This window comes from Hypanus sabinus, chromosome 5 (genome assembly GCF_030144855.1).
Source record: "Hypanus sabinus isolate sHypSab1 chromosome 5, sHypSab1.hap1, whole genome shotgun sequence".
NCBI classification, from domain to species: domain Eukaryota; kingdom Metazoa; phylum Chordata; class Chondrichthyes; order Myliobatiformes; family Dasyatidae; genus Hypanus; species Hypanus sabinus.
Genome location: NC_082710.1, coordinates 31,501,385 through 31,573,473, shown reverse-complemented (window position 1 = coordinate 31,573,473; position 72,089 = coordinate 31,501,385). Strand labels below are relative to the sequence as shown.

General features: G+C 39.5%; 1 long non-coding RNA gene across 1 annotated transcript; it reads left to right on the top strand.

The window, feature by feature from the left end:
- The first annotated feature begins 18,649 nt into the window (after positions 1 to 18,649).
- On the top strand, positions 18,650 to 61,297 carry LOC132393664 (uncharacterized). The gene is made up of 3 exons (XR_009512026.1): positions 18,650 to 18,748; positions 53,517 to 53,557; positions 60,173 to 61,297. It is a non-coding gene; the product is annotated as an uncharacterized LOC132393664 (long non-coding RNA).
- Positions 61,298 to 72,089: the final 10,792 nt, after the last annotated feature.

Sequence of the window (72,089 nt, the reverse complement as noted above, 5' to 3'; positions counted from 1 at the left end):
CAACTCAGTAGCTCAGATTAAACTTAGGTCTTTGTACCTTTTTTTCATATGAGATGAATATTTAGGAATTTTTGCTAAGGATGTATTTGGGATGGTGGGGCATCAGGTGATCGGGACCATAGAATCATAGCATAAAGCGCCTCTCTTATCAAATTCCTTCTCCAGCCCTTTACCTTTTCTACCTATCACCTCCCACCTTCTTACTTTTCTTCTCTCCTCCACCCAAATGGCTTCACCTATCACTTTCCAGCTTGTATTCCTTCTCCCCCTCCTATGCATTTTCACAAATAAAACAAAATGAGGTGTTTTATGTTTAGTAAAACCCGTAGCATATTTTACTAAACTCCGAAACCTAAACACAAAAGTACGCTACATAACCATGTCAACAGGCCAGACCAACAGCTTAAAGTGAAACACCAACTCAACAGCGGTGGTTGTGAATTATGTACGTTTTTCCCAATTCTGTTACCCTACACAAGCCTCCCCAGGATTCACTAAAGCTGGTATTGTGGGCCTGTCTGGAGCTTGGAAGAGCTGCTTGGCTCGGGTCCTGTGTTCACCAGGTGGAGAAAACACTGATGCCTCTGGCTCATTCAGGGGTGATTGACATGCTCATGGCCATGGCAGAAGAATACACCAAATCTTGGTGGGCCAGTTTAAGGCGATCTACCAAAATCTGTTCAGATTTACCCCTCTTATCTATGATAAAAGTCTCTTCTCCCCATTCCGAAGCACAGTGCAGGCCATCGTAGGGGGCCTAGGGGAAAGCTGGTGTGCGTTACGGTGGGTGAAAACAAACAATGCGGATTGTAGGACAACAGGGCTCCAAAAGTGCTGTGTGTCATAATAGGAGGTAGGAATAGGTAAAAAGGAATTGAATTTACTGAGGAAGGTGGAACATTATTGAGAGGCCAACCAGGCAATTGTGGGTGTCAGGAATGAAACAGCTCCCCGTGTGCCAGGTCAGCCATGGGTGACTGCAGATCCTTTTTTGGAACAGATATGAGCCCCAGCAGGATCCATGGGAGATGATCATACCAACACTCATCTGCCAGGGAAGCCCTCAGAGCAGCCCTGAAGTAGCGGTAAAACAGCTCACGTAGGCCATTGGACAGGCTGATAATAGGCCATGGTGTGATGTAGCCTAATGCCAAGGTTCTGAGCCATCACAGCCCAGAGGTCTGATATGAACCGGGGACCATGGTCAGAGGAATATCAGATGGGTGCCAAACCAAACAACCCAGGTACTGTTGAATGCCCAAGCCATGTCTGCAGCCGTTGTTGATGCTAAAGGGGCAACCTCCGGCCACCTGGTGGTACAGTCTACCATGGTAAGAAGGTGCATGAAACAGCAGGAAGTGGGAAGAGGACCAGCAAGGTCCATATTGACATGGTCAAACTGTTGCTCAGGGACCTCAAAAAGAGCGAATGCTCCTGAACCTGACAGTTATTTTTTACCTGTTGGCACTCCACACAGGCTGCAGTCCAATCATAAACTGTCCTTTCTGAGGCTGTGCTACACAAACTGTAGTGCAACCAGTTTCTGTGAGGCCTTCCAGCCTGGATGCAAGAGGCCAAGTATGGAGTTAAAAAGAGTCCATCTTCAGTTTATGGGCACAATGGGGCCAGGGTGACCGGTTGAGACATTGCACAGAAGAGAAACTCCAACTTCCCTGAACTTAATGTCAACCAGTTGCAGGCCCACGACTGCTTTACTGTATGCCTGGTTCTCTGAGCCAGCATAGTCAACCCCTGCGTGTATGGCCTCAATGGCTAGCCATGAGAGGCAATCAGGAACAGCATTACTTTTCCCCTTGATATGTTGTATATCCGTTGTGAACTCAAATTATGTAGGCCAGGTGGTGTTGCTGCTGTGTAGACCAAGACCATGCCTGATATTTTGGCCATCACACGCATGATGGGTTTGTAGTCAATGAATGCGGTGAAACAGAAGATGGTGGACGCCAGAGGCTGAGAAGCTCACGGTCAAACGTGCTGCACTTCCTTTCGGTGGGGGAACAAAGCTGCTGACCGAAGAAGACGAGCATCCACCACACGCTTCCAACCAACTGTTTGTGTAGAACATCTACAGCATAGTCTGAAGTGTCAGTTGTAATGGCTATGGGTGCATTGGGAGAGGGTGCACCTGGAGGGTTGCTGTGGGAGGAGCTTGTTTGGTATCATCAAATGCCCTGATTACCTCCACCGATCAGTCACACACTTGATAAGTGCACTATACAGGGGAAGCACAAGTTCAGCAACTCGCAGAATGATGTGCTGATAGAGTTTTACCATACCTAAAAAACTCTGTCGTTTTTTAATAGGGCAGGCAGTGGGAAATCCATAATAATAGCTACTTTTGATGGGAGGAGTTCTGCATCTTCTGCAAATGCCAGAAAAGTCAAAGGATGACAGCTCAAACATTGGCAAGTGGGTACTGCATTTTTCAGTCCAAACAGCATGTGCAGAAATTCAAAAAGGCCAAACAGGGTTATCACAGCTGTTTTGGGAATGTCCTCCAAGCTAAATGTGCTGAAAAGTTTTGGATGTGTGTGATTGGGTAACGATCGGGGGTGGTGGCCTTGGTAAGGGGTCGATAATCAACACAAGGGTGGCAACCACCGTCAGACAGAGGGACCATGTGCAGGGGCAAAGTTCAGGGGCTATTCATCCAGCATACAATGCTAAGTCTTTCCACACTGGCAAATTCACCCTTTGTGGTTGCAAGTTTCTCTGGGTCCAGTCTACGCATGCAGGCATTGACTGGTGGGCTACTTATAGGAGCGTAGTGTTTGAACCCATGTTTTGTGACTGTGGTGGAGAAAATGGGCTCACTGAGGTCTGTAATTTCATCCAGCAGTCAAGTAAACTCACATGCTGTGGTGCATGAGCTAGAAAGAGTCATTGTGGAGAACTTACTGAAGAAGCAGGGAACGACCCAAACTCTTTGACATCTATAAGCTGGCAGTTCTTATGATTTACTAATAGTCCTTGGTCACACAGGAAATCTGGACCAAGCAGAGGTCAAGCCATTTTAAGCAGAACAAAATCCCATGTGTAACATCCCCCACTGAAAAAGGGCGTCAACCATCATGTCCCAAAAGCCTGGATCTTGCTGCCATTCGTGGCCTCCAGCATGGTTTCATCATTCTTTTCCTCTTCATCAGTAGATGATGTTGGCAGCACACTCACGTGAGCATCCATGTCGCACGAGAAGCATTGCCCTGAAAGGGTGTCTGTAAGGAATAGTAGATGACCATGGCAGCTGGAACCCACAGTATTCACAGTCTTCTGACATCTTGATGTGTTTGCATTGTCGAAGCTACAAGGCAGTCAGCACTTCCTAGTGTTACTACCAAAACGAGCATAGTAAAAGCACCAAACTCAGTGTCACCTGTTTCACAGCCCCGGGCGTCCTTATGTTGGGGGCCTTGCTGACTGGGCTTTATCGAGGTAGAGAAAGGAGAAGGAATGATACACTACTGCCTGACTGAATGTAGACTGTCAGCATTTTATCGAGCTCCCTATAGCTCTTCACAGGTGCATTAGTGAGAACTATGCAAGCTCGATCAGGCATTTGCTGCATAATGATGTCTTTAAAAATGAAACAAGGATGGGGACTTCACAGCATGTGGTCCATTAGCTCTGAAGGTCTAGCATTGCCGAGACAGGGTAAGGAGATCAACTGGTTCATGCACTCAGACTCCGATCGCCCAAAAGGTGAGTTTTCAGCGATCGGTATTTATTGTGCTTAGGCAGGTGTTCAAGCATGCTCACCACTTGCAGCCGTGGAGCTGCTGAGTAACACCACCACATAGCAGAATTTGGTATCGCCAGTGGGAATTTCTCACCGAGTGAACTGGGCCTTAGCTTGCACAACCCAAGCACCCAAATCTCCAGCAGTTTCAAAATGACTGCATTGGCTGATATGTTTAATGACCCTGGAATTGTCCAAGAGCATCAGGATCTCCAATGTAGGTTTTCTCAAATAAAATGAGGTGAGGCGTTTTAAGTTTAATGAAATCTGTAAAACATTTTATTGAACTTCAAAACCCACACACAAAAGTATGCTAAAACCCTTTACGTAACCACATCAACCCGTCAGGCCATCCACTTAAAGTGAAACTCCAACTCAATGTCGATGAGTTGTGAATTAGGTACATTTCTCCCAATTATGTTACCCTACATCCCTACCATCTTACTTTGGTTTCTTCCCCCTTCTTTTCCAGTCCTGATGAAAGGTCTTGGACTAAAATGTCGACTGTTTATTTAATTCTATAGATGCTGCCTAATCTGCTGTGTTCCTCCAGCATTTTGTGGGAGCTGCTCTGGATTTCCAGTATCTGCAGAATCTCTTGTGTTTATGGAGTATAGCTAGTGCTGAAGTGATGGAAGAGTGAGGTTATTAGTATGATTGTGATGTTAACAGTAAATGTGCTGTGAGAGGGAGCTCATGGCATGGTTTAGAAACCCCTTTGATTATCTGCAGAAATGAGGAAGAAAGGGTCATTTTCTGGATCATAACATTTCTATACAGAACTTGATTTTCCTGAACCACCCCGCTCCCATTCCATTTAAGGAGAAAAAAATAGTAATTGTGGCATGACTTCAGGTTGCAGTTTCTCTTTCACAAATAAGGTCAAATCTGTCAGATGTGGGTGGCCCTACATGCCTTCTGATCTACCTTACAACGGTGGAGGGTTGGAAACATGTTATAATATTCCTGCCAACTTACAAGCCTTCCTGCTGTGTTCTCCACAGATGGTAGTGTTGAAGATCAACCTTTTATTGAGACAAGTAGTTCCTTTGCAGCACCCTCCAGAGGAGAGATATGGAAGTAGCATAAATCCATTATTTTTTACCTCAATGAATCAAAAGTGACAATAAGTTATAGCAGGTTTACAAAGCAAGTTAAAATTCTTAACAGATTAGTAAAATATTTTGAGAGTTATATATTGCGGGTGAAGTGGGAATTTACTTTTCAACCACTTTCCCTCAGCATGTAATGGTGGCTGACTTTGGAATTAATTACCATGGCTTGATGTAACTTAGTAACTTGCTAACCCACATCAATAAGACAGTAAGCATTACTCATGTAGATGTATGGCTGTGGGCACTTACAGGATCAAAACATACAGCAATTTCCCTCCATTATGATTAATTGTCAATAATCTAGTTGTTTTATAGTCATTATTTTACTGGTACCAATATTTTAATTTAAATTTTCAAATTGCTATGGTGCAACTTTGAAATCATATTATCTAAATTATTAGTCCAGTCCTATAGTCACATCATATTTTTGCCTCAGCTCCACTTTTAAGCTATTTGCAGAAGGATGAATCAGTTTAAACCAGTCACAATTTGAAAGGACTAGTAATAATTTAGATAGATAATGCATTTGTTGTTCTTTCATGTTTTTGTATTCCACAATGCAAAGGCTGTTTGGGTCCAGAACTATACTGCCTGAAAAGGAATAGAGATGTTCACCTTTAAACTTGGAGGTCTGTGATTGAAAGAGTCAAATGCTGGGTGGTACATCTGGACAGGTGGATTGCATAGATACGCTGGGCTGAATGAACCCTGAAAAAGTCCTAAAATTGGTCCTGATGAAGGATTTCGGCCTGAAACATTGACTGTTACTATTTTCCATGGCTGCTGCCTGACCTGCTGAGTTCCTCCAGCATTTTCTGTGTGTTGCTTTGGATTTCCAGCAACTGCAGACTTTATTGTTTTGGCGAAATAACCCTCTTTGTGTCATGAACCTTTAATGACTTTATTATCCAGTAGACCACATTATTCCATTTCTAATCTTTGATTTTGAACCCTTTCCTTACACTATTTATTTATTTTTGTAACTGAAAGGTAATTTTTATGTGTTTCTACTGAACTGCTGCCACAAAACATTCATTTTCACATCATATAAGTCCATGATGATAAAAAACAGTTCTGGTTCTGATTCTGAGAATTTGGTTATAACAGTAGAGATCTGAAATACTAGCATATTTTTTAACAGATACCATTCATTTTCACTAATTTGACATCATTCATTCAACTGTTATAGATTCTAGATATGGCGAAATACCATGGGCCCAATTCTGTTACCTGCAGTCAATTGTTCAAAAGGAGCTTCTATTGTTACAGCACTCAGAGTTTAGGTACAACTTGGACTTCCTACAGCCCTGGTAGAAATCTGGAGCCTGCAGAGCAACCAGTCTAATACATTAAATACCACCTACCTACCTACTGCTGCTGGCACCTGGGTCAGCAGTGAAGGTCCTCCATCTCTGGCAGTGTTCAGGGATTCCTTCATTGCGACAGGAGCTTGGTTTTCACTCCTGTCAGTCATGCAAGTCCAGGGTGGAGTCTCAGAAATACCATTACAATAAGATGTAGATGGATTCTTCATTGCTGTTTCTGTAATAACTGTGTTTCACCAGTCAGAGTTGTTGGCCCTGAGCTGAACTCCCGACCCTGGAGGACCAGTGGACCACTCCTAGTCTGGCTTCTGCTCTTCGACCTGTTTGGCATGGGTGACCTAACAAGGTCTAAGGCAGTGGTTCCCAACCTTTTTTTGGCCATGCCCCACCTAATCACCTCTAAAATCCTGATGCCCCCTGTGGTGATATATAATGCTTATTATTCAAAAAGTGAACTCCTATTCACCTTGAGGAAGCCTAAAAGACCATTAACTTGGTTTAAACAAGCTTCCAAAGAACATGGCATTCATGAAAGAGAAAAATAAAAGAACCAAAGGACTGTTAAAGTTCTGAGGAAGAAATTACTAAGAAATTGTTAAAGAAAAGAACATTAAGTGATATTAAAATAATAATAATAATTAATAAATAAAACAATGCCAATTTGTTTCTACAGCATACAAAGACAGATACACTGTTTAAAAGAGATGACACAATGTACACACCTTCACACCACCAAGAACCGAAAGCTACTGCAAAAAGCAGCATTGGCGCGACCTCGTACAAGTTTCTTACGCATTTGGACTTGGTCATTCGTTCCTTCCTACATCAGTCAATTCATTAATTTAATTATGAAAGCCATTTGATGGTTGTAATGATGGTGATACACTATATATACAGTACATATGCAATTACACATGTACATACACACACGTATTTTTATGTATGCATACTGTATATACACATATGTATTAACTCGCACACACACTCATACTCACACAGACTTACTAGAAAAAATTTACTGTTAATAACTCATTCTCGAATTGCCCCCCTTAAAAATCAAATTACCCCCCTGTGGGGCGTATGCCCCACGTTGGGAACCACTGGTCTAAAGTATAAAGTCCTGACTCCAGACAACATAGATCTCCAATCATTGGTGCAGGCAAGCCTCCAAACCCTAAAACAAGTTTGTGGTCCTCTTGAAAAATACCGAACATTAAAGTGTTTGGTCGGAAAGTCCTGACCAAAGAATGAAAAATGAAATGATAATATAATTTTAACTATTCCACTTTATTTTAATGTTTTAACTTTCTTATGTAAGCTTTAATCAATTCTGTTTTTTAATTCAAACTTTAATAGCTTTTTTAAAAGGTCTATGAATATCAAAGACATAAAAACTCTTATAAAGCCTAGTAAGCACTAGCCGTGACTCCTTGCAGGGTATTCTGGGAGCAGGACCACAGTGGTATGCTGATTAAGGTTAAGTCATTGCAAAAGGCTTGCTATGCTTTGGGATTAAGAGGCTTGGGACCACAGGATTTTTGCATCCATATACAGTCAGGAAGGGTGGGGGGGGGGGGGGGGAGCCATACAGGCATCAGACTAAATCACAATTCTAAAGAGTAATCAGCTTGAGCGGTTAGGCTCTATTGACTGAGCCATCTGTACCTCATGTCAGAATTTAGAACTGCAGATATTATCCAGATCCCGTATTTTAAGATACTGTAGCTGTAATATTACTTCAACAAATCTATGCTACAGTTTATTAATAACACATTTTTCTTCTGATTCAGCATCTGATCCTCCCACTGGGGGATGTAATGATTCCTTTGACTGCTTTTTTGAACCATCAGGCATTTGTCAGTTGTTTAATAATGTCTCTAGCTTGCTCTTTGCTTTTCACTAAAATTCCTTCAGGAAAATGAGGAATCCTCCATTTTCCATGACCTGCCACTTTTGCAGTTGGAACAGCTGTTTAGTTCATCATATTAAAACTGAACAATACTGACATATTTATATAAAGAATATCAAAATATGGAATGAGTATATCCTTGAAAAAACAATTAAATGCTTCCTACACTTATTCATCAATTACAATATAATAATAGTAAACTAATCTAATTGGTGGTAACCTTTTGCCATCTCATTTTGATGACATTGTACTCATCGCTCTGTTTGATCTTTAGTGATTGTTGCATCTCAATCAAACCAAATAAAAAGCCCAAATGACCTACCAAGGGCTAATTCACCAACCCTCTGGGATCAAAGGAAAGTTCTATGCTCTAAAGAGGTTCGTGTATTCAGAAGATAAAAGTACTAGTTCTGACACTGTAAAGTACAGTAAAGTATGCACATCTACTGCAATTAATATCAGGCAGGCAAGCCTGTAGATAAATTCAGATTTGGGCTTATAGAAAGAATAGTTAATGTTTGAAATTTATGTTTGAATGTTTCAAATGCATGAATGACACTGAGTAGCAAATTCTAAGACAACAATGGTCTTGTAGTCAGAACATTATTTTTCATTAATGACTGTAGTGTTCTCGCTCAGGTGTAACAGAATGCCGAACTAAACACCGAGATAAACCATTGTCAATGAAGGCAGGATCACAGTAAGATTAACCGTTTACTGTTCACGCTTCCACATTAACGTATGGTGAAAACTGTTGATAAAACAATACAAGATTTTTACAGCATTTGTTTCCTTCTTGATATTACATTTACATCATAAATACCAGCAAAAGTAAAACTACAACTATTACATTACATTAAAGTGCAGCATACAGTCAGAATCTACCTACGCCATTGACGGCTTTAAATACACTTCAACGCAAACTATCTGCAACTCTTTAACTAATGAAAACATAAACCTTATCGACCGTCATTACTTTTAACAGGATCGGCGTTAACATTTTAATTCAACATATCGATTATCTCATAACTTACGGCGTTGCTCTCACTATGTTCCTAGTGTGTAGAAAGACAACCTTTCTTGCGCTGGACTTGCACATGTGTGGCCCCCACCTTCCCATTTCTCCAAACTGGTATTTTCCCACAGGATACAGCGAAACCGGATGTGATGTCATCGCATGCTGCGATATATCACAGACAACGAATTTACTTTAAACAATCCTAAGTTTAACTAAAATGCTAACAAACGAATTACTAAGCAAAAATATTATAAACTTAATAACTGCCATAAAGGCATCGCACTCCCCGCTTGTCCTTCGTAAGGTCATAATGAACATAATATAAACTTCAGTCTCTAACTCAGTCCTTAGGTAGAAGTAGAATGACTTCTGTAACTGGCCTTTGGTATATTTTTACATCACCTTGGTCGGTAGTTTTCAACTCAACCTTCCTAACGTGTCCATCCCTACTAGGGAATGTAGCTGTGATTCTGGCCATTGGCCAGCAGTTGCGGGCGATTTGCTTGACCCTGAGCAGGACTAAATCTCCAACTTGAAGATTCCTGCAGGGTTCTGTCCACTTTTGTCTGTGTTGCAACAAAGGTAGATATTCCTGTCTCCAACAAGACCAGAACCGATTTGCCAGAGCCTAGACCTGTCTCCATTGCTTTGGGTACAGATCCTTATCAGAGAAGTCCCCTGGTGGAGGGGGAGCTCCTGCCTTCTGCGTAAGGAGCATTGATGGTGAGAGTATGAAGGGGTTTTCTGGGTTGGAAGACACAGGTAGAAATGGTCATGCATTTATAATGGCTGCGACCTCTGTCATTAGTGTACACAGTACCTCGTGGGTCAATCGGGTGCTTTGCTGCAGTAACATCAAATCAAGAATTCTTCTGGCGATACCAATCATTCGCTCCCATGAGCCTCCCATGTGAGAGGTGTGTGGTGTGTTGAATTCCCAGTTGCATCCCTGCTGACTGAGGTACCTTTGCACCGTATTGTCCATCCCCAGCTCCTTTGATGCTCCAACAAAGTTTGTGCCGCAATCAGACCTTAACTGTTTTGCAGGGCCTCTTAGCGCAATGAAGCACCTGAGAGAGTTAATGCTGCTGGATGTATCCAAAGATTCGATGACCTCAATGTGTACCGCTCTTGAACTCATGCAGCTAAACATGATGGCCCACCGCTTGCTCTCTGTTTGTCCTCCTCTGGTGCGTCTCGTAGTGATAGTCCACAGACCAAATACGTCCAGCCCCACATAAGTAAAAGGAGGACAGGTTTCGAGGCGTTCTGGGGGGAGGTCCGCCATACGTTGAACTTCCAACTTGCCTCGCAGTTTCCTGCAGTTTACATATTTATGATGTACTGAATTGATCAGTGCTTTAGCTCCCAAGATCCACAGTCCCACTGCCCTTATTGCTCCTTCTGTCAGGTGATGGCCCTGATGCTTTACCTGTTCATGGTGATGGCGAGTGAGCAGTAAGGACACATGGCTGTCTTTGGGCAGGATTACTGGGCTCTTTTCTGCAGCTGGAAGTTGGGAGTGTATTAACCGGCCTCCAATGCAAATGATATCGTTCTTCAGGATCGGGCTGAATTTCCTCAAAGGGCTGTCCTTTGGTATTGGTTTATTAACTTGGAGAGCTGAAAACTCCCCTGCAAAAACTGCTCTTTGAGTTGCTTTAAAGATGACATCCTTTGCCTGGGCCAATTCGTCCGCAGTGCAAGGTAAGTTGTGCCATCTCCTACATTTACTGTCTCGGGATGAATGTTTGTGTGATCTGGCCATGTGAATGAGGAACACAAGTCTTCTCACTAAAGAATGCAAAGTGGAGAACCGCTGAAAGCGTTCATTAGTACGTATCGATTCTTCAAGGTAGGTGGCTCCTGTTTGTATTTGCGGTCGAATTTCGGAGTCTCTTTCGGGTTCGATCAGCTCAAATGTCTCGCTCATTTGAGTCTTTTCCGTTGGTGGCTGATACAGACATGGGGGTCCGGTGAACCAGGATGTCTGAGCCAGACGGGATGCAGGTAAGGATCTCGATGCATGGTCTGCAGGGTTATCCTCGGTGCGTACATAATGCCATTGTTCAGGCTTTGAAGACAGGTGGATACGTTGAACTCTATTATGAACATATACGTAGAAGCGTTTTGATTCGTTAAAAATATAACCAAGCACTACTTTGCTATCTGTGTAGAACTTGACATTGTCGAACTCCAGGTCTAGCTCGTCCTGGATTAGATCCGCCATTTCCACAGCCAGGACAGCTGCGCACAGTTCAAGCCTTGGAATTGTCGGCTCGGACTGAGGAGTGAGCTTCGCCTTACCCGTTACAAATCTTACTTCAACTTGGCCATCCTTCCCGACTACTTTCAAGTAAGCCACAGCACCGATGGCCTTGGTTGACGCATCTGAAAAAACACACAATTCTGTGTGCGCCGCCTCGGTGGGTGAGGTCGCAGTGTACCTACATCAGATATGAAGCTGTTTTAGATCTTGAAGTGAATCTCTCCAATCCTCCCACTTGGTTAGCTTGTCTTCTGGTAGGGGAGTATCCCAGTCAGAGAGCTCAGAGGTAAGTTCTCTGAGAAGGACTCTTCCCTGGATCGTAACTGGTGCCAGTAGACCTGAGGAATCGAAAAGACTGTTGACAGTGGAGAGAACTCCACAGCGGGTAAATGGCTTGATCACGGTCGGCACGGAAAATGTGAATGAGTCAGTCGTAATCTCCAAGAGGAGACCCAAACTCCATTGTGTGGGTATGGTTTCTCCATCTAAATCTAGGTCTTTGATTGCTGGAGCACAGTCATTGTATGGAAAGGCCTCCATTACTGCCTGACTGTTTGATGCGAACTTGTGCAAGCAGAGGTTTGACTCTGCGAGTGAGGCTTGTGTATGTCGGAGCAGATCGATTGCTTCTTCTACTTTCTGTAGTGATATCAAGCCGTCGTCAACATAGAAGTGCCTTTCTACAAACTTAACGGTGTCATCGCCGTGCTCCTGTGCGTCCTCTCTGATGGCTCTTCGCAGCCCATAGATGGCCACGGCAGGTGATGGACTATTGCCGAAAACGTGGTCTTTCATCCGGTACTCGATGACTTCCTTGGTAATGTCATTGTCCTTGTACCATAAGAAACGGAGGAAATCGCGATAGTCTTTCTGTACTAAGAAGAATGGAACATCTGCTGGATGTCCGCTAAGATTGTGACCTTCTCCTTCTGGAAGCGCAGCAGGACCCCGAGAAGGGTATTGTTGAGGTCGGGGCCTGTAAGGAGCAGGTCATTAAGGGAGACACCAGCGCACTAAGCACTGGAGTCGAAGACCCCCCTGATCTGATTGGGCTTTTGTGGGTGCTAAACCCCAAATGTTGGAAGGTACCAGCACTCCCCGCCTTCCCTCAGTGGCGGCGCTACTTCCGCATGTCCCTTAGCAAAGATCTTCTCCATAAATGCTTCGTATTGTTGCTGCATCTCAGGTTTCCTTTTCAGGGTTTTTTGCAAAGATGTGAGCCGCTTGACTGCCTGCTCTTTGTTGTTTGGCAAGCACTGGCGTGGTTCTCTGAAAGGTAATGGGGCAACCCCATTAATTGCTTCATCTCTGAAGACCTTGGCGTCCATTATTCTTAAGAAATTGATGTCTTGAGCTGATGGAGCAAGTTTATTATCATGCTCGGTTTGAACAAAGACTGACTGACCCAGCGTCTTGTTGGTTACTTTACATTTGTTAAAGCCTTGTCGTGCTTCCTTGATACACATGAAACTTGTGCAGGGTTGAAAAATTGAATGGCGGCCACTCTCTAGCACATTGGTCTTGAGTGTGCTAACCATCGGTTTGTGTACGTTGCCAAGGCACACCTCTCCTATCACCACCCAGCCCATATCCAGGCGTTGCGCAAAGGGGGCGTTGTGTGGTCCATTGACCTGCTGCCTAACCTTGTGCACCTGGAGAACACCTCTTCCTAATAGCAGGAGTATTTCTGCTTTTTAATCCAGTTCTGGGATGTGGCGGAGATGTGGCTGGTGTAGCACCGCACTTGGCGTCGGGATCTCAGTGCGGTTCTTCAAAATCTCATTGCACTCTAAGAGTGGGGGGAGACAGATGACGACTTTACCATCCAGGGACTCGAGCTGGAAGCCTTCTGCCTTCCTTCCATGAGTTTCCATGTTGCCTGAGCAAGTTCTAAGGTAGTTTGGGAACTGCTCACTCTCAATGTTGAACAAGTTAAAGAACTCTGGACTAACTAGTGAGCGATTGCTCTGATCATCCAGAATTACATAGGCTTTGATGGCCTTGTCTTTGGCTCCCTTAGGGTACACCTTAGTGAGGCAGATCTTTGAACAAGAACGGCTTGACTGAGCTTGACCGCAAACTTCTGTACAGCTCGAGCTGACAACAGTTGTCCTGGAGTGAGTCTCTCCCTCCCCGCCGTCTTGTTATGTGGGTGAAGGAGCGTTGTTGGTCTGCGGTAACGGGCCGGGATGCATGGCCCCATTGTGATTAGTGCTATCACATTCCGGACACTTCACGGCGATCGTACACTCTCTAGCAAGGTGAGAGGTAGAGGAACAGCATTTAAAACATATTATTTTCTCCTTGAGAAGGGCCATCCTCTCTTCAAGGGGTTTTTCCCTAAACATTCTGCATTTTCTGAGGGGGTGGGGTTTGTTATGCAATGGACAATTCTTGGTTAGTTGTAAAGACTTCAGTCTTAAGCACTGAGATGGGTTTATTAATGTTGAAATTATTCGAAGAGGATTTATCTGGCTTGGTGTAAACTGTACTGCTTCCTGGACCCATGAGACTAGGGTTGTTTCGCTTCTTCGCCTCCCTGCACACAAACCTAGTGAAATACTCAAAGAGAGGAAATCGACCATTGCGGTCTTCTTTGTACTCTGAGGCAACAGACACCCACCTGTCCTGCAGCCCAAATGGAAGTTTGTCCACGACTTGTCTAATCCCGGATGGAGTATCTAGGTATAATAGACCAGTTGAGTAGCCATCTTCTTTGACGCCTTGAATCTCCATGAGTAAATCTCCGAGCTCCCTTAACTTAATGTGGTCCTTGGCTGACACCTTAGGAAAATTTTCCAGACGTCGGTATAGCGCCGCTTCAATAATTTCGGGGGCCGCAAAGCCCTCCCAAAGTCTCTCCCATGCTTTGCTTAAGGCTAGCTCGGGGTTGTTGATGTACATGGAATGTATGCATCTCACCAGTTCGCATGATTCTTTCCCCAGCCATTTCGCCATAAGATCCAACTCTTGGGTTGCATTAAGCTGGATTCCGTCGATAGCGTTGGTGAATGTGGAGTACCATGCACGGTAATTTTCAGGTTTATCGTCGAACTGGTATAGTCCTGAAGTGACGCGATCTCGTCATGCTAAATACTGTGCCAGGGGTTCAGTTGCAAGTGGCATGCGGGCTGGGGAAATATGTTGGCGGGTATATGACCGAGGGCGTACCTCTGATATGGACTTTGCTGTTCTGAATTCAGCCTTTGCCTCTCTTCTCCCCAAATCTGGTAAGTTTGGTGTCGAGAAGTATTTGTCATCAGCCCTTTCATTCTTGACTTCATCACGGAGTTGCAAGGGTAAATTGTCTTCCTCGGATGGATGTGGTGCAATCGGGCCTCTCTGAGACTCCTCATGAAGTGGGGCATTATCGTATAAGTATGGAGAGGACGAACGAATCTTCCAGTCTATTTGAGATTGGACATAGTCGCTTGTGCATTCCAATCTGATTTTTTCTGAAGTAGATTTTACGTCAACCAGATCATGCATTTCTTCAGCATCTTCTATGAACTCTGCTTCCACCCTGGCAGCTTCTTCTTCTCGTTCCAGCGTCAGCACTTCTAACTCTGCTGCTATCCTTGCCCTTTCCAACTGGTTTTTGGTTTCTCTGGCAGCCGCTTCCTTCTGGTTTTCGGCTTCTCTGGCAGCTGCTTCCTTCCAGTTTTCGACTTCTCTGGCAGCTTCTTCCATTTTCAATTTTGCTTCTCTGGCAGCCGCTTCCATTTTCAATTTTGCTTCTCGTTTGGCTTAGCGCACTCGCAACTTGGCGGATACTGCTTTAGCTCTTGTGTGGGCGGCCTTACTTGATGATGCCCTACTGCCCCTGTCGCTGGATGGCAACGACTTGATGTTGGATCGAGTTGTCATTGTAGCAATTGAAACACCTGATAATGCCGCCTTTTCACTGTAGTGTTCTCGCTCGGGTGTAATGGAACGCCGAACTAAACACCGAGATGAACCGTTGTCAATGAAGACAGGATCACAGTAAGATTAATCGTTTACTGTTCACTCTTCTACATTAACATATGATGAAAACTGTTGATAAAACAATACAATACAAGATTTGTACAGCATTTGTTTCCTTCTTGATATTACATTTACATCGTAAATACTTGCAAAAGTAAAACTACAACTACTACATTACATTAAAGTGCAGCATACAGTCAGAATCTACCTACGCCATTGACTGCTTTAAATATACTTCAACGCAAACTATCCACAACTCTTTAACTAACGAAAACATAAACCTTATCGACCATCATTACTTTTAACAGGATTTTAATTCAACATATCGATTATCTCATAACTTACGGCGTTGCTTCCACTATGTTCCTAGTGTGTAGAAAGACAACCTTTCTTGCGCTGGACTCGCACATGTGTGGCCCCCACCTTCCCGTTTCTCCAAACCGGTATTTTCCTACAGGACGCGGCGAAACCGGATGTGATGTCATCGCATTCTGCGATATATCACAGACAACGAATTTACTTTAAACAATCCTAACTTTAACTAAAATGCTAACAAACGAATTACTAAACGAAAATATTATAAACTCAATAACTGCCATAAAGGTAACACAATGACTACGCAAGAAAGAGAAAGTTAGTAAAAATGTGACCATTACGCTAGCCTTACATAAATTATTAACAGTAAGGTAAATGCACAAAGAATGAGATTCCAAATGACCTGCAGTAGGAGCAAGGGGAAAAGATGTAGCCCCTAAAGACCAACGCACATTGTAAATTAACTGGCTGTGCACCATCATTTTCCAAAATGGTTGCTTAAGTTGCCAACCCCATACGCATATTCAAAAAAATGCAGTACAAAATCATCTCAACTCTGCTCTTTTGAAGAAGGATCCCCGATATTAACTGGTCAAAGTTTAAAACTACCTCTGGTTTCCTTTTTTATGTTATGGTGCCAGCCAATGATTAAACATCTGGAGATGGAATTTAGATCAGCCTTGAAGATTGCATATGTTACATTGTAAAATATATTCCACTCATTGGAAAGCACTCTGCAAACCAGTTCTCCTGGTTATATAGATTGGCCTGAGTATAAGCCTGAACAGGGACGTAAGGAGGCAGTTGGAATGTTTCTGCTCTTTTGCTAACAGGTTACATTGCTTGAAGTTGAATCTTCACATGAAAATGCAAACTATGGCAAGAGTACTAAGGCAGAGGATTGCAATAGTGAGCCAACAGCTAGGATTGTCTGTGCTTAAGCCTGTAATACAATTCCGTTCCTTTTTGCCAAAGGTTATTTTTTTCTAACAAAGATCATATTCTGAAAGTTTGTGGGTGACTCATTTTCTTGGCTTCTGGTCTGTGTTCCCAGATTCTGGCCCCATGAGTGGCTTGAACATAGAGCAGAGAGCAGAGTTCAGTCAGTTTCTCCAGTAAACAACATATCTGGAATTCATTCTTTGATGAAGGGATGTGAGGGTGTAGGAGAGGGGGATGGGAAAACATGAACACAGCAATGTATTTAAATATTGTTCTTAAGTATGAAAAATAATCGTGTACACTATAGTTTTAAATGGAGTTGAGTTTCCCTTTTCTGAGCAAATGTACCGTAAAGCTATTCCTTTACAACTCTGGTCATATAAATTTAAATGGGAAAGCTGGAGAATCAAGACACAGATGGTAAACCCATCAATTCTCGTGGCTTTCAATTGTATTCACGATTGGTGCTGATTAGCTGCTGGAGTGGGAACATCTGCATTTCCACAAATCATGCTGAAAGCCAGATTAATACGGTCACCGGAAATGCTGCCATGCACAGAATAAAATGCTTTATTACAGCTTGTTAAAATGTTAAAAGTGAAACACGTCCCATTGTTATTTTAATACCTAAACTTAATGTAAAGGATTTTGGGATTAAAGAACCCCATTCCTGCTTATACATCTATCTGTATTTGCTCCTTTTTTTAATTATATTTGCTGTTTTTACAGATTGCTAATGCTTTTGATATGTAGGTTTGTCAGCAAGATCCCAATGGAAACATTTATGAAGGATTTTTACCAACAATAGCATTTGTAAAGCACTTTTGAAGAGCATGAATGTCTCAAAGCGCTTCTCAGAGGCACAATCAAAAAAGTATTATGTAAGATACACATTTAAAAATATATAAAAGCTTCTTCTAAAAAAAATTGGATCTCCAACCAGAAGAAATAACATGCCTTTCAATGCCTTTTATTTGCTCATATCGACCTCAGAGGTAATTAAAAATGCATCAATCATTCTTATGAACTCCTGGAGTTATTTGCCTTGCTGATTGCTTGAAGGTGCCAGACTTTTAAGCTCTATGTTAGAGGCTGCAATGTTTCCAACATCAGAGGTGTTACTAGAAATGCCTGTCTTTCAACTATTAGGCAAACACATGAGATGTGAAAAAAATAGGTTGACTTCTGTTATTAATGAAATCCCCAGCAGACGGGTCTCAGATTTTTTAATTAATTATTTTGCAGCAGTTCTCCAATGTTAATCACTAATAGTTCTACAATAAATATTTCTTGCACTTCTGAGTACTATTGTAGGATTACAAAGGGCTCACTGAGGCATTTAAATTTATGGTACCTTATTGCCCGAATTTCTTCAATCTCCTGTGAGAGGCGAACCATCACATTTAAAAATTTCTGACCCTGAAATTATGCAGTTTAAAATTCAAATTAAATGGTGGAAGGTCGAATTTCAGATGACTGCTTTGCATGTTTGTAAGCTTGTGCACTACAGCATTATTTCTGAGCCAGCGACACATTTCCCTGACTACTGGAGGTAAGCAAGCTAAAGCACGCAGACTATCAAACTACTACTTAGCTGAATAGCCTTTAACATATCCATCTGCATTCTACATATGTCATCTCTGTGATCTGAACGGGATCGAGGCCTGTGGTGAAACACCACATTATTTAATCATCTCTGCCTATGCTTACCTTAACAACCTTTAAATCAATTGCCAGACACTTACCTATTTAATTGAAATAAATTTATTGACTGAGTGTTAGATGACTTGATACATACTGATTGTATGTACCTGCTACCCTATAAGAAGAAAGGCATAAACATTTGAGTAAATTTGCATTTTCAGTCAGAGACTGTAGCCTGATTATTCCTTTCTCTCACTATTCAAGCCTGTGTGTTTGGTACAACCAATGACCCAATGCTGACAATATTTAAACCTCAGCACTTGCAAAACGGTAACATGAGTCTCGACTTCTTAGGGGCTGAAGATTTAGCCACAGCTGCAAGGTTTGAAGGAAAAATGACAGCCAGTGGGTCAGTGATAGCAGACTGCTGAATGAAGTTCGGGAGCAGCCTGGAGGCTTGTCATTCCAAAGAACTTTGATTGCCTCAGGTAAAAGAAAGAACATTCTGGTGGTTTCCCACATTTACCAGTCTGTGAAGGATCGGGCACTGCTACTATCATCCTTCTCTAGCCTCAACTAACTAGTGATGCTGATTCATCACTACCTTTGATTCGGCCTATGGCACGGGTGTCATCAGCAAACTTGAATATGGCAATAGAGCTATGCTTGGCCACACAGTCGTAAGTGTAAAGCGAGTAGAGCAGAGGGCTAAGAACACAGCCCTGTCGTGCACCTGTGCTGATGGAGATCATGGAGGAGATGATATGGTTACCATCATAGCTATCATAGCATAGAAGTATCAAGATGAGCGCCATAAGCTGAGTCCTGAGAAATAGGATTGGTAGAGAAGGCTACTCAGTGATTAGCATGGGCATGGGGTACTGAAGGGTCTGCTTCCAGGCACACTGATTCTATGGTTCTACTTATTAGTTAATTTGCAGGATCTGACATATACTCCATTTGTATTGGCGGTGTTTGTGAGTGACTTTGAATAAAAACTATCCTGCTGTTAATTTATTGATGAGGGACAGCAGAAGTCTATGCATCCGAATGTAAAATGTTCTCGTGACTATTTCACCTCTGAGTGAATCATTGCTTTCAGAAATTCTGTGAAATATGCAACATAATCAGAGGCTTTGAGGTTTGAAATTTTCACTCACGAAAGACATGGGCATTTACCCTTTTGTTCCCAAATTCCTTTTCTTTGATCCTTAATACTCTTTCCTCTGCTCTCCAGCTAATATATGTAATTGCTATGATCTCTTCTCATTGAACAGTCCCTCATTCCAAGAACCAATTCAACAAACCTACAAAACCCACCTTTGATACATCATAATCATCATTATAAGCTGTGTCGTATAATGTGTGTGATCATGGTGACCAGGATTGATCTACAAAAGTGGATTGCCAATGCCTTCTTCTGGGCAGTGTCTTTACGAGACGTGTGACCTCAGCCGTTATCAATACTCTTCAGGGACCGGCTGCCTGGTGTCAGTGGTCATACGACCATCCGCCACCTGCTCCCATGGCTTCACCCGATCAGGGGTCTAAGCTGGTAAACCTTATCCAAGCTGCAGACTAGCAGAGGGAAGGTGTGCCTTACACCTCCTTTGGTAGAGATGTATCCCACCCCACCATAAGGACAATGATATCCTTCCTTAATTAAAGACCTTAAACTGCACATGGTACTCTCAATGTAATCTCACTAAAACGTTATATAAAAAAAACAAGAAGTGTTTATTATACACAAAGACCCTTGCAAGATATGCTAGGGGAATCGCCTGGGTGGTTTTTTGGGTGCTCAAAAAATCCTCTTTCCCTTCAGCCTTGCATCTATTTCCTACCTCTCTTCCAGAACTATAGCAGAAAAAGCTCTTGCATGTGGAACTGAGTGCAAACTCACATATTATCCTGTCAGTCCCTTGTTTAACATCTGAATGTATACTTTCAGGAGAGCAAGGAAAGAATTTGGCATTGACTCAATAGGTTGTTTGTCCACCTTTTGCACTTCAGAAATTCTTTGCTGCAACAAGTGACAAAATATTTTTATTATAGATAATGCTAACATATTTTCCTCTTCAATGCTTTCCTTTTTCATCAATAATATATTATACTTAACTATTGAGATGTCTATATAAATATTAAATTTTAAAGTGATTTACTCAATAAAATTGTTTCATGCTTCATTCAATTTAACAATTTTTCATTTACTTTTTTTCAAAAAGGGTTTCCTTCGATGTTATTTGTCAAATTAGGTAACTTTTATCACCTGTTAATTTAAATAGAGGAAAACAAATTTATGCAAAGAAGGTAGAAATGAATAATCAGGTCAAAAAGTGTTGGCAGAGCAAATAGTGAAAACCAGGAAGAAAGGGCTAGATTTTCATTTTATCAGACTACAGCAGAAGACCTTCGAATAAGGTTGGGACCCAGATAAGTGAGATATCTGCAATCTTGATTAGTTTCATAGATTCTTGTCACCTTTGCAAACAAGATCACAGGCTGGTGAAGGAGACTGAAAGGAAGGAGTGTCCTCATTGGCTTAGCACATACAGCATCATTGTGTATGGTGAGAGATGATATATAGGCCCAGAAATGATTAGCCCAGCTTGTGCTCCAGGCTGGGATGAAATCTGCATCTTCTGCTCCTCATTGAAAGCTCCAGAGCCAATATGTGTATTACACTTTTGAAATGGATGCATCACCTTCTGTCTTCCTCTCAAACCACTCATAGCAGTTCCATTAAAGCACTTTTCTAATTACTCATACCAAGCACACATGGCCTTCTTTGGCTATTGACTCCCCTCCCCAACAACAATGTAGCACAGGCACTGAGATCGTCTGTATTTAAGGATATCCTTACTAAAGTGCCTTATTATTTGGCAATGTCAAGTCATTTTCATCCACTTGCATGTAATACCCATAAAGCACCAGCATCCAGGCCCTATTAAAAGCTGTTGCACGTTCTTTCTCTGTACTCTGTTTTTATGTTATGTAAGCTGTAATAAAAATGGGATCAGATTTTGTGACATAAAGTAACAATGCCCTCCCCACTATTGAGCACATCTACATAGAGTACTGTCATGGGAAAGCAGCATCCATCATCAGGGACATCCACTGGTCTCGTTATGCTCTCTCTGACTGATGCCACCAGAAAGAAGCTGCAAAAGCCTCAGGACCCAAGCCACAAAGTTCAGGAATAATTGTTACTCCTCAACCATCAGTCCCTTGAACCAGAGGTGATAACTTAACTCAACTTCATTCGTCCCATCATGAGCTGTTCTCACAACTTTTGGACTCATTTTCAAAGAATCCATCTCACACTCTTAATATTTCTTACTTATTTACTTACTATTTTTATTTTGTATTTGCACAGTTTGTTGTCTTTTGCTGTTTGTTGTTTGTACGTCCTTTTAGGTGCAGTCTTTCATTGATTCTATCGTGATTAATGAACTTACTGTGTATACCTGCAAGAAAATGAACCTCAAAGTTGTATATGGTGACATATTTGTACTTTGATAATAAATTTACTTTGAACTTTGAACAATGAAGATAATAGCACTCAATGAGTAAGAATGTGGCTTTCCTCCGAGTGCTCTGGTTTCCTCCAGTGGTCTAAAGATGTACTGTACTGTGCAAAAGTCTTAGGCAACCTAGATTTTTTATATGGATTCAGATGGAATGGTCTCCACAGAGCCCTGATTCAACATCACTCTGGGATACCTGGAGAGACAGAAGCAAGTGAGGCAGCCAAAGTTTGCAGAAGAACTGTGGCAAGTTCTCCAAGATTCATGGGAAAAAAACTGCCAGCTGATTTAATTAATCTACACCACAAAGTACCTCAGAGAATTGATTCAGTTTTAACGGCAAAGGGTGGTCACACCAAATAGTGATTTGATTTAATTTTTTACTGTCCATTACTCTTTATAGGATTTGTTTTGATATGTAGAAACTTTTCACATCATTATATTCGAAAGCATCTCCACTTTACAGGATTTTTTTTTGCAGGTGCCTAAGACTTTTTCACAGTAGGTTAATTGGTCATTGTGAATTATCCTGGGATTAGGCTAGTGTTACATTGGTGGGATACTCATTGGACCAGAAGGGACTGTTCTGCATTGTATCTCTAAATGAACGAACAAGCAAACAAATGGATAAATAAATTGATTTTGACAGGAATTTCAAGCACAATCATAGGTTAAAATCATGGGATTGCTATTCAGTTCCTCTTTAAAAGATGAAGCAACATGGCATCTTGCTGAATGATTGGCTGTTCAAATTCAATAAATGGTGTGTACTTATATACTGTTTGCCCACTCCAGTGTAAATAGCACTCCAGCAACATGATAAGCAATTATTACTGCCAATGATGAAGGCTCCTTCAGATTTTAATTATTAATTTGAAACAAGATTCTTTTTTTATTCCTTCTTACACCCAGTTCACTAAATATCACTAATTAACCCCTTAATATCTTGTTCTTTGCACATGATTAAAAGTTAAATAAAGTGTTCTGGCACTTTTATGTTCAGATCCATCTGTGCATATTTCTTCATTAGCTTGCCCTGGTCCCAGAAGCACTACAGGCCACACAGCATTTCTATCATGTCAGAAAGTTCCACTGGAAAAACTGGTAAAAAAAAAATTGCCAAAGCAAATCCAGCCAACAACCGGAGCCCTACATTTGCTATTGATTGTGAATTCTGACCCATTACGATGAAAATTATGAAGAGGCACAGCTGCCCATCTAGTTCTAATTCTGGCAAATCCTCAAGGTTCAAAGTAAATTTCTTATCGTACATATATGTCACCATTTACAATTCTGAGATTTATTTTCCTGTGGACATACTCAGTAAATCCAAGAGCCATAATAGAATCAATGGCAGACAAACAACCAATGTGAAAAAGACAACAAACTGTACAAATACTAAAGAGAAAATAATAATAATAATAATAATAATAATAATAATAATAAATGAGCAAAATATATTGAGAACATGAAAAGAAGAATCCTTGCAAGTGAGTCCATAGGTTGTGGGAACAGCTCAGTGATGGATCAAGTAAAATTGAGTGAAGTCATCCCCTCTGGCTCAAGACCCTGATGGTTGAGGGGTAATAACTGTTCCTGAACCTGGTGGGGTGAGTCCTGAAGCTCCTTATTTCTGATGGCAACAGTGCGAAGAAAGTATGACACGGGTAGTAGGGGTCCCTGATAACTGATGCTGCTTTCCTGCGACAGTGCTCCACGCAGATGTGTTCAATGGTAGGGAGGGCCTTAACTGTGATATTCACTACTTTTTGTAGGATCTTCCATTCAAGGGCATTGCTGCTTCCACATTAGGTGGTGATGCAGCCGGTCAATACACTCTCCACCACAGAAGTTTGTTAAAGTTTTAGATGTCATGCCGAATCTTCACAAACTACTAAAGAAGTGGAGGTGCTGCTGTGCTTTTTCATAAATGCTCTTACATGCTAGGCCCAGGACAGGTCCTCTGAAATGTTAACATCAAAAAAATTTTAAGTTTCTGACCCTCTCCACCTTTGATTCCCCAATGAGGACAGGCTCATGGACCTCTGGTTTCCTCCTCCTGAAGACAATAATCAGTTCCCTGGTCTGGCTGACATTGAGGGAGAGGTTATTGTTGTGGTACCACTCAGACAGATTTTCAATCCCCTTCCATATGCTGCTTTGGCATCACCTTTGATATGGCCATGACAGTGGTGTCATCAGCAAACTTGAATATGGCATTGGAGCTGTGCATAAGTGTAGAACAAGTAGAGCAGAGGGCTAAGCACACAGCCTTGTGTGCTTAGCCTGCTGAATTATGTGCAAGAATATCAGTTCAATTTTAACAACTACTTAAGCCATGAGACATTCCACTTGTTGCTCTGTGACACAGGCCATACACTGGATCGGAGACCCCATTTCTCTCAAGTATGTTCGTGCTACAGAAGGCCTTTGCCCAATGATATTCTGAGAAAATACCTGGGTAGCAGAGCACGTTGAAATCCTCTGCAGATTTTTATCAGCAAATGCTGACAAGTAGACAGAAGGCAACAAGCACTGACTGTCAACATGAAATGCTGATGGTTGGCATCTCTTTGCAGCTGCAAAGCCCTTAAATGCTGGACATGTGCAGTTCTGTCTTTGACTGCTTGCTGATCAGTGCTTACCTCTAATGAGCCGAACAATTATGAACATATGCTAAAGGGGGAGATGGATTGCTGTTCCGTACATCTTGTGCACGTTTCCTGCACCTTCAGTGCACAGTTATTTTAGAGTACTGTGTTTAAACATCCCAGACTTCTTTGTGGATAGCTGTCCACAGAGTTTAGATTTTATCATAAGAAGCTGGGCCTCTTGTTACCATTTTCACAAGAGTTCCAATTTATCTTTACTAAAATTCTATTGTACTTCAGAAATCTGACAAGAAGCCAAGTCATTTTTTGTCACAGTGCATGCTGGCAACATCTAAACATCTGTGGCATGACCAAATGACACCGTGAGACAAAGCATTCTCAACACAAGGACCCCGCGTTGAATGCTAATCAGGAGTCCGCTTTAAGTAATCACTATGAGGAAAACCCATGCCAATAACAATTACCTTGACAAAATTAAACAGAAAGCATGAGAGCTTAATGACTCTAGTTAAGGTAACATTTAATAAATATGGATGCTTGAAAAACCTAGAAGCCCGATGCTCTATAGCACGACACTGATGCCTGCACGGCTCATGACATTTTGACATAAAATAGTAAAACAGCTAAGCAGAATTTTCCACTGGCATACTGTCCTTCCTGTGTCACTCATACTTCTAGGTTTGCCAAGCTGACAATGACAGTAGCACTGTCTGATGGAATAGAGATAAATAGCAATGGTGAATCCAGACCAAATACCTTACTTTGGGAAGAAATTGGCTGCAGGAAAGTCCTAGCGGATGAACAGTGTGATTTATACTGATTACACAGTAAATGGTTTTTATCATTGCTAATAGGCCACAAAGAGATTCTACAATATATTTTAATAAAAAAACATGATTTATTTAGTTAGAGTTCCTCACACCATTTCTAAAATTGCACATGAGCAGCAGAAAAGCAGAAATAAGAAAATGAGAAAAATGATGCTCATCACTGGAGAATATTTGTTTGACAGGAAACACTTAAGCTGATATCATTTCACTTCACCCCACCTACCATATAAATCAGCTTTTTAGTGAGCATTTTTATTTTATCACATTCGTTTCTTGACCCAGATGATAAATTTAATATTTCCCTCATGCCAGATTCCTTCTGCAGTGAGGCTTGAACTTTTTTAAATTAGCAATTGGCTCTCTCCCTTTCAATGTCCTCTATTTTTAAATGAAATTCCACGGCTATGTAGATGCTCTTTTCATATTTGTGACTGGGTGTAGTGGGAACGGGTGCATTTTAATACAGGGACGATTCATGCAGCATGTTGAAGCAAATGGGAAGACACACAAACACTTAGTGGCATAAAGGTTAAATTGTAAAAAGAAGTGGAATGAGCTGCACCATGCTGATAATCAAACATCAACTCCACAGTGATTAGACAGCACCGTTCTTGCCTGTGGCCTTGTCACAAATGTGTTTTGATGACAGACTGGAGGATGAATACACAGGAAGATATAGCCTGGTTGGTGTAAAGTAAATGTCAGGCAGAGATGATCTGCATTCCTTGTGGTACAAAAATACCCAAGTCTACCTCCTTCAAAGATAATAGTGCACATTGCTTAATGGTTTTGTGTGCACTGCAGAACATTGCAGCACTTTCTCACAAAATGGTCAATCTTAAACTCCTTGCCACCTTGCTCTGCTATGCAAATTGCATGCTTTTCTTTTGTCTTTGACATTTCCACAAATCTGTTGCTATTTGCTTTGTTTTTCCTGCTAACTTAGTGAAGATAGATTGGTAGCCTAAAAAATATAGTTAATTATTTATTATAATTAAGAAAGGGGCTAAACTTTGTTAACTTGTGCATTCCATGAATTTGCAGTCACTTCTGTTAGTTGTGCCGCCCATTGTTTAGGCATGGATATACTTGGTTATTCCCTTGAAAGTGTTCCTTTGTTGTAAAATGACTATTCAGAGAAAAGAGGGAAAAAATCTAATTACATTGCTGTTTGTCATATATTTTAGATTAGGAGCCCCCTTTCTGATTCAATATCTTATTGCAATATGTACCATAACAATATAGACCAAGGCAGTTCCAGTATTTGTTCTTCACTGAGATGAATGTGTCTATGACTTTTATCTTGTGATCAATTTAAGCTCCTCATTGCTATCCAAGTTCATTTGCTGCAAAATATGGACATGAGGGCATCAGGATTAGAAAAAAAGGATGATAGATCAAATGTTCACATGCACAGATACAGTTGAAACTGCACAAATGAATTGCAACTCCTTTGGGGTAAACATACTTCTTTTTGGTTGGTAAACTTCCATTGGATTCTATATGCATTGCTTACACAAATCGAGCTGCAGCTGTGCTTCTACTGCAGAAAGTAGTAATATCCATACACAGTCTGGTCCCTTCCACATTGCCCCCCAACAGGTTTCAGATGGCTTTGATATTTTTTTCCATGAAACGTATCTATTTCCATTTTCAGCATTTCTATGGATGACAATGAGGTTCCTAACCTTCTTGACTAGCCCAGAGTTACAAATGCTTTGATTCCACTGAAATTCATTCCTTGACAGGTTTGTACTTTCCCTCCCTGTATGCCACCCAGGCAGAGAGGACAATACTTTATCCCAATGGATTCATAAATAAGAGTCAATTTTAATATTGAATCCTCTTTCACTGTGCACTCATTCTGATAAAAAGCAAAACAAAACTGTAGTTGTGTTGGAGAAAATTAAAGTTCAGGGTGATGGCTGGAATAGCAATCAAGTAGGCTGTTTTGCCTTGAATATTGTCAAACTGACTATCATTGGAGCTAAATTTACCCAGGCAAATGAATAGTTTTGCATCATATTCCTGATTGGTGCTTTGTAGATAGTGCAAAGAATTTGGAGTTTGGAGAGATAAGCCATTCATCATTGGATATTTAGGCTCTGATCCTGGCACAGGACTTGATGTGGCTTTTTCAGTTGGGTTTCTGGTCAGTATGGTGACCAAAGATGTTGAGAATGCACATAACAATGGTAATATCATTTAGTGTCAAGGGAAGTTGCCTGGGATGTTTGCAGCACAGATGTTATGCATGATTAATGCATCTGTGTGCTTCTTCAAAATAGATTCCAGGTTATCAGTGCTATTCTAAATGCTTCTTTTCTTTGAGCATTCAGGAACTCCCACAATTTGAGAACTCTTTGATAAACACCACCATTGCAACTGTGATCTTGACATGAGTGCAGACTTCACCCCACAGCAAGCTGTCCCATTCAGTCATCAGTCTTATCACATCCCGGCCAAGAAGCTACATGGTATTAGGAGCTGGAATATTCCTGCTGAAATTTAACAACCTGGCAGAAAGGAACTCCAACATGACTGAGACATGAAACCTTCAGCCAGTTCCTTCGTGAAGAATGGACTTCTTTTCTCAAGGTCTCGGCATCATTGACAATGCAGACATTTATGATGCATCCCCAGTTACCTTTGAGAAGGTAGTGGGAAGCCAACTTCTTGAAGCATTGTGGTCATTCTGGAGATGGTATTCCATACCACTGATGTAGTAGTAAAGGCTGCAGTGATTTAGATCTAGGGAGTAAGATGGAAATCTAGGAATGATGTACTATCTGGAGGAAAACTGAGTCTGAAGCCCCTGATTTTCTTGGTGGTAGAAAGCACAAGTTGGAGTAGGACTAAGCTATGAGAGTAACAGAGCGCATTTTAAAGATATGTGTGGAGAGAAATTTTGTTCAGGCTGGGATACCAATCAAATTGGTTCCTTTGCCTTGAATATTATCAGATTTCTTGACTGTCACTGGAGCTGCATTTATCCAGGCAAATGAATTGTTCTGCATTATACCCCTGACTGGTGCCTTGTAGATTGTGGAAAGGATTTGGACTTTGGAGAGATCATCCACTCATCATCAGATATACAGCATTTGACTCTGGCACAAGAGTTAGGTGACTGATTCATCTGAAGTTCTAGACAAGGGTGACTCCAGGATATTGAGAACAGGAATTACCAAAGGCAATACTATTTAATGTTAAGAGAAGGTAGTGCAAATACTCTCTACAATTAATGCTACTTGTGTGCTTCTTTAAAATAAATTTCAAGTTATCACTTGAGGACCAAGTTGACTATGCCCTCTGTCTGTCTTATATTCTCTGCCTATTATGCAGCTCAGAATGTAAAATGTTTGTCTAGACACATGGAGCTTTAGGTCTTCTGTACGTGTTTTCTGGTCCCATTCTCTTTGCCTTATCCAATTATCACATTCCTTCGGATTGTATCAAGTAAATTAAATTAATTGAAAGCAGGCTTCAATGAGAATGTAGTTCTCATGAGAGCTGAGGCAAATCATCCATTCTTCACTTCAGTCTGAATGTGTGTGTTTCAGTCCTATCTTCAGCATTCTGTTCTTGGATATTCCTCCTCCAGTTGGTCATTGCCACCATTTATGACTTGATCTTTGATCTGATCCATAGCATACATATGGAATCACTCCTTTTTTGTCTTTGCTGTTTAGCGTGCAAGCAGTGCTGTGTTTCAGCTTTTAGGGAGGCCTTACACTGCACCTGGATTGCCCCTGTCTGAGTCTTCCATCAGCTGTGTGGGGGCATTTGCAGCAGGGTAATAAACATGACATTGATAAATTCGATCATACTGTATGATCTTTTCTTTATTAGGCACATATCACTTCAAATTTGGCCATGTTTACCTTCCAGAATCAAACAGATGTTAACATTCATTATGCAGGCTTCACACATGAAAAATGGGAAAGTAACTCATGCCGAAAGAATAATTTTGCCACTGGCAGTTTTTTTTTCAGGAGAGGACAAAATTGATAGATGTTACATTCATTATACATATGGGGGCTGTTTACCCCAAAGCAGATACTGAACTGATTTGCCCTCCTGTGCCATTAAGGAGTACATGATGATATTTATGTATATATGCACATTTTATTCCATATCTGTACTTCAATGACCTATTTTTATATAATTCTTTATTCTTACAAATTTTGAACATTGCTTTTCATTGCATGATGTGTTAGCACACCACAACAAATTCCTAATACATGTAAATGTATATGGGGAATAAAGTTGATCCCCATCCCTTGAATGGAAGTAGAGATTACAATTTGTATAGAACCCCAGCCTGACTGAGCTTTCACTTGCACTATCTGTATCCGTCTTCAATGGAAATCCACTTTTGTAAACACCTCTGAAACATGTTTTCATGTGAGTATTTTTTTAGTTCAAACTCTATTAATTTATGAAGCAGGCATTTCAAAGGGGACAGGTCAGGGGCCATAGGCAGGAATTTTCATTATGACTTGACAATCAGCAGTTATGTTCAGCAATTCTCCCAAGATTAACCACTTTCAAAAGAGGCTGCTGAAGTGACAAGGGACTGCTCAGGTTGTGAGGGTAAGTCTCTCACAGCTGACCCCCAGCAGGCCATGCCTCTGCCATAGCTCACTCCTTTTGTCTGTCACACTGTAGCAATGACCTTTAGTGACACAGAGCATCGGGTTACAAGCTGGTGAGAAGATAAATCCTGCTCTGCAAACATAATTGACTCCTACTGCTCAGTGTTTGTAACGCTCTGACCAATCAGGAGGCTCAACAGCGCACAGAGATTTACACTGCTACAGTCACAGGCAATGGCAATATCTCTCATGTCTTTTGCATTAAAAGAAGGAGCCTCACTGGCCACAGATAAATCAATGCAAAATGAAGGTCATGCATATTTAATAATACAGCCATTTGTGTTCTGCATGTATCACAATTACATTTAAAAATACACATCTACAGAACAGAGCAATAAAAGACGTGTTTAATTTCATTGCTTTCTTTGTGTGCTCAAAATCATACACAAAGCCACTACACCAGAATATGCAAATTGTAAGTTTTGTTATTGTTTATTGATTTTGAGGGAAATAAGATTAAAAATGAAATGGCCAGAACAACTGTATATCATGCAGGAGTCTGGGGAATATTCAAACATTCAAAGGGTAATGTAATTATTGTTTCTCTTCCTTTGATTTGTTTAGTTTATTAATTAGTTCATAGAGATGTTAAACCTGCTTCTACACCACCCATGTTTAATATTTAATTTGTCATTTATAGCTCAAGCTAAAAACAAGCTGATATACATGAGGGAGACAATTTGAAGTAACAATGCAATTGGTGCTGTTTAAACATTGACAGTTTCGATCTGTATTATGTTAGAAAGATCTTTTTTTAAAGGAACAGAAGGAGCAATAACAGGCAGAAATACATTATGCAACTTTCAGTGTAACAAAATTGAATTCACAAAGACGTTTTGGTTATTTTTTAAGAGTTATGCAATGGTGACACTTGTGGACATTGAAAGCATTACATAGCATGGGACGGAGAAGCATTAGGCCATTAACTTTCAATGAATCTTCGACTGGCGTGACTTACACACTTGGACAGGAGACCGTGCTGTTCCTTTTTTTATATATTTTTGTTCAGTGCAAAAACTAATCGAAACAGAAGAAACCGTCTTTCTGGTAAATGGTGCCATTAGAGATCTGCGGATAAGGCACACAACTCAGAAACTCATTAACAAGATGGAATGGTTCCAGAGAGAAGAGATATTTAAATAATACAGAATAATTCTTGTCATTTTCAGGAAACAGGAGCTTTTCCATGAGCTTTTTTTCCCCTCCACCTATTTTAAATAGCAAAGGGGCGACCGTATTACAGAACAGGGACCAGAGAAAAATGACAGATGCTATTGAGGCTCTTAACAAATACTATTCTTACAAGCTGCCTATAACAGCCTAAGGCAAAGTAGGGAGAGAGGATTATACTCTGTTTTCTCATTTAAACCATACCACTGAGGCAGGGTAGACAGCTGAGCTGCTGAAAGATAAGGAGCAGAGCGAATTGCATCAGGGATCTGTAAGAAAGCAGAAGGACTCTGTGTTTTCTTGTTGTAAAAGCATGAGTTTCCTGAATCATCAGAAATTATCAACCCTCTGATCCAGTTCCTCCTAATGAAGTCTCAGTATTATCATATTCAGAACATTTTGATGGAAAGGATTTAATAAACCAGTTCCTATTTATTTTATATATTTATTGAGATACAGAATGGAATAGGCCCTTCTGGGCCTTCAAGCTGAGCTGCCCAGCAGCCCCCGACTTAACCCTAGTCTAATCACAGGACAATTCACAATGACCAATTAACCTACCAACCAGTTCATCTTCGGACTGGGGGAGGCAACCGGAGCACGCGGAGAAAGCCTATGTGGTCACAGGGAAAATGTACAATACTCCTTACAGACAGCAGCACGAAAAGGGACAAGTAACAGGGCCCGTCTTAAAGCATAGTAAGTACATAGTAGAATTGTAGGAAATCTATGGCAGGGGCTTCTAAATCCAAGGCTAACGTTGGTGTCCCATAAAGATCAGCTTCCCTATATCTTTTCTTTTCTGGCTAACAAAAAGATGATGATTTTCACAGACATGCATCAGAGACATTTGGAAACAATTAAAAACACATTTCCAAGACAGCATCTGTTTTCACATAGAATAGGCTTTCATCACTCTCCAGCTTTCCTTTCTTTTTGCTGAATGTGACATAAGACAATGTGAAAGCTCTCTTCATTTTTCAAGGTCAGGAAGAAAGGATTTCTCCAAAAACAAGACAATATATTCACTGAGAATTCCGGTGTTGCTGGTACAAGTCCAGTGCTGAAAACTAGCCAAAGGGAGACATTTTATTTAATAGAAACCTTTTGGTTCTTGAATACATTCTGGAAATAGAAAATAATGAGGTGATTCTAAGTCCATACAATTTTTAGTGAATTATCAATTTTCACCCCTAGAGAAGATGTTGTCAAGATGTTGTCTTGAAGGGAGGTTGTAGATTACAGAGATCTGAAGTTAACTGTGGTTAAACAAGCTGTAAACTTAGGATGACGGTCAAAAAAGATAAAATGTCTTCTTTATGTAAAGAAATGCTCAGCGTTCATATTTTCTGCAACACAGTGCCCATTGTTGCACCAGCAATGCCCACTCATTCTGTTTCCTTTGTGAATGATGAAGGACAATGCTAATACAGTGTAAAACTGCTAAATCTATAACTAACGTTTATGGTAAATTTCTATTAGGAATCACAGTAATAAATACTTACATGTTATTTTGCCAATTAAAAGTTAATACAAAGGTTGTCTGGAAAGATCACTTCCATCATCTCTTGGAGTAACATAAGGACTTAAAAACAATTAATAAATATATATTGTTATGTAAGCGCCAGTATAAAATAAGTCTTCTTTGATAAGGAGCTTATAAATGAGGATTTCGTTGCAAGTGTTTTCAAAGATGCTTGCAGTTCTTATTCATTTGACAATCACACACATGCAGATTGGAGAGGATTGGCATGTCAAATCCATCACCAATTGATTGGGATAGATTACTGAGTTGATGGAGCTGTAGGATTCAGAGTGTCTTTCTGCAGATTCAGAGTGTCTTTATTTATAATATTTATTATAAATAAATATTATATATGCTAATGCTGCTTATGGAAGATAAATCTTATAGAACTATCTATATTGAGAGGTTCACTTAAAAATAATTGCATTACCATTTTAATATATTTTAGTATAGTGGAGTTATCAAAAACCAAGATTGTCTGTGTACAGACAGCTTTTATTTGATATATCCCTCCTGAGGACATAAAATATTATCTGTAGCAGTACTGAAAAAAACAGACAATTACAGAATTGTCAGTACAAAAATATTTATATCTGTAGATTGAAGTATAAAGTATATAAAATGCACCAAGATGAACTTGATTGTTAAAGCTAAGAGGAGTTTTTCAAGCAGCTTTTAAACTCTAATTCATAATTCATCTTTTGAAATGTAATAACAAAAACATATGAGATAGCATTTAAATCTCTCCCATACACTGTAAGATTTGACTGAAAGTGGTGCATGCCAAATGTTATCTGCCTATAACTTTTTATTACTGGTTCCTTAAATCAAGTGACATGTATAGTGCAATCAAATATTGTGTATAAATTAAATACGTTATTGGAACATCAGCCAACCAGGAAAACAAAGCCAATTAGCACCAATTAGCTCACATTAAATCTAATATTGATTCAAGTTGCCCCTATTTGCAGACCACATCATTTCAGAAAATCAAGCTGATCAATGATTTGTTTCTGTGCATTCATACATTTTACAGAAGGGTTGTGTGGATTACACTAAAAGCTATGCTTCCTACGTCAGTGACGGATTAGTACTCTGGTTCAAATCAGATGTAATATGGATCCAAATGAATGACTGCACGTGATCTACTTAAATACAATTGCAGTCCAGTATTCTAATTTATGTTCTTGTACCTATTGACCTTAATGAAAGGACACAAAAGGACTGTTATAATGCTAATGTTTTCTTGCAAGCAGTCTCACTCCTGCTGTGGAAAATCATTGCTCTGCATTAGAATCTACAAAAAGCAACCAGATTCAGCACTTCATGCTGAACTTTATATACTCTTACTTCTGATACATAAATAAATCCCATTTCAAATAACAAAATGTTCTATGCATTGAGTGCTTTTTAGGCTCAATAAAATTCCAGAAACGCAACTAATCATTTTTATCCACCTTCTGTTTTAGTCTCTCTCTCTCTCTCTCTCTCTCTCTCTCGTTAGCTCTTTGGCATATCAGATCAGATTTTATACTGAAATTGTTCATTTGAGAGGGATGTGAAAATTACCAGTACTTAGGAAAATGTGATTGCTTTCCTGATAAAACCAGTAATGGGAACATTATCTTAGCAGTTTCATTACATGTGATCTTGGTGTTACATTACGTTGGATTGGTTGTACACAACACCTGTAATTCAGTCAGCCACAACATCGTCACCAACAATTCTTTGATGTGAGGAATCTCAACTCTAGAGATTTACGCATGATATTTGAGATGCTTTCGGAGCCAACTCTATAACCATAGACCCACTTACAGAAGATACAGATATTTCCTTTTAAGGTCAAGGGGCTCTTTCTGCTTTCTTTCTTTTTCTCAGTCTTATAAGCTTTGAGAGCAGATCAGTTCTCCTCAAAGCCAGCAATTGTCTAATGGAGTATGCAGTACTGACATCTAGACCAGGTAGCCTTTTGGCGTGTCCTGGTTGACTTTCTTCTGACCACCAGGGGATCCCTAATAATGGACAAACAGACAGCAGGGTGCTTGTTTGGGAAGCCAGGTATATCTACACCCAATGTCCTGTCCATAATCAGAAGAGGAACAGAAACAGGAGAAAGCTCATTAGATCATTACAACTGGTACATCATCTTAAGTGCCAGTAACTGATCTTTTACCTTTGCCCCATGCTCTTGCACTAACCACTATCCCCAAATTTCTTAATTTTTTCAACAATCTATCAATATCAGTTGCTGACATTTCTGGACCAATTTGGGTAGACATATTACACTCCGGCTGAAGAAATTCCTTCTATTCTGGTCCTGAGCAGTGGACTGCTTATTTTAAGGCAGTGAAGCGGTATTCCCACTGTAGGGAAATATCATGAGGGACATTGTTTCCCTGCTGATAGTTTCAGTGAGGATGCTGGTGTTAATGCACTGACTAAGTGATAACAATGTTATGCCTGCCAACCACTTCCACCCATTCATTTTAATGGAACCACTCAATAGTTGCATCTGATCTCAGTTTCCACAGGCTCAATGGGCAGGTTCAATTTGTCGAACAAGTGCTGCCCCTTTGGCATATATCGGGAGTTCACTGATGCAGCACAGGGTTAGCCAGCCACTTGGGTGACTGTTGGAAGTTGCTGTTTTATGAATGCCAGCACTGCATCAAAATTAAAGTCAAAGTCGAGCTTATTGCCGGATGCACCGCCATATGCATGCACAGGTGAAATGAAAGTCTTACTTGCAACAGCATCACAGCCATATAAGCAACAGATAAGCAGCATTCACAAGAATAAAACATAAATTTACAAGAAAGAACACAATTAAAACAAAATAAAATGAAGATCGAGTTTATTGCAATATGAGATCTATTTTACTGAGATTGAGGCTGGCTGCACCGGGGAGCAGATCTAAGGACTCAGTTTGGTTCAGAATGCTGTCATTTGCTTCTATTGGTGTGTGTGTGTGTGTGTGTGTGTGTGTGTGTGTGTGTGTGTGTGTGTGTGTGTGTGTGTGTGTGTGTGTGTGTTCGTTCCTACTCTTTCTCTGCACAGTGTTATGGGATATATCAAATAAAAGCTGTCTGTGACACTGTGACACAATCTTGGTTTTTGATAACTCCACCATACTAAAATGGTAATGCAATTATTTTTAAGTGAACCTCTCAATATAGATAGTTCAATAAGATTTATCTTCCATAAGCAGCATTAGCACATATAATATTTATTTATAATAAATATTATAAATAAAGACACTCTGAATCCGCAGAAAGACACTCTGAATCCTACAGCTCCATCAACTCAGTAATCTATTCCAATCAATTGGTGATGGATTTGACATGCCAATCCTCTCCAATCTGCATGTGTGTGATTGTCAAATGAATAAGAACTGCAAGCATCTTTGAAAACACTTGCAACGAAATCCTCATTTATAAGCTCCTTATCAAAGAAGACTTATTTTATACTGGTGCTTACATAACAATATATATTTATTAATTGTTGGGTTCTTCGGGTTTCTTGCTTTGCAGCTGCCTGTAAGCAGACAAATCTCAAGGTGTATAGCCTCCAACCTGATGGCATAAACATTGACTTCTCTAACTTCCGTAAATGCCCCTCCTCCCCTTCTTATCCTATCCCTGATATATTTAGGTTTTTTTTCTCTCTGCACATCACTCTGCCTGTTCTCCATTTCTCTCTGGTGCTTCCCTCCCCCTTTCTTTCTCCCTAGGCCTCCCGTCCCATGATCCTTTCCCTTCTCTAGCTCTGTATCCCTTTTGCCAATCACCTTTCCGGCTCTCAGCTTCACCCCACCCCCTCCGGTCTTCTCCTATCATTTTGCATTTTCCCCTCCCCCTCCTACTTTCAAATCTCTTAGTATCTTTTCTTTCAGTTAGTCCTGATGAAGGGTCTCAGCCTGAAACGTCGACAGCACTTCTCCCTATAGATGCTGCCTGACCTGCTGCGTTCCACCAGTATTTTGTGTGTTGCTTGAATTTCCAGCATCTGCAGATTTCCTCGTGTATAATTTATGTATTCTTTGATAATAAATGTACTTCGAATCTTTGAATCAAAGTGGCCCAAGTATTGCTATACTGCAGTGAATAGGGTTGTGTCAATTGGTTCTAGAGCCAAATGGTTGAAGGGAAATAGATGGTTTGAACCTGGTGACGTGGGACTACAGGCTTCTATACCTTTTGCTCAATGGTAGCTGTGAGAAGATGGCATGGTCCAGACGATGGGGATCTCTGATTATAGATATATTTTAGGCTTTCCAATTATTTGTGTTTTTACTTGATGACTGATATTAATAACTAGAAAATCATGCACCAAAACTATCTGACTTTATGCTTATCTATTAGAAGTGAAATATTGAAAAATGATGCCTACTTTTCCATTTCTGGAACCAATGTTCTGAATTATAAACCAGATATAGCAGCATATAGTCATCAATCTAAGCCTTCAGTCTCTTAATCACCAGACATTTCCTACAGGAAGATGTAGAACCAAACAAAGTGCTCATCCACATTTTTTCCAAGAATGACGGGATGTGTTTGCAGTCAGAAAGACTTCAGTGAGTTTAATTTGACCGAAGAACAACAAAAGAGGGGAGGAATAGACATTCAATTTACTTTTTTAAAAATTGTAATTGTTGGCTAGAGCCAGTATACAATATGTTACCAATAAATAAAAACTACTTTCATGTGTCAACTTGCAAGAAGCTTCTGATCTTTTGATCATGAGAGCTCAAAATTGTAAAACCAACATCCATGCATGGGGTGAAATATCGCTTAGTTTCTCTCATCTTTATATGATCTCAACTGAAGTCAAGATTTGGTAAGTAAAACATTAATATTTTGGTCCACAGTCTATGTACAGCCTAAACCTCGTGGGGCACCATAAATGTTATCTGGAAATACCCTAGGCCATTTTGCCAATCTCCTCTACTCCATCACTCACAAAAAGAACCCAAGCACAGCAGAAATCAACCCTGCCATTCAATGATATGACGAGAGAGTAATAGAAACAATTAAATTACTAAATTCCTGACAACATGAATATTTATTGGATTAAAAAGCACAATATATTAATATTGTGCTTTTTAATCTAGTACATTAAATCTGCGATGGGGTGTATATTAATATTGCACTTAAGGGACTAAGACAAACAGTTTCATTATAGAAAAGGTTAACTTGTTAAATTCAAAACAATCTTATGAATGTATTTTTATTAATATTGTAGTTAATTAATTTTAAATACACTGAATATTTTTCTAGTTATAGAACAAATGCTAAAATTATTCATAGTATTCAACCATGCACACTTGAATGATAGCTATTTTTTAGCAGTAGTTATGAAGGGTCCCTTAGGAATGATGCACTCTTTGGAAAATGTGATGTTTTATTACAGAGGATTACCCAACAAAAGAATAGCTTACTTTTTCGCTTGCCCATCCCCCATTACATGCTTGCTTTGCAATCATACAGTTCAACATTCCTAAGTAGAAAAACATAAAGAAACAGAAGAAACTTCTGAGATGTTTTAAAAATTCAATTCCTACTAATTTTGAGTTTGAAATGTTGACAATTATAAAATATCTGTCTAAATGCAAGTGCTGGAAATAGAAAACAATATGGCCCAGAAATTTGATATTTTTATGCACTATATGATATGATTATGATGTAAAATCAATGATGAAATAATATCCAAAGCCAACAACTGTTAGATACTAAGTAGATAACTTCACTCACCACTGTTCCAAATTTATTCTATGATTTACAGATGTATTTTCAAATAATGTTCTCAATATTATTTCAGTTTGCATAGCTTTTCTTTTACACATTTGTGATGGTCAGTTTTTGTCCATTTTTGGTTTTTCATAAAATTCTATTGTATTTTTTTCTTCCCTGTAAGTGCCTGCAAGAAAAACCATCTCAAGGTAGGATGTGGTAACATGTTACATAAGTACTTCAATTATACATCTATTTTGAACTTTGAGCATTTGAATGCAACGTGTATTCAATTTAATTCTCATAATACAGAGCTTGGATATGCAATAATGGAACAGGGTAGGCTTCAGCCAATGATGCATGTCCAAACAGTGTGCAAGCTTGAGGTGTTTTTAAAGAAACAAGCCTAACCTTCAGTGTTGTTGAAGAATCCTTGACAGAAAACAACAATGGAGACACACAAGTAGAAGACCTTTCAACATCTTGCAGATGACACTTTCTTTTCTGATGAAGGGTCTCAGCCCTAACCTCCTCTGTAGATACCACATGACGGGCAAAGTTCCTCCAAAATACCATATATTTCTGTGAATTTCCAGCATCTGCAAACTCTCTTTTGTTTATGACACTTTCTACCTTTATATTTGGCGAGACACAGATGAATCTTCTTTGTGGGTGTCTACCTCCCCCCAACACCCCCTTGATACAATATCTGTGAATCAGGTCTTAGGTCACACCCCACAATGCTTTTCAGGAGCTTACTTAAGGATACCCAATATTTACAATAATCATTCCAGCTTAGCACTACTACTCGAAGAGCTCCAGCCACAAAGAAGTTTACATCACCGCTTTACTGTACATTGCAATATGAAGAAGGATTTTTAGTGCAATGTAGCAGAACACCAATGGTAATCAGTGACATTATTGACTTGGTGCTTAAGGCTGATTTATACTTGTGCATCGCACCTACTGCGTACCTACGCTGTACCCTATGCTGTCCACCTCTCCAGAAAAGTTACTCGCGCATCGTAGCAATGCAGACTGCAACAACTGTGATTGGTCCGCTTGGTAGCATCGCATTTCCTCCTACGCATTTCTGTTTGCATCTTCTCCGCCATGTTTGTAGGCTGTATGTACTCCGATGTGAAATAGATGAACCAAATTGTCAAATCTACCTGCCGACATGCAAAAATGTTTGAATTGCATTTCCTCATCCATGTCTCTCACGAAGGAACTCAACACAGTGGCATAGATACCCCATCGTCAACTAGCATTCTGGCGCACACCAATGCATGCTCGCTACAAGGTAGAGTGACGCAGAAGTGAAAATCAGGGTTACGGCATAGGCTGCGGCCTATCCCATACGCACAAGTATAAATCAGCCTTTATTCTTAAGGTTTTACACTGCAATGGATAATGAAATCTTGGTTAAATTCAGGATTATTAGCAAAATGAATAAGGATACATTCCACAGGCCTAAATATACAGGGTAGATTTGATAATGACAAGAATACCATTTAATTTTAAAACTTTGCTGTTCGAAGGGCAGTTTAATATCTTAGGCTGAGCTGCTAACCACTGTTGGATTTTCAGGCAGCCCTGAATAAAATCCAATGCTTATTGCCTGAATATCAGATTAGAGTTTATTAGTGATTATTTAAATAGGCAAGCACAGTTCTGCGTATATGAAACCTACATTCATTTTCCCTGGGGAGAAAAGAAATACTGTAAATACTGATTCCATCCTTTTCTATATTCTGTTTTGCACTGATCTTCCATTCTGCTTTAGTAAATGCCTCTTTGTCATTGTGGCCCTCCTGGTGATAATGACTGACACTAATTATGATGTGTGGCATTGTAGTCTTAGCCTATGTCATTAATTTAACATTTCAGACTGGTCCTCGCAGTGAATGATAAATCAGATTTGTTCAGGGACAGCAATAACTGCACAGCTAGCCCTTCAGAGTACCAGTGTTCTCTGGACATGTTTAACTCAGTAGATTTATGAACAGTGACAATAACTTGCATCCATATTGCTTGTTTAATATACTTTTGTATAGACCCAGTTAGCCCAAAACCAAAACTAAGGCAAAAAAAATGTAATTCAAAGATTATGAGAGGAGATGGGTTTTAAAGAGCATTTATATGATCTCATATCTCACAATTTATTACAACATAAAAGCAAGCTATTTAACTCAGCCTGCTAATACCAACTCACAGAGCATTCACATAGGCGTTTTTCTCCTTACTCCTCTTATTTTCTGATAGTTTTCTCTGTCTTACGCACCCATTAACTCTCTCCCAGCACCCCCCCCCCCCGCCCCCCGTCTACCTGAAGTTGAAATGTTTATGAAAGACAGAGGGATTGAGGATGCTATGGATCTGATGGTAAAGATTATGACTTTGAGAGGTAGGCTGAGGATAGTATAATCCTCCTGAGATAAACTGAGGAATAAACTCATTGGTCTATAAAATCATAGGATTAACATTTTCCCCTTGCGTAATGGAAAGAAAAAGCGTAGCAAAATTAATTAAGTATTTTAATCATCTTCTCTCAGGGTGTGACTGAATATTCAGAATACCCAGTTTCCATCAATACAAAAAGATGCATTTGAAGTCACATTCCCAACACTTAAATCATTAATATAGTGATGATTTGTGGGCAATGAAGGGCCTTTGATGTAATTAGGAGAAACATCAGCTACTCAGAGGTGAATTGTATCTCTAAGTCTTCAGGTCAATTGCTCAATAATGATTGCTAGTGCAGGTCATCCCAAATAAATAACTTTGATAGCTGATCTGCTAATTAAAATTTGTCTGGTGGCTAGTGTTGCTTCATAATAACAACACAAGAGCACAAACTTCTAAAGATAAAAGATTTCAAGGTGTCACACGTTCATCAAAACACACAGTGAAATGCGTCATATGCGTCAATTTAAATCAGCATAGGCTGTGCTGTGCGCAGTCCACAAGTGTCACCATGGTTTTGCCATGAGAGTAGCTTGCTCATTACACTCTGATCCTGACTGTTCATCTTTGGAATGTGGGAGAAAGTGAAGAGGGCAAATGGAATGTTGGCCTTTGTTACAAGGGGAATTGAATACAAGAGCAAAGATGTTCTTTTGCATTTGTACAGGGCCCTGGTGAGACCACACCTGGAATATTGTGTACAGTTTTGGTCTCCAGGTTTAAGGAAGGACATTCTGGCAATTGAGGAAGTGCAGCGTAGATTCACTAGGTTGATTCCTGGGATGGCAGGGCTGTCGTACGCAGAGAGATTGGAGAGATTGGGCTTGTACACGCTGGAATTGAGGAGATTGAGAGGGGATCTGATTGAAACGTTTAAGATAATTAAAGGATTTGATAGGATTGAGGCAGGAAATATGTTCCAGATGTTGGGAGAGTCCAGTACCAGAGGGCATGGATTGAGAATAAGAGGTCAGTTATTTAAAACAGAGTTGAGGAAGAGTTGTGGAGGTGTGGAATGCACTGCCTCGGAAGACAGTGGAGGCCAATTCTCTGGATGCTTTCAAGAAGGAGCTGGATAGATATCTGATGGATAGGGGAATCAAGGGATATGGGGACAAGGCAGGGAATGGGTATTGATAGTGAATGATCAGCCATGATCTCAGAATGGCGGTGCAGACTCGAGGGGCCAAATGGTCTACTTCTGCACCTATTGTCTATTGTCTATTGTCTAAACTATCATGGTCACGAGGAAAACATACACACTTCTTACAGACATAACAGTAACTGAATCCCAATCTTACAGCTGGCACTGTAAAGCGCTGTACTGGGCCGTTCATGTGCATTCTGTGAGGGCTCATATGGAAGTCATATATTTGCACATTATCATCTGCTCACCATTACTAACATTATATATGTTAGCTCTCAGTGTTTTCGCTAATCAAGGCTCCTGGCACAAATACAACGGAAGGTTTTCTTTTGTGCAGTATATATAATTAAATTGTAAATGAATGTTTTATAAATGTTTCCATAATTAATGCCCACAGTGTCACGTTTACTGTTCTAAATTTTGAATAGGTCAGCGGTCATTGATTTTTTTTTAACAAAACAGTTTGATTAATTGTTTTTTTCTTAAGTAAAGAAAGGTACACTTCTTACATGCTAGGTCAGCCATTCATTAAATATGTTATCAGCCTCACAATACAGCTTTGATCAGTTATTAAACACTTGCTAAGGAATATATATTGTGCAGTTAGCTTAACAGGTGTAGTTAAAATTTGATGAATGGAGGAGTATATTGGCCTGGAAAACCATAGACTTTAACCTAGAATGACAAATAAATAAACAAGGTATGAAACAACCACCACAACCTTCTAGTAGCAGCACAAACATACACGCTTAATTATGTCCCTGTAATTCTGCTCATTAATAAAAACACCTAATCAGCCAATCATGTGGCAGCAACTTGATGTATAAAAGCATGCAGACATGGTCAAGAGGCTTGGTTGTCGTTCAGACCACACATCAGAATGGGGAAGGAATGTAATCTAAGTGACTTCAACCATGGAATGATTGTTGGTGCCAGACAGGGTGGTTTGAGTATCTCAGAAAATGCTGATCTCCTGGGAATTTCATGCACAACAGCCTCTAGAACTTACAGGGAATGGTGTAATAAACCAAAAAGAAAAATCCTAAGAGCTGAGAGTGGCAGCTCTGTGGGTGAAAGTGCGTTGTTAATAAGAGGGCAAAAGAGAATAGCCACACTGTTGCAAATTGACAGCAAGGTTCCAGTAACTCAAATAACCATGCAATACAACAGTGGTGTGCAGAAGAGCATCTCAGAATTCACAGCATGTCGAACCTTAAAGCGGGTGGACTACAGCTTTATTCAGAGGTATCTAATAAAGTATAGATCATCTTAACACCAGACATTTACTAAATGAGTTGATCACCAAAATTAATAGAAAGCTATGGCTTATCAGACATTGGGAGTGGGATTTCCACAGGGGTACATTCCGCAGTCTACAGCACTCATGTGAGTCATGGTGCTGAGTAAATGATCACTGAAGGGATCCAGTTTCAGAAAAGGGGAAAGCCAACAGCAAGGGATACTAATAACTTTTTGGTGCCTTCTGAAGCAACATTCCTAGCCCCTGTGGTTACTTTCCCTGGGAGCTTCAAAAAGGCAAGTTTAAATTCCAAATGAGCAGGAGGTTAGTTGCAGGAACACCTAAGCTACACCTGGAATTTTGTGTTCCATTCTGGTCACCCTGCACTAGGAAAAAAAGCCAATAGGACTTTATTTTGTTATATGTTGGAAAGTGAGAGGTACTTTAAAGAGTGATAAAGTCATGACAGGAATCAATAGGGTGAACGCCTACAAACTTTTCCTCATATTTGAACAATCAGCAACTAGAATCCATAGGATTAGGGTGAGAGGAGAAAGATTTAATAGGAATCTGAGGGGCAACTTTTTTGCACATATGGAATCAGCTACTGGAGGAAGTTCTCTAAGAAGACCAGAACCTTGTCATGGTTTGGAGGCTTGTGTGCATCAATGGTCCGGAGACATGAGCTGGCCGGAGTCAGGCCTTTATGCTTTGGCTCTTAGTAGGGTCACCCATGCCAAACAGGTCAAAGGGTAGAGGCCAGACCAAGAGTTCTCCAGCAGTCCTCCAGGTTCGGGAGTTCAGCACAGGGCTAACAATCCTGACTGGTAAAACAAAATTGTTACGGAAACTGCAATGAAAAATCCATCTACATCTGAGCATGACGATATTCCTGAGTCTCCACCCAGGACTTGTATGACTGACAGTAGTGAAAACTGAGCTACTGATACAATGAAGGAAGCCCTGAACACCATTAGATATGGAGGACCTTCACTGCAGCCTTAAATGCCAATGGCGTAACAGGCAGAAGCTACTAGAGGAAGTGTTTGAAGCAAGTGCATTAACAATATTTAAAGGACATTTGGACTAGTAGGTGTATAGGAAAGGTTCAGGGGAATATGGGTAAATTATGGGCAAATGGGTCTAGCTTAATCTTCCTTGGCAAGGACAGGCTGGGGCAAACAGCCAATTTCCATGAAGTGTGTCTTATAATTCCTTCATGTTCTTATCTCAATACACATCCATGGCTACAGATTCACTTTCCACCATATATCCCAGAAGGAAAATCAAAATAGTTTCCTCATTCGGTCCCCAGGCTAAGGACGACTCAGTCACAGTGATATCATTGGAGTAGACTATATAAGGATTTTCAAAAAGTTGATAAACTGAATGATTGGTTCTTGTTACAAACTTGACAGAGATGGCTTTTGATATCAAATGATCTCAATGCTGATTATTGTCCCTTCTTTATTTTTAAGTTGCAATCCTCCAGTTTCAAAAGAGCAGGTACAAACTCTGAAAGGAGCTCACCAAGCAGGAGACTGGCAGCAATCTAATTTTAATTGTCCATGCCTTAAGATTTGACAGATGCTGTAAGTGGTCCTCCCTGATACCTTCAATCTGCATTCAGTCTGAGCCATATCAGGATGGAGTCATTCTAGCAAAGATTTGTACAACAACATCAATAATTCCTTCTCAAAGTACTGCTTCTAGTTTTAAAAATATTATCCTGCCTGGATGGGTTCAGCAAACAACACATTTAGTGTGTAGCAGGAAGTACAACATGCACTGGTTATACATCATCCTTATGCCTCAGTTGAAGTCATAAGCATCTAGGAAAGACAGTTCTACTTATAATTGCTAACTAGAGAAAACCTGCAGATGCTGGAAATCCACACAAAATGCTGGAGGAACTCATCAGACCAGGCAGCATCTATGAAAATTAGTATAGTGGGTGTTACAGTCCTGCTGAAGGGTGTCAGCCTGAAATGTTGACGGTAATCTTTTTCATTGATGCTGCCTGGCCTGCTGAGTTCCTCCAGCATTTTATGTGTGTTGCTTATAATTGCTATTCCTTCTGCAAGCTGAACCATTTTCAAGACATCAATTAACTTTTTAAAGATAAAGATAATTATATTAATTTCACAATGTGACCTCATTAATAATTAATAGATAGTTGAAAATATCCTTTTGGTACTGTTTTCAGAAGCACATATGTATTCAGTGCAAGTTATTCTGAACAGGTGTCCATTAATACGAAGGTGAATGATCAGTAACCTTACCAAATGTTAGTTATTTTTTCACATTGGCAATAGAAATGGTTGCGTGTTCCTCGCTTTCTGTTAAAATGTTCTTATCTTAAAGTTATTAACTTCAAAATGTCTGTTATGCTTTAACTATCTGTCAAGAAGTTCAAATCACAGTGATTGCTGTTCATTTCTTCATTCTTGTCAGTCATATATCCCCAGACCTTTGCATTATTATAATACATCTTATAAAATAGTAGTGACCAAGTCTTTGTGAAACTTTATATGTGCAAATATCCTTGTTCAACCTTCCCCAGACTTTTTGATGCAATAAAGTCAGCTGAAATATATTCACAATCACTGCCTGTTCATTCATTACCCATGCTCCCTAATCCTCATTATCTTCCAATTAAACAGAACATCAATATTAGGATTTTCTTTCTTATTATTAAACCCCAACATCAACACTCATCTCTGATTTGTCTAGACCAAAAACCCCATGAAATATCTTCTCCACTCTAAAATTCCCTCCCTAAAGTTTTAGTCCCCACCTTAAAGCTTTCAATCCTTCCTTACTTTCATTCAAAGAACATTCTTAAAATCTAGCTCATAGCCTATCTGTTTTACATGTATTGATATAAATGTTTTGGTTAGTAACACACTTGGGAACTGTCTTCAGATACCTTACCATGTTAAAGTCACAGTAACAATAAAACTTGTCATTGAGGCTGTCATATCACAAATACCTTATAAAGTAAATGATTGTGGAACTACACGCACAATCCTGTAAAATTCCAATATTTCTATACTCACCTTATACTTACGACTGTGAGTATGCAATATTTAAGTTTGCTGATGACAATGCTGTCATAGGCCAAAGCAACATATAGGAAAGAGACTGAAAATCTGGCTGAATAATGACATCAGGAGGAGGAAATCAGAGGTCCATGACCCAGTCCTTTTCGGAGGCTCAGAGGAGGAGGGGTTCAGCAACTTTAAATTCCTCGGTGTTATCATTTCAGAGGATCTCTCCTAGGCATGTAAGTGCCATAATAAATGAAGTACGGCAGTATCTCAACTTCCTTTCATATTTACAAAAATTTACCATGGCATCTAAAACTCTGACAAACTCTATAGCTATATGATGGAGAGTATATTGATTGGTTGCATCATGGCTTGGTATGGAAACACCAAAACCCTTGAATGGAAATTGTACAAAAGGTCACGGATATGGCCCAGTTCATCACAGGTTAAGCCCTTACCACCATTGAGCACGTCTACACGGAGCGCTGTTGGAGGAAAGCAACATCCATCATTAAGGACCTCTACCATCCAGGTCATGCTCTCTTCTCACTGCTGCCATCAGAAAGAAGATACAGGAGCCTCAGAACCCACAGAGGCAGGTTCAAGAACAGTTATTATGCCCCCAACCATCAGGGTCTTGAACCAGAGAGGATAACTTGATTCAACTTCACTCGCCCCATCACTGAACTAGTCACACAAACTATGGACTCTTCAAGGACTCTTCATCTCATGTTCTTGATTTTTATTGCTTATTTATTATTTTTTAATGATTTATGTATTTTAAGGTACTTACTATGTTTTTATTATTTCCTTTCTTTTCTTCATTTGTATTTGCATAATTAGTTGTTTGTCTGTTCTGTTGGGTACGGTCCTTCATTGATTCTATCAGGTTTCTTGGAATTACTGTGCATGCCCACAAGAAAACGAATTTCAGGGTTGTACATGGTATGATATATTGTGATAATAAATTTACTTGAAATTTGAACTTTAATTCTGAGTCAGAATATATTGACCGCAGTGAACTGCCACACTCAGAGCATCAACCTTTCGTGTGTCCACTTGTTGTCATCTGTTGGACCAGTCCAAGTAGTAAGGCACCGTATGGTGGAGACAGAAATACCGGGATGCATTGGGAGGCCAGGAACATGGGGTGGTGACAGGAATATCGGGATGCAATGGGAAGCCAGGAACATGGGGTGGTGGGAGAGCCTCAGAAGTTAATTTTTTTCTTCAATTTTCATGGCCTGCAAATCTAATCTCCATTGGCTATAAAAGCTGAACGCTGTATTAAAGGTTATTAAAATAAATAATTACAAAGTTATAAAATGATTACATATTAATAATAATAAAATGAAATCACTTAAAACATTTTAAAGCAATTAGAACATTGAAGCGCTCACAAGTAATTCAAGAAGTACTTAGCATTTCCTTTTGCAATTACTCTGCATTTATTGGTATTGGAATTGGTTTATTATTGTGACGTGAAAGATACAAGGAAACACTTGTCTTGCATACTTTTCATGCAGAACAGCTCATTACATACTGCATTGAGGTAGAACAAGGTAAACCATAACAATGCAGAATGAAGTGTAAATGAATGGGCCCTTTGTTTCTGCACCAAGTCTAATCTGGTGAAGTTTCAGTGACCGATTTTGCAGTGTAACTGCTGGGGGATTGAAACAAGTTGGCATTCCATTACTGGACACTTTACAGAAGCCAATCTTGAACTACAGCTGGGAAATCAACAGTGGAGCTCAATTGGACTTCTGTGGATATTTATTTTCCATAATTATGGAAAGGTAAATTTCAGAGTGCAATTGCTGACTTTTCTCAAAATATTTCACTCTAAAGCATGAGTTATATGACTCTCATTCATTGTTTTAAGCTCTTCTCTAAGAAGAAAACTTATATTACTTTGCAAACTATGGTGACCTTGGAAACACTGTGCAACTTTGAAGGTGTGAAATGTTCCACATAAGATTGTAAAGAAATTTCCTCACTGTAGATGCTGCTAATAGACAGATAGCATTCACATTTATGCTGCAATATATTTTACCAGCATCAGATAAAATTTTCTGACTCCAGCAGAATTCTTGCATTTGCAGAGTCCATATAATATTTACTAGAAACTTCTTTACTGCATCCCGTATCAGCGATATCTATAGACATGAAAAAATATTTCAAATCGAACTTGAACTTGGGGAAAATTAATGTTAACAAATCACTATCTTTATTAGACTGTAAGGCCATAAGATATAGGAGCAGAATTAGGCCATTTAGCCCATTGAATCTGCTCCACCATTTCATCATGGCTGCTCCATGTACCTCTCAGCCCCAATTTCCTGCCTTCTCCACATATCCATTCAAGCCCTGATTAATCAAAAACGTATCAATTTTTTGTCTTAAATATAACCAATGACTTGGCCTTCACAGCCACCTGCATCAACAAATTCCACAGATACACCACTCTCTGGCTAAAGATATTCCTCCTCACCTCTTTTCTAAATGGATGTTGTTCTATTTTGAGGCTGTGTCCTCTGGTCAGACTCACCCATCACAGAAGACATCCTCACCACATCCACTCTATTTATTTGTTTATTTATTTTGCGCTCAGCTCAATTTTCTTTAACATAATCTTCATAACATTTCTTTGACAATCATCCTGTTTGATGTGCACGCCCATTGTTTGTGAGGAGAACCCTGGATAATCTACAGACATCCTAGTTTGAGGTAGCCACTAACTTGTGTGCAGATGAATTTGCACTAATCAGGACTTGTATCCTGGCCTGTTGATTAGTGAAACAATCTAATGGCTTTGGAAATGTAGCTGGCATTATGAGCTTAATGTTACATGACAACCTGACTTGACAGGTCTACCTAAAGCAAAAATAAGCAGCCTACTTTCATGTCTATGACTGAGTGCAAAAGAAAATTTAAGACAGATGAAAATCCTTTCAGAAAAGAAAATCAACGGTGAAATCCTCAGAGCAGCAGGGTGTTCTGAATTATGAATCCCAAATAAAATAAAGTATCAAAACAATAGATTTGCCATCAAAACCTTGGATCTTTCCAAGAACTATCAATCAGCAGCTCTGGAGCAAGATACAATAATATATTTTTTCTCACCATGCAACTAAAGCTAACATGCAGAATGGTCAAAAGAATTTAGTGCAACAATGCTCCAAACCTCGCTTCTTATCCCCTCCATTGCATCTCCCCGAGTCACCAGCTGAGACAAGGTTTCTACTTTAGCAACTGTAAAAACTTTTTCTGAGAACAAATGTTGATTCTCATTTCTGCAGGTTCATTTCAAATTTTCAAAGTTCAAAGTAAATTTATAATCAAAGTGCATACATGTCATCATTTACAACCCTGAGTTTCATTTTCTCGTGGGCTTCCACAGTATATGCAAGAAGCACAATAGAATCAGTGAAAGACTACAACCAACAGCATGGACAACAACCAATGTGTAAAAAAAAACAAGCTATGCAGATGTAAAGAGAAAGAAAGAAAGAAAGAAAATAATAATAATAATAATGGTAAATAAATAAGCAATAAATATCAAGAACATAGGATGAAGAGCCCTTGAAAGGATGAACCCAGTTTAGTGGGAACAGTTCAGTGATGAGGCGAGTGATGTTGAGTGAAGTTAAACCCCAGTTCAAGAGCCTGGTCTTTGCCCACCCTACATACAACCTTCCCTTTTCCTCTAAGTGTTTTCTTTAATTCCTTCTGACTATCCTTCCTTTCTCACTCTCTTCCTTCAACAGATTTATTTCCTCATATTTCCTCTTCCCATCTCTTTTCTTTCCTTCTTACTCCCCAGTCCCTCCTTGCCATCTACTTCCTAATTCTCTTTTTATTCCAGTCTCTTCTCTTCAACTTTTCTTCTTATTCTCCCATGCCATTTCTTTCCCTTCACTCCTCTAGCTCTCCTTTTCTCTTCTTCCTCTATCCTCTCATTTACTCTCATATCCTTACACACATTATTGCCCTTCCCTTTCTCCCTCTCCTTCCCCCATCATCTCAGAATCAGGATTTGGTTTATTATTGTCACGGTCCTGATTGTTTATTCCCTAATTTCCTCTGATAGTGCCACGGTTCCGACCGTTAATTTCCCAGTTGATTCTAATTTTCTTTGATGACGGCACACGTGGCTTCCATCAGGACCTACAGTATAAGAACCCCGGCATTACAAACTCTAGTTGCCAGATCGTTGGTTTTACCTGTGTGGTGATTAACGTTTCCTGGCCGCGTAGAACCGTCTGTTCTAAGTTTTACTCCAGTTTCAGGGTTTACCTAGGAAACCCCGTCTCTCCGTGTCTAGGCTCTTCCTGTTTGCTGTTCAATGTTCACGTCTGCGTAAGCATCCTAACTCAATCTCCGTGCTGTGTCCTGCACTTGGGTTCACTTCATTCACTCCTTGTAACAATTGTTGCTGACGTATGTTGTGATATTTGTTGTTTTGTGGCAGCAGTACAGCGCAAGACATAAAAAAAAGACTTAAGTTACAATGAAAAATAATATAAATAAATAGTTCAAAAGAGGAATAGTGAAATGCCGTTCATGTGTTTATGGACCATTCAGAAATCTGATGAAGGAGGGAAAAAGCTGGTCTTAAAATGTTTTTATGCATCTTCAAGCTCCTGTACCTCTTCCTTGGTGGTTGTAATGAGAAGAGGGTGTGTTCCAGATGGTAAGGGTACTTAAATAGATGCCACATTCTTTAGATACTGCCTTTTGAGAACGACCTCGATGGTGGGCAGGCTTGTGGCTGTGGCACAGCTGACTGAGTCTATAGCCCTCTGCAGTCTCTTCTTCTCCGCCTTGCGGCTCAGTCACCTCACTGTTCTCTCTCCATTTTAACCCGGAGATTGCTCAGATCCTGATCTCACCCAAACCTAGCAATGCCAGTGTTTCCATTGCATCAACATTAAGAAAATGAAAAAGAAGGCACCTAGAAATTTTCCAGCTAATGCGATTCACTATGGTTATTAGACCCTAAGCAATTTTGATTTTAGCAATTCATACAATGGATATCTTGACAGTAGCATTACATGCTATTTAAAAATTTGCAAGTTATTCAAATTCACCTATATGTCTTGTCATAGCAAAACAGCAGCTGTCTTCTCAGCTGCATAAAGATATGAAATTAAACTAGAAATATGATTCCAATAAATCCATTTTTATTAAAGTCTAGAAATTACCTGATTTTTTTGTAGATGGAATATATCCATTGTCGTTATTTTTTTCCAATGACACAAAAGACACACTCTTCTGCTCACATTCATTCTCTATTGTATCTCAGTGAAGTTCATTCAAATGTTTCGCTTTGCTCATTTAAGTTATGTCAGACAACAAAGGAAACACAGTTGACAAGGTGCATAGGGAAGAAGAAAGTAATTTTTTGTTTAAATATTTTAAAAATTGTCAGGCATTAGCTCATTCCTTGAGTGTTTCTTGAAAGTGTATCAACAGCTTATTAAATCTGTTCATCATTGTTTAACAAAATCCTATTCTTATCTGATGGTCACATAAAAACACTTTCAATGTCAATTACTGGATGAGTATCAGAAATATTAGAGATATTTCTTCTTCTTAAAAAGTGAGGTAGGCTTTGAATATACTTGCTGCTACCTCTTTGCTACCTTGCTAAGTTGGCATGTCAATCCTGTGGATAATTCCATTAAGTAATACAACTTCTTAATGGTCCATGGAGAATCTAAAGAAAATTTTCTCTCCTGACAGCTCAGGAGGTTGTACAGATAATATATCTACACCTTTAAATCGAGCAATCTGCTCACTGAGAAATTTTGTATGAATTAGAGTATCACTGATAATATAAGAATTTGTGACAGATGTATTATTCACAGAAAGAAATGTTCCATGGAAGGTACTGAACGATGGACCTCTGAGCTAACTCAGTATTATTAAAATTGCAATAATTTGACAAGTAAAAGTCAATATTCATGCAACCAGTAAACAGTGTAATTTTGTTCCTATGGCAACCAAAGGTGCTTCTAGAAGCAAATAAGCTGGCTGTCAATTAAGTCTGTGATGATAGTGGTGTTTGGAGCTCTGCGTCATTTCATACAATTTTATAGCTTCTCTGTGAGTCCTCACATATTGATAGCCCCAATCAATGTTTGGTGCTGACAGAGATTCTGAAAGCATTGAAGAATGGATGCAATTTACTGCTATAGCCTAAGAGGACAGATAAATGCTACAAAATTTGCCTCTGTCATCTGCATTGGTTGTGTAAAACTCTCATATTTTTATTAGCTCCTATTGTATTATGTCTGTAATCAGTTAAGCAGTGAACAAACCTGACAGAGAGATAATGTGCAAGCATTTGCAATTGATTTTCTTTGTGAATTTCATTGCATTTTCTCACAGTAACTCATTTACTTGGACATGATTGTTGCAGAGCTGAGCCTGATTAAATGCAATCAAACTGCTTTAGCTTGCAGGCCTGAGTAATTTAAAATCCTCCATATGCAGCAATAACTGTTAATAACTGTCATTCGAACACTACATTGAAATAAGGTCAGGAACCACAGAAGAAAATGTAAACAATCCCACCTTGTTTAAAATATAGAAGGTGAGTCTTATGGTCATTGTAGGATTTCATTATTAGTGTATATTCTAAAAATGATTGAAGGATACTATTGTGATTTTTAAGGAAATGTTTGAAGGCATAGAAGAGCAAGAGGCCTTGTCACTCACAAGTATTGTAATAGTGTATCCCAACACAATTTATATAACTGTGTTTGAGCTTATGAACAAAAGAAAAGGAATATAACAAATCTTTTCCGTAAAGAAGATAATGATGCTTTTGAATTTGAGGAGGACCAAGCATTAAATGCAATCAAATTGGAGGCCTGGATAATTTAAGATCTTCCATAATCAGCAATATCTGTAGGCTAATGCACACAATGGTAATTGGAAGGGAAACATAATGGTGCATAATATTTGAACAATGGATCTTAGATGAATTGAAGTTCACAGAGGCAGCAAGATGGGATGCTGCCCAGAAGAATGTTTATATGATTAAAGGAAGTTTTAAAATCCGAAATAAGGTGGTTTTCAAAGGTATAGAAAATGAAGATCCCAAAATACTCAAACCTGATTCCAACACTGCTTATTTCCAGTAATTGGCCATGATCAGACAGCCTGGCTGCTCAGTTAAATATTTTGTTTCGATTGCATGCCTTTCGTTCTTTCAGGGTTAAACCCTGGTTGATGATGCTTAATGAATGAAAGGTATAAGTGTCCTTACAGCTCTCGTTGTTTTCCTGCCACCAGGATCACTGGGTGAGAAGAAGTGTGATACTTGACGACTTAAGGTAAGAATAGGACTGATTTGAGATGGAAGATCATAAGATTTAGGGCATAGGAACAGGGCTAAGCCATTCAGCCCATCAAGTCTGCTCTGCCAGGTTGGACTTGTGGCACATTGACAAGGGATCATGGTCTACCCTATCACCTGCTTATCATTCTCTTGAGCCTTCTATAGCAAGAGGCTAACCAACCTGTCAATGCATTGACAAAATGGTACTTAAAGCTCAGAAATCTGCACAAACTTTGACCAAATGAAGGCACTTTCTGTACATGAACCATCCTGGAGATTCTATGTGGCACAAACATTTTAGGCCAGAAGTCAAATCTCTCTAGCAACGAAGATGCATCAAGATAACAAGACAAAACACAATGGAATTAAGGGAAGGAATCAATATACTAGATACTGCAAACCTCCAGTGCTTGGTGGATTCTGACCAAATAAAACATTTCCTTTTAATGACTGCATCATGTTTTAAATTAATAGGACTACGCCTTGGCCTATTATCCTCCCCTGTCTCTCCTAACAATCTAAATTCCCACATGCCATAGTTAAAGCCTAGATTCTGCATAATCTAACACTTTTCTAACTTCCCATTTAACCAAAAGTTTTAAATTTTTGATATTATAAATTTGAACACATACATAAGCAATATCAACAATATCAATATTCAAATAACTAAATGTATCTTTCTCTTTATTCTTCAAATAATTTATCTTCAACCATTCAATCTATCACATGATATGAGCATTTCCCACTTCCATAACATTCGTCCAAGACCAGCTTTGGATTCATTTGCATTATCTTTTGAATATAAGGTCATTTTCAGTTCATAAAAGACTATTTCCCAGAGGGAATCAAAGTCATCCAGAATGCTAATTCAGAAATGGGAACTACACAAATTAAATAAGCCATTAACTCTGTGTTAGATATCACAAGTTTTGCAACAAGAGAGTCAACCTTATCCCTAAAGTGTTATAATGACATGTAGACAAACATTTTGATAGTTGTAAAACCAGCTGCAGAATTAGAAGTATGGAGAGTCAGAAACTGTAGCTGTTGGGATGGGGATAACTTTATGTATAAAAATAATTGAAAATATTCACGTACTGAGAACAGTGTGAAAGTGTCAGGAAAAATAAAACTGGAATAATCTGAGTTTGAAGCCATGAACATTTAGGTTGAATAAAAGGTTCTTACAGCCTGTCAAAGGAAGTCTGTCATTTAAGTTAGAGTTTAGATGAGTTTAGCTGAGAAGATCATCTTCCCACTATCACGGAAATTTACACGACACGCTGCATCTGCAAAGGAAACAGCATTATGAAGGATCCCATGCACCCCTCATACAATCTCTTCTCCCTTCTGCCGTCTGTGAAAAGGCTTCAAAGCATTTGGGCTCTCACAACCAGACTATGTAACAGTTTCTTCCCCTAAGCTATCAGACTCCTCAATACCCAGAGCCTGGACTGACACCTTGCCCTATTGTCCTGTTTATTATTTATTGTAATGCCTGCACTGTTTTTGTGCATTTTACTCAGTCCTGTGTAGGTCTGTAGTCTAGTGTAGCTTTCTCCGTGTTGTTTTTTTTACGTAGTTCAGTCTAATTTTTGTACTGTGTTATGTAACACCATGGTCCTGAAAAACATTGTCTCATTTTTACTATGTACTGTACCAGCAGTTATGGTCAAAATGACAATATAAGTGACTTGACTTGACTTGACTTGAGATCATTAACAAAGACAGGGCCACAGAGGAAATCTGTTTTGGGATTTGCAAAGAAGTACGTTGTAGCATGGTGTCACACAAAATAGGGCTGAGACCAATTCAGCAATCCAAGTCCAATCCTGGTATCATCACTCTCCGAATGGAACTTGCATGTTCTCCTTGTGTCTGTATTGGCCCCCTCCAGTTTGCTCCAACATCCCAAAGACCTGCTGGTGGTCAAGTTAATCAGCCACTGTCAATTGCCCCTGTGATAGGTAGCTTGGAGGAGAATCAGGGCAGAGTGAGTGAACACTTGAGATAGAATAAGTTGGAGAATGAGACTGATGAAATTGTTGAGAGGTAGCAAATACCTGATAAGAAAATATTATGAAGTGTGTGCTTTTACTTAAAACTACTTTGTGTATATTAGTTTGCGACTGGCCTTGTGCCATGAGTGTGCATTTCAGTCCACCTCCTGAAAAGACAGAAGCCAATATTAATAGCAACTGCAAAACCCACTGGGACTTATTATGGTCCCTAGAAAATATAATCGCCCAACCTGAAATTTAGGTGCAGAGAAGGATGCTCTCCAAAACACAAGTAGTAAAAAGTAAAAAAGTCTTCTTCAGGAGCTCTCTTGAAGCATTAAATCTAAAAAATTGTTTTGTGTGGGCCTATGAACCTGTGCCAATTACCGTTTTATATTCCTTCGTACTATTTCGTTTTCCTTAATCTTTCTTATTTTCACCTCAGTTCATTATCTCCCAAATATAACCATTCACACCCTTCTCCTATTCATTATTTTAGACAGCTTTTCTTCCTCATTATACTTATCCTGAACTCCCCTCACCTCTGCTCCTGTTTTATTCATTTAAATCTCCAATCCACTATGTTATTTTCTCTTTACCATACTGATGATTTAATTTGATAATATGTTGCACATAAAGCTTTCTATTATCACAGAGCTCAACCCAGTGTCTAGAACTAATGACAACAAACAAATTAGTCTTGGGCATATTGCTACACATGCAAATTTTCTGTGCACAAATTGGCTGGTGGGTTTCCCATTTAACAACAATACCTGTACTACAAAAATAATTTGTAAGTTTTTAAGGATGGAAGATGCTATAGAAATGGGAGTTCTTCTTTCTTCATGCCCAACATTTGAAATCAGAATCAGATTTCTGATCACTGACATTTGACAAGAAATGTGCTGTTCTGGGGCAGCAGTGGAGTGCGGAGACATAAAAATCTAGAAAGGGAAATAGTGAGGTAGTGTTCATAGGTTCATGAAAACTGACAGAAGAGGGGAAGAGGCCTTAATGATGGATGCCACCTCCTTTAAGTAACGTGTTGAAGATGACCTCAGTGATGGGGAGGGTTGTGACCATGATGGAGCAGGCTGAGTTTACAACCCTCTGTAGTCCCTCACAATCCTCTGTATTGGAGCCTCCATACCAGGCTGTGATGCAACCAGTCAGAATGCTCTCTCCACTGTACATCTACAGAAGTCTGAAAGAGGATTTGATGACATGCCAAACCTCCTCAAACTCCTAACAAAGTAAAGATATTGGTGAAACACACACAAAATGCTGGTGGAACACAGCAGGTGATGCAGCACCTACAGGGAGAAGCACAGTCGACGTTTCGGGCCAAGACCCTTCGTCAGAGATGTTGGTGCATCTTCTTCGTGACTGCGTTGCGGTGTTGACACCCAGGAACTTGACTCCGCTCACTTTATCCACCTCTAATCCCTCAACAATGACTCTGTGTGTCCTCCCTTCTTTCCCTTGCTGAAGTCTACAATCAGCTCCTTGATCTTGCTGACACCAAGTATGAGGTTGTTTGTAACATCACAAGCAATTAATCTATCTCACTCCTATCACCATCTGAGAAAGCTACCAACAGTGATCTCATTGATTTCTAAGACGGACTTGAGCTGCGTCGAGCCACATAGTCATGAATTTGGAGAGAGGAAACACGCATCATTGAGGTGTTCCTATGTCAGCGAGGAGGGCAAGCACAACTGTCTGTTGATATGCTTACTTGCCGATGCCTAACTGGATTTGTTCATCCCTTGGAATGCAGTGATATCTCAGTGACACAATCACCAACATGTTGCATTTATGCCTGCTGCTGAAGTCTTTCGATTCTTTGAAATACCTTTTTCTCTCTGTCATAAGATCCGAAAGAAAAAAAATGTTTATTGATATTTGCAAAATGTCCAACTCCATTTGAAAGCCCCCAGCAAATAAAATAGTTCAAGCCTGCATTCAATATGACTTTGAAAACACTGGCATCAGCTGATACTTGGACCATAACGTCACACAAGTGCCTGGCAATAAATATCTTCAGAAATTTTCTAACCCACAATTTTGAGTTATTACCATTAACAAATACCATACCATCAAAACCTACCACCTCATTTGACACTTCTGAGGTTCTTGATTCACCTCATATCTTCCCGCCATTTCCTCCTCATAACAGCTCATCTTTCTGTCATCTGGAGAGCACACATTAGGACCATTGATGGAATTATTTCCATTTGTTTGGGCCAGCACTGTTCTGGCAGCTATCAAACAGCTTGGCAGTTCACACACAGGAGTTTCAGGATCAAACACCCAAAACACCAGGCTCCAGAAGGAGAAACACAAGGCACTACATATGCTTAATTCTAGAGCAAAGATCAAGCTGTTAGAGACCACAGCAGGTCAGTCAGGTCTCTGGATACAGAGGGACAGGTGACCTAACATGTCGACTCTATTCCTCTCTCTCTACAGCAGCTGCCTACTTTGGTGAATTGTTCTAGCAGCTCGTTTTTTTTTGCTTCAGAAGGCGAGACTTTATTCTGAGCTCTAGTACGGTAAGAAATTACCAAGCAGACATAGGGAAGATTCAATTACATGCTTTAAGACTTCTTAAAAAATAAGAAACATCCTCACTGACTCTTGGGAAATCCTGGCCAATGGTGCCTAAAGTGGAGATAATAAGAATTTGGAGTTTATGTATCAAATGTACACAGAGGCACTGCGTAAGTCACAGAAGCAGTATACCACCTCGCAACCAGAAAATAACTCCTTCATCAGATGCTCACAAAAAATGCTGGAGGAACTTTGCAGGTCAAGCAGCATCTATGGATATTTTGGGCTGAGAACCTTCTTCAGGATGGAAAGGAAGGGGGAAGGTGGCAGAATAAAAAGCTGGGGGAGGGTAAGGAGGACTCACCAGAAGGTGATAGGTGAAGCCAGGTGGTTGGGAAAGATAAAGGGATGGAGAAGAAGGAATCTGATAAGGTAGGAGAGTGGATCATGGGAGAGTGAAAAGAAGGAGAGGCTTCAGGTGGGGGGTGATAGGTAGGTGAGGAGAAGAGATAAGAGGCTAGAGTGGGGAATAGAAGAAGAGGATTCCAATATTGGCCACATTAAATAACTCAATTCACAAAACTAGTATGGAATAAGTCATCCTTACTCTCAAGTGAGTACCAAAGTTGAAGGCTCCTCGAGGACTTTGCATTGTGCTTGTTGTTACACTATGTTCTGTCCCTTTGACATTGCATTTGCGCAGAAGATGAGTCCAATCTCCTGAATCCTTGTGAAAAGGACAATAGCAATAGAAGTGCTGCATTAGAGTGAGAGAAGCTGAGATGTACAGGATGGTACAAATGTTCTGTTAAAAACAATCACAGTTTTTTACTATCCCAAAGAAAACAGACAAAAGAGCCAGTGAAAGCTTTGGAATAACTGTATAATTATCAGACTTCACAGTGACTGTGTCCTTGTAGGAAATCGTAAGAACAGTCTAATTAGTGAAATCAAGCAAAAAGTCCTCAGTAAATAGGATAGCATGTTTGGAGACAGAAATAGAGTTAATATATCAAATTAATTGCTTTCATCTGAACTAGGAAAATATAGAAAAGATATCTGCTTTTATTTGTAGAGAGCAGCAAGAAATGAAGGTGACAAGGGTGAGCCTGTGATAGTGATAATGTTTCTTGTAATGAATGCAATTGATGAAAAATTATAAACTAAAACCCTTGCCAAATCACATAACATCTTCTCAAAAGTTAAGCTGAAGCCAAAGCAGTGGAATGCATTAATGACTTTGATTTTCTGAGTCTCTTATGACATGGTTACTTATATCTTAATGAGTGAAAGTGAAATAGTAATGGCAAATCAGTGCAAAGTGTTCAATAATTCTGTAATTATTCTAGAATGTAATTTAGATCATTAACCTTTTCACCTGTCAGTGGCATTGATACAGATTTGGTTTGTATAAGACTAATTTACAGATTTTGTGCAGTTGACGGAACGTTGTTTCCTTTCCCAGCTAATTAATGATAATTCATTTGTAATTCCTGTTGTGCTGCAGTAAGCACATATGTGAGTCATTTGTTAAATCTCACGCAAGTCTGAAATGTTATTGGCTAATGCTCCAACAACCAAAAATTGAAAAAGACGGCAGAGCAAATGAATGTAATTGAATGATTTCCAAAGGAAAAAAAATGCAGTTTAAATCCAGATTTATGCTGGTCAAAGAATTAAGTGAATTCTGTGTATAACTGCAGCACATGGAATGATCTGCTAAACATTTTTTCTAAAATATTTCGTTTAACTTATAATAGTGTAATGTTCTAATGATGGTAATACAGATGTCATGGAAAATGTTGTAGAAATAAATATGCCAAAGGACATACCTCCATAGGAAGGTGACCACCTTTCTTTCATACAATCTAGAGGCACTGGGATTCTTTTATTTTTGTGACAGTGTACTTCAAAATCTGGCACAGAACAAGTTGGAAGAAAGAATTTCACTTTTCTCCAAACTCTTGAAGTACTTCACTTGACAACTAGGTAGCACTGATAAAGAGTATGACATGATTGTTAGTGGTTTAACATTGTTACATGGTTCTTTTTAACAGTTTTCGAAGATTACTGAGAAACTAGGTAAAATTGGGCACCTGCAGAGAGGATTTCAGGAAGATGCAAAAAGACCTTCGAGAGGAAAGCATGACAAAAGGTATATGAAGGGTAATCAGAGTGCCAAATGAAGAACTGAGACATTTATATGCAAAGAGATCGAAAGAGAAAAATCCAATAGGCGATCACGAGAGACCAAAACAAGCAGCAAAAAGAGCAGGGTGGCAGACAAACCAAAAGACAGTGACAGAAAGAGATCAATTTGTTCAGACTTGTTCAAGGCTTCAGTGGAGACATGAACAGATATACTCAATATTGCTCGTCTTTTTCATAATTTATTCCCACTGAACAGAATTTTCTTCCCATTTGCTAAATAGAGGGTCGGAAACTTCTGTAACTTTAAATAAATGCCAGTTGGTCAAAAAATTAATGCCAGTAGGTTGCTTTCACTATGAATGCTAGCAGGAGAGAACTGATGGGTAATAGAATCATTCACTCTGATTTCAGCCCATGTCTAGTTATGCACCCTTCCAGCAGAGATTACTCAGTGATAATGAGTAATGGTGAAGTGGTTATGGTGAAGAAAATTAAAAAATTATCCCAAGGAGCCAGGTATGGTTGCTAACGTTATTCAACTGAGATCACAGTTCAATGATCAGATTTGGGATCCTCTTGCTTTGTAAAGCTCAAGTGTGCTGAGCGGTTTGAGTTTGATGCTAAGCTTCTGAAAGAAAACCCACTCTATAGTGGTGTGTCTACAACGCCAATGCAGAGAGAGATTTTTGGTGCCAATAAATTATACAATAGTGACGTGACTTTTCAGCCTAAGTACACACATTTATTCAAATTGCACTGTAAGTTGCCATAACAGCTATTTTCTGGTAGTCAGCAACCTTGCACAGGAACCTTCAGGTTTTTTTTTCCCAGGCCATTTTTCACACATCTGATGGTTTGTTGTGCTAAATAGATGCTAATGTGTTTTGCATGTGCTGCTTATAATTTGTTTGTTAATGTGTGAAAGCTACTGAGTTTATTTTTGCAGTCCCATGGATTTTCATACTGCAGTCTATCATATCAGGACATAGCAAAGCAATCTGTTAGCTGGTGGATTATAAAATGAATCAATTTTGAGCTGCTGAATATTAAAGCTGTATAATGGTTTTGTGGTTTCAGGATGTAATAAATTATTTCCTTACTAATGTAAACAGAGCAATGTATCATTTATTAGAATATTATGTAGACTTGATAGGTCAGAATATTAAAATAACTGAACATCCTCATAAAATATTTGTACTCAGAAGTTCCACATTAGAAGTATTTGAATGGTGCACGTGCTGTGGGATAAAGACTGTTTTGGTCATTGGTACTTTATATCAAAACAAAGCTCCGACCAACAAAGCTTTGCACATGTCTAGACACTGGATTTGGTGGGGGGGGGGGGGGTAGACATTGGGTTGGCTCTCCTAGGGGGCTAAAAGTTTTTGCACGGTACTGTAGGGAGGGTGGGCTGGATTTGGAACAGGTCATGTGATGGTGAGGCTAATATGGGACATCACAACGTGCTAGGCCATTTTGAGATCAGGAAGGAGGTGGTGGTGGGCCCTTCGAAGATCATCAAGGCAGATACATCCCTAGGGCTTGATGGGATGTTGAAAGAGGCAAGAGGGGATTGCTGAGGTCTCAACTAAGATCATTGCATCCACACATTCCACAGGCAAGGTCCTGGAGGACTGGCAGTGTCCAATATAACCATATAACAATTACAGCACGGAAACAGGCCATCTCGGCCCTTCTAGTCCATGCTGAACCCTTACTCTCTCTTAGTCCCACCTACCTGAACTCAGCCCATGACCCTCCATTCCTTTCCTGTCCATATACCTATCCAATTTTTTTTATATAATTTAAAATGACAAAATCGAACCTGCCTCTACCACTTCTACTGGAAGCTCGTTCCACACAGCTACCACGCTCTGAGTAAAGAATTTCCACCTTGTGTTACCCCTAAACATTTGCTCCTTAACTCTCAACTCATGTCCTCTTGTTTGAATCTCCCCTACTCTCAATGGAAAAACCCTATCCACGTCAACTCTATCTATCCCCCTCATAATTTAAAATACCTCTATCAAGTCCCCCCCTCAACCTTCTATGCTCCAAAGAATAAAGACCTAACTTGTTCAACCTTTCTCTGTAACTTAGGTGCTGAAACCCAGGTAACATTCTGGTAAATCTCCTCTGTACTCTCTCTATTTTGTTGACTTCTTTCCTATAATTAGGTGACCAGATCTGTACACAATGCTCCAAATTTGGCCTCACCAATGCCTTGTACAATTTTAACAATACAACCCAACTCCTATACTCAATGCTCTGATTTATAAAGGCCAGGATACCAAAAGCTTTCTTCACCACCCTATCCACATGAGATTCCACCTTCAGGGAACTATGCACCATTATTCCTAGATCACTCTGTTCTATTGCATTTCTCAATGCCCTACCATTTACCATGCATGTCTTATTTTGATTAGTCCTACCAAAATGTAGCACCTCACACTTATCAGCATTGAAATCCATCTGCCAACTTTTAACTTCTAACTGGCCTAAATCTCTCTGCAAGCTTTGAAAACCTACTTCATTATCCACAACGCCACCTATCTTAGTATCATCTGCATACTTACTAATCCAATTTACCACCCCATCATCCAGATCATTAATGTTTATGACAAACCACATTGGACCCAGTTCAGTTCACTGAGGCACATCACTAGTCACTGGCCTCCAATCCGACAAACAGTTTTCCACCACTACTCTGGCAGATCCCATCCAGCCACTGTTGAATCCATTTCACTACTTCAATATTAATACCCAATGATTGAACCTTCCTAACTAACCTTCCATGTGGAACCTTGTCAAAGGCCTTACTGAAGTCCATATAGACACCATCCTTTACCCTCATCAACTTTCATCATAACCTCTTCAAAAAAATTCAATAAGATTTGTCAAACATGACCTTTCATGCACAAATCCATGTTGACTGTTCCTAATCATACCCTATCTATCCAGATAATTATATATATCATCTCTAAGAATACTTTCCATTAATTTACCCACCAATGATGTCAAACTTATTAGGTTAACTTTTGCTAAATAATTGCTAGGTTTACTCTTAGAACCCTTTTTAAGCAATGGAACCACATGAGCAATATGCCAATCCTCTGGCACCATCCCTGTTTCTAATGACATTTGAAATATTTCTGTCAGAGTCCCTGCTATTTCTACACTAACTTCCTTCAAGGTCCTAGGGAATATCCTGTCAGGACCCGGAGACTTATCTACTTTTATATTCCTTAAAAGCACCAGTACTTCCTCCTCTTTAATCATCATAGTTTCCATAACTTCCCTACTTGTTTCCCTTACCTTACACAATTCAATATCCTTCTCCTTAGTGAATACGGAAGAAAAGAAATTGTTCAAAATCTCCCCCATCTCCTTTGGCTCCACACATAGCTGTCCACTCTGATTCTCTAAGGGACCAATTTTATCCCCTACTATCTTTTTGCTATTAATATAATGTTCTTGCTTTGTTCAGGAATGCAAATAGGGATAACCCAGGAAAGTATAGGCCAGTAAGCCTGACATCAGTGGTAGTGAAGCTATTGGAGAGGATTCTTAGAAAGAGGAATTATGTGCATTTAGGAAAACATGGCCTAATTAGGGATGATCAGTTTGGCTTTGTGCTGGAAGGGTCATGTCTTACAAATTTGACCGAGTTCTTTGAGGTGGAGATAAATTCAAGTCTTGATGAAGGGCCTCGGCTCAACACATCAACTGCTTATTCCCATCCATAGATTGCTTGACCTGTTGAGATCCGCCAGCATATTGTGTGTATTGCTCCTGACTTCCAGCATCTGCAGAACTCTTGCACCTAAAGAAGAAGAATAGCCCTTAACTCGGCAGTGGAGTTATCGGGGCACCGTCATGACGGTGTTTCCGTAGCAAGCTATTCTTGTTTTTACCAGGCTGAGTTGCTAGCTGGACGCTCAACATGACTTGGATTCGAGCCTTCGCTCCAGAGTCCAGCGCTGATAATATTGCACCAGCAAGTGGGACTCTTGAAACCCAAATTGAAATTTAATTGTCATTCAATCATACATGAATACCACCAAATGAAAGCATTACTCCAGGGCCAAGGTGCAAAACACAGCACCAACAGTCATACACAGCACAAGTCACATATAAGATAGTAAGCACATAAGATAGTAGTAAAATATAGTCACATAGAAAAAGATATAACCATGAATATTGCGGCAGTCTGCAGTCAACCACAATATGCTTGTCTTCTGCTGAGCAAACACTGGAGCCAACGTTGACTCCAGCCTGGATGCCACCACTTACCGCCTCCAGCTCTCCAATGGAACACACCAACTCTGAAGCCTCCAGCTTTGCTTCATGCACTGTCGTCTCTGACATGGATTGCAGCACAATATGCACCAAGACCAGCTCCTTCAGTTTCTCCGCCAAAGAGCAACTCACTGATAGGGTAGACTTGCAATACTTTAACTTCTTATTGTCCAGCAGTGTCTTCCAATTGTAAAAAATATTTTAAAAAGACAATAACACTTTTGGTTGTCCATTGTGTCTGAGCATGCCACCATCTTACTAGAATGTGATTTATGAGAATTGAGTATACGTGCCTTTAGTAAGACATTTGACAAGGTCACTCACTGTAGGCCGATCTGGAAGATTGAGATAGGATCCACAGAATAAACATGAGAAAGTCTGTAGATGCTCAAAATCCAAAGCAACACACACAAAATGCTGGAGGAACTGAGCAGCTGAGGCACCATTTATGGAAATGAACGAATGGTTGCTTTTTCAGGCCGAGACCCTTTTTTTGGCGTGGTAGTTCAGATTCTGAATTGGCTTGCCTAGAAAGACAGATTTGTGGTGGAAAACTTATTCATGCTGGAGGTCCATGACCAGTGGTGTTCCAAAGGGATCAGTGCTGAGACCTCTTATTTGTGATTTTATAAATGATTTGGATGAAAATGTAGGCGCCTTGGACAATTGGATCGCAGGTAACACAAAAATTCTACAGTGTAGAATTTAATATTTCAGTAACATTTATGTAATATTGTAAATATACTGTGTTATTAAGCATTCTTCTTTATTTCAATAATTCATTGAGGGTTATATGAACTTCATGCATCATGGCACTACCACGTGATATATGCGTACCTTGCTGAAAGTAAACATGAAGTTAGTCTCACATTTCAGACTCCCATCTTTCCTTTAAATTTTTTTGTTTTTGTTTTGGAGCCACAAAACATAATAGCAGTCATGATGTATTTTTAAAAACAAGGCCGAGATGACTGCTTACCTATTGGAGCACAGTGAGATGTTCAAGTTTAAAACAAAAGGTGCTGCATGTGCTCCTTTTGGATGGACAACAAAGTCAAGTTTTAAAAAAAGGCAGAAATGAAAGAATTCACTGCTTCATAAATGGTGAGTGATAATAATCATAAAAATCAGAAATGGCTGGTATATCAGAAGGATAGACACATTTGATTACATAATGGGTAACTAGATTTTGTACACTGAACGAATTGAGCAATATTTTAAAGCAAATGGAATAGCCAATGAGGAACAAGTACCAGTTTTGCTGAGTGCATTGGATTTAAAGGCATGCAGTTTGCTTTGAAGTTTAACTGCTCCAAGCAAACCAGCTGAAATGAGCTTTGCTGACATCGTGAAAATAATGCAGGAACATTTTGAAACTAAACCTTTGTTGACTGCAAAACATGATGCACGGGAGGCCAAGTCTGTGGGTATATTTAAGGTAGAAGTTGATCACTTCCTGATCAGCCAGGGCATCAAAGGATATGACGAGAAAGCAAGTATATGGGGTTGAGTGGGATCCAGGATCAGCCATGATGGACTGGCAGATCATACTTGAGGGGCTGAATGGACTAATTCTGCTCCTATGTTTTATGGTCTTACTGTCTGATAGTGATGTTTAAGAAACTGTTACCTAGGTACATGAAAATGTAGGGTGTGGAGCCAGATAGATCATGTACGTCAGATGTGAATATGTTTAATTTAGTATCATGTTTGGTGAGGATACTGTGCACCAAAGGGCCTGTTCATATGCTGTACTGTTCTATATTTTGTATTCTACATTCTATGAATTAATGAGTAAAGGTTGTGTGTAGATACCTGGGGAACAAGTTTTGGAGAGAGAAGATTGAAAAGGGTAGTGTGTTTTGGATAATCAGGAAGTCTAGCGTGATGTATTCCCTGATAGGATCAGGGAAGCCAGGCCTGAAGTTCTAGAGGAGGAATCAGGGAGACATGAATGGTGTTATGGGAGTGAAAAGTGGAGAGGGAAGCAAGGCGTGGGGATGAGGTGGCAGAGCAACATTAACGACAAAGGGGGTGATATTAGGGCTGGAGGAGAAAATGGGAACTTTATGTTTATGAGACAGGAACTTTAGTGTGATTTGGGAGGGTAGTCCTGCAGCATGGGGCAACATTTCACTTATCTGCAGGACACCATGATCAGTGAGATGAGATTAAGACTACACTGTCCTGGAGTGCCGCATGATGGGTGCCTCACAAACAATGTGTGATCCTGAAATATTTCAGAGCTTGTAAATGAAGCAGTCTAAACAAGACGTGGACCACATTCAGGCACAGACTGAGAAGTGACGAATAAGACATATGCTAGACAATAGCCATCTTCAGTGCCAGAGTATAATCTTGGTACTCAAAGCAACTTTTTCCTGAGTCACCCACCATGAACACTGGACTAGAAACTGAACTGTTAAGTGGGTTTCATGTCACAGGTGACTTACCAACTGATATCGAAATGTCCAATCAACATCTAGAAGGGGCAGTGAAAGAATAGTCTTTGCTTAGGCAGGATCTGCACAGCTCGAACAATATTCAAGTAACTCAGAACCATCTAGGATGAAGCAGTCTGCTTGATTGGCAGCCAAATAATGCCAACCGCTTATTCCCTCCACCTGCTGCTATTCACCTGGACGTTTCTGTCAATACCTCACAAACCATCATTTTTACTGCCAAAAGGACAATGATGGCCAGGACTTGTGGCCACCGCCATCATATTCTGGTTCATCTACTAACCACACACCATATGGAGCGGGAGACAGTTCATCGTCTCTGTGTCAAAAATCCTGGAACTCAGCTGAACAACATAATTCCGAGAGTTCCTTTATGAGAATGATGAGAGTGGCTCAAAATGATGGCTGACAGCCAACTGTTCAAAGGTATTGTGGATCTGGCAGTAAATATTGTCTTGCTAATGACACTCACACATACAGGATTATAAGAGCTGAAGGTGGAAGCAGACTCCACCAGTTCAGAAAGGGCGAAACCCTCTCTTCCTTTAAGGACATCTTCAAGACATTGTGGCTCAGGAAGTCTGCATCCATCATCAAGGACACTCACCATCTGGGACAAGCACACTTCTCAGGTAACAGAGTCAGAACCACATTCAATGATTCAGAAACAGCTTCTTCCTTTCTGTCATCAGATTTTTGAACAGGCCCTGAACCAATGAATGCTACCCTGTTTTGCACTACTTATTTATTTTGTAATTATAATAATTGTACTGATGCTGCAAAACAACAAATTTCATATCATATGAGACACAATAATAAATATGATTCTGATGCTGAAATGTGACTTGCGATAAGAGGTGACTGAATTTTCTAGTGGATTTTCTAGCTTTAACCTAAAATTGGTCACAAAAACAGTTTAACCCAAGTTGACCTGATAGCATTGAAAATTACATGGCTGTACTGTTCAATTCGTTGGCATTGTCTTGAGCGATAAATTCAAGTTTTGTTGATAGTTCCCATATTTGAAGAATGCTTTTCAAAATAGGTTACACCTGAAATGTAAAGTTCCATCAATTTGCTATTGAAAATGAGAAGCAACATCCTCCAACCAACCAGGCAGGAAGATTGATGCTTATATGAAAACCAGATGTTTGCGGCTATAAACTCCACATTGAAGATTTAGCTGTTACTGAATAAAGTTGTGATACAGAGAATAGTTTTGGAAAATGAATAAAAAGCATTCAATGCTGAAAATGTCATTTACTGGTTACCTGAAAGAGCCCTGTAGCAAAACTACAATCTGTGCAATACTGCATCACAGATTCATGAGGCATGGGAACAGCCCCTTCAGCCCAGTTTGTACATGTTTATACAAGATGCTTATCGATGCTAATCCCTTTTGCCTACATTTGGCCCCTATCACTCTAAGCCATTGCTATCCATGTACCTGTCCAAGTGTTGAATAAAAATGTTATAATTGTACCATATCCTCAGGCAGCTTGTTCCATACATCCACCACTTTCTATATGAAAAACCTGTCTCCTTTAGATACTTATCCTCCTCCTTTAAACCAGTTCCTTTTAGCTTTATACAACGCTAGCCTGCACAAGACTGGCACTCGGCCCTGAGCCCTTCATAATTTTATACAACTCCACAGGTCAGTTTAGACATTTGTCCCTTTTCATTTCATGGAAATAATCCCAGATTAACTAATCTGTCTTTGTAACTCAAGCCTGATATGCTGCATGCTGCATTTTGTGTCTGTTGCTCAACATTCCTCTGGACAGGAGTTCAGTGATGGTCTATGGGGAGAGGGAGAGACACAGACACAGAATGAACCATTTGCTGAGTTTTAATAAGAACTGTACAGAACAAAGGAAAATACCAAACGCTAGGTCTAAAGCTAACTAAAAGCTAACCCAATCACGGCGGCTTGAAAGCAGTAACCTAGAACCTATCTAAATCATTAATCCTCTTTCCTGGAATATGGGCAAAGGTAAGCTGGGAGTGTTATCCTTGAGCTTTGATTAAGACTTGACAAGACTGAAATAAAAGGAAGAGAGCTAAAGGCAATTACAAAGAAACCCTAATTTACTGGAATGTGTACATTCTCACATCCGTGATTGCCATCTTCTTTCAACTGCCCACGTGTGACAGCGCCCAGACTCCGCAGCAGTGTCCGCGCTTGTGAGGCTTCTAATATTTTTCTATATCACCTCTAGATTAATCACATTCTTCCTATATGGTTATGACCAGAGCTGCGCACAATATTCCAAGTGCAGCCTAACCAATGACACATACACCTCTAACATGACATCCTACCTTCTACAACAAATGCCTCAGCCATTGAAGGCAAGTATTCCATACACATTCTTCACCACTCAGGAAACCATGTACTTCAAAGTTATGGATTTGCTGTTCACTCCCCAAGGCCTTGCCATTCACTGTATAAGTCTTGGCTTGGTTCAGCTTCCCCAAAATGCATTAATTCACATTTCATTGACTTAAATTCCATCAGCCCTTCCCTTGCTCACATCCCATTTAATTTAGAACCTACTGTAATCTTAGATATGTTTCATTTTAGGACATCAGTGGAAACAAATATTTGGCATGAGAAAAACAAGGTGATGATTTATAATTAACTTATTTTGTTCTCTGAGCAAAGACTAGTATTACCTCAATGTTTAAAAAATTGAAACCAACTGATTGGTGGAATGTAAACACAGGTGCTAATTAAAATGCTGACATTAATGCTATGAAAACAGTTCGTTCAAACTCCAAATGAATAGACTTGCGTATGAATCATTTTCAAGTCGCTAACTTATTTTTAAATTGTCACCTACTTTGAGCATCTGTAAATGTTCACCAGCCTGGACAAGTTTTGTTAGCTTCCATGCAAACACTAGTCTGCAAGCAACAATGACTACCAATTCATTGTAGTTTCTGATTTTAATTAATGTATAATTTCACTTTGGAAGGGTAACTTTCTGTTTAATTTTGATCAGTTTTATTTAGATTGAAATTAAATATATTTAAAAAATCTGAATTAGACTTTTTTTTTATAAATTGGGCTATTAAGGATTAAATAAATGATATTGTTAGGTGGACATAAGATATAACTTTACATAAATTAATGATGGAAGGGACTCGAGGTTTAATGGCCTTCTATGAACCTAAGAAATCTGATATTTTGCTGTTTCAGGGCATCATATTGTTTGACATCCATTGATACTATCTAGTCTGATGCAAGAACAGTTACATAATAACATTAAATAACCACCGAAGCATGTACGGCATGGGAAAATCAAAAATTTATGGAAAATATCTATTCATAATTTTACACATAATTTACAAAAAAGAAATGAACTATAATACAGGTGCTGGTGTGTATTATTCTTTGAGTTCCACCTAACAGTTTGCAAGTTATTAATTATTAATTGAGGTTTAATTATCTATGATTTTATTTTAGAGGCTTTATTAAAGATATCTGGGCTCAGATGATCAAGCCATTTGTCCAGAATTAATCATTAATATTTGTTATAATCCATTCATATTAGGTATAAAACAGCTTCAGTCTCATTACCTTTTTATGTATTGTGAGCCTAATGACTCAACCTGCAAATGTTAATGTCACTACCATGGGACAAAGCTTTTTATTGCCTCCATAGTTTCACCTTGCGTTACATATCAAGAACACTAATGACATAGTTAAGTTGGATAAAGAGAAAAATCATAGTATTGATTTAGAATTAGTTAGCTGAGGGCCTTGTGCTCAAGTTATCAGTTAATTACTTATTAAATAATTATTTGTGAAATGGCATCCATTATTTTCAAATGACTTAGAATATATTTCCCTCTTTTTGGTGTTTTCCCAAATCCTATTACATTCCTTTAAATGAAAAACGTATGGATTACTGTTACAATAAAATATCTTGGCAAGAACTTATGCACAGCCTGGTATCTTTTTTGATGAATGGTAGGAGGGCTGAAACACTGATTACTTCATTTACCACAGAAGCTGCTGACCTGCTGAGCCTTTCCCGAATTTTCTGTTTCGTTTCTGGTTTCCAGTGTCTCCACACTTTTTGCTCTCCTTTGGTCTTGTATGCAGCAAACAACAAAGTTGGAATGAGTGCAAGGAACAAAGTTAAGAAGGTCATGATGACAAAGAAACCCGGTCAGAATGCACTGTACCTGTCCTTCCCAAGGACCAGATGAGGTCACAGAGTAGGGAATTTTGTACTCAACATCTTAAGGAATCATTGAGCTCAATTCACAGCAAGAAATTTCTACTACAATGATTATGGATCACAACAGGTTTGGCTCTCAGCTAGCTAAGATCTAAGCTAGCTTTGATGCTATGGAAAGCAAAACAAAACTTTATTCCATACATAGGGTTGCAGCAGCTTCCTGCTGAAACAAATAGTAACAGGGTTCTGTTCCTAATTCATACTGGTCTTTCTGAAATCCCATCAGCATGATCAGAGGCAGGATCCATATTTTTGACAATGTTCTTTTTTCAAAATCTATTGTGGTCTTGAACTTGCGATTGTTAAGGTTTTACAATACCATAATATGTGAAAGAGAGACGAATTTGAGGCCTAAATTTGTTCTGTACAGATCCCACCACTTCTTTTCACTATTCTTAACTTAAAAGGAAGAATTTGTTACCTCTTATGTCCAATTCCTTTGAAGCTAATGATATTAAATGTGTTGGGAATGATGGATCATCATTAAAACTACTAAATTCATTTAGTATTACTACTGATGATCCCAGATCAATAAAACTTAGCATGCAACAGACTACAGTGCATGCATAGATTTAGGCCCAATTAGCCAGCATCTGCTGGTTTTTCAAGTTCAGCTTTGTATTTGAAAAATAAATGCCAGCAAGCAGTCTCAATCTTCCTTAGTTAAGAAGATATAAAGTATATAATTTTCTAAAATCGTGCTGGTTCAGTTCTTGTACCTCTATACTTATGAGCTCCTGGCTACTTTTCTGAGAAAATATTTGACAACACCTTTAAAAGATTTCATAAAAAAGTGCAATCATTGATTTTCC